This window comes from Dipodomys merriami, unplaced genomic scaffold, assembly GCF_024711535.1.
Source record: "Dipodomys merriami isolate MVZ:Mamm:240054 unplaced genomic scaffold, mDipMer1.0.p SCAF_69, whole genome shotgun sequence".
Taxonomy (NCBI): Eukaryota; Metazoa; Chordata; class Mammalia; order Rodentia; family Heteromyidae; genus Dipodomys; species Dipodomys merriami.
This window is the reverse complement of record NW_027206279.1, coordinates 4546784-4608088: the sequence shown is the minus strand read 5'-3', so window position 1 is coordinate 4608088 and position 61305 is coordinate 4546784. Positions and strand designations below refer to the sequence as shown.

Below are 61305 nucleotides of genomic sequence, written 5' to 3'. Positions count from 1 at the left end.
CTTCAGCTCAAGGTGAGCGCTCTACCATTTGAGCCACAGCGCCACTTCTGGCTTTTTCTGCTTATGTGGTGCTGAGGAATCGAACCCAAGGCCTCATGCATGCGAGGCAAGCGCTCTACCACTGAGCCACCTTCCCAGCCCTATCTCAGGTTCTTAAGTAGCTAGGATTATAGGCCTGAGCTACTGGCACTCTATTCCAGCATTCTTTCTAGCTCATGTTTTTTTTTTTTTTTTGCTTTTATGTTGTAGAAGAGTGTTTGCAAGTATTTTCATCCTTGTTAAATTCCTCTCAATATGAAGGTGTAAGGAGAACTAATTAGGTCAGGAGGGTGGGGCGTTTAGGATCGGCTTGAGGACTCCCAGAAGGGGCTAGAGAAGCAAGCTGACCCTCTCCAGCAAGGGGGAGACCACGACGGTGTGAAATCAAGAAGGAAGCCTTTTCCAGAACCCTGGTGCCATCCTAACCATAGGCGTCCAGCCCCCGCCCCATGTGAAATGTAATCACTAATCATAAACCACTGGTTTATCGTATATTATTATAGTAGTTCCAGAGGATGGAGACAGATAGATCTTCCCATCTAGAGCTTTTCTGCCTTGGGAAAGTTTTCTCAGGGCAAATTCCCAGGAATTTTCTGGCCTTAAAGACACTAATCAGGAGTCTGGGGATGTGGCTTAGTGGTAGAGTGCTGGCCTAGTATGCCTGAAGTCTCAGGTTCCATTCCTCAGTACCACATCAACAGAAAGGGCCAGACGTGGTGCTGTGACTCAAATGATAGAGCGCTAGCCTTGAGCAAATGGAGCTTAGTGCCTAGGCCCTGAGTTCAAACCCCAGGACAGGCAAGAAGAAAGAAAGAAAGAAAGAAAGAAAGAAAGAAGAAAGAAAGAAAGAAAGAAAGAAAGAAAGGATAGGGAGGGAGGGTGGGAAGAAGGAAGGAAGGAAGGAAGAAAGAAAGAAAGAAAGAAAGAAAGAAGAAAGAAAGAAAGAAAGAAAGAAAGAAAGAAAGAAAGAAAGAAAGAAAGAAAGAAAGAAAGAAAGGGACATTAATTGGGTCAAGGGCCAGTATCTCACACCTGTAATCCCAGCTACTCAGGAGGCTGAGATCTGAGGATTGTAGTTCAAAGCCAGCCTGGGCAGGAAAGTCTGTGAGACTCATCTCCAGTGAAGCACCAGTAAAGCAGAAGTGGTGCTGTGGCTCAAGTGGTAGAGCGCTGGCCTTGAGGCCTTGAGCAAAAGTGCTCAGGAACAGTGCCTAAGCCCTGAGTTCAAGCGCTTTGACCAAAAAAAAAAAAAAAAGACATTAATATGGCCCATACTCTGGCATGACTTCTCCCTCCCCCGCCCCAAGCTGGTACTCTACCGCTTGAACCACAGCTCCACTTCTAGCTTTTTGCTGGTTAACTGGAGATGAGAGTGGGAGGGCTTTCAACCACAACCCTTCCATCTGGAAGCAGTTGAAGGTTGATTTGGGCTTTCCATTCCCCATTTCTGGGGCTCAAGCCTTTGAGGGAGGGGGTTATGGTAGGTAGCATTTAGCCAGGAGCAATGAGGAAATGCAGAGTGAAATTAAAACAGGACAAGATCACAAGGTCTCTGAGAGGAAATACTATGATTAAACTTTCCACCTTGCAGGTGACCCACCTAAGTGGCCTGCCCAGGTCCAGGAAGGTCACCAGGGAGTTTCTTTGAGAGCACCCCGCCCACTGGGGATTAATGAAACACTTCGTTCCAGCCTAAGGTGAGTCAACAAATAGTCCCTGGAATAATGGATGTTTAACCTTCCAACCTCAGCTTGTAAAGGGAGACATAGAGGTCAAATGTAACTCAGCACGCCTCCCAACACCGAGAAGTAGAACTCTTAAACCCTCACAGCTTCTATTCAAACTTCATGCTGAGGTCAAAATCATTGACATCTTGACCAAAGAGATTACTCTGTTTCATTTCATTGAAAGCATATTCCTGTCCTAATACCCTTCACTATTTACTTAAAAAAAATTACAGCAAATGTTGGTTAGGATGTAAAGAAATCAGAACTTTCCTACAGTCCAAGTGGGAACAGAAAATGGTGTAGCCACTTTGGAATCTAGACCCACGTTGCTGTCTATGACAAATATCTGAGAGTGTCCAATGTTTCTATTAAAGAAATCCAATTTGCTGTATCTTTGCAACTTTTCTATAAATCTATAATTGTTTCTAAATAGTTTATTCAAAAGAGCCAACGGTAGCCAGGCGCCAGGGAAGGTGGCTCAGTGGTAGAGTGCTTGCCTTGCATGCATGAGGCCCTGGGTTCGATTCCTCAGCACCACATAAGCAGAAAAAGCCGGAAGTGGCGCTGTGGCTCAAGTGGTAAAGCACTCGCCTTGAGCTGAAGAGCTGAGGGACAGCGCCCAGGCCCAGAGTTCAGGCCCCATGACCACCAACAACAACAAAACTCAGGGAGAGAGACCAGGCCCTGAATTCAAGCCTCAGAAATGGCACATAAATCAACAAACAAACAAAAAGGTTGAAAATCAGTAAGGAAAATAATACAGTAAAGGGCTGGGATGTAACTCAGAGGTAAAACGTTTGCTTTGCATAATGCAACATCCTGGGTTCAGTCCCCAGTGCCAAAAAAAAAAAACAAAAAAACCAAAACAATAGCAGCAGCAAAAAATGCAGTAAGTAACACATACAGGGGGCTGAAGCTAAAGAAGTGGCTCAAGGGGTAGCAAGCATGAAGTCCTGAGTTCAAATCCCAGCGCTACTGTATCAATATGTATATAAAATGAATATAAAATAAAGCCCCAGTTTAAAAACACAGAATACATTTTTACACACACACGCGCGCACACACACACACACACACACACACACACACACGCTCGCACACAGGTGGGGACAGCCTTATGCCAGGGAGAGGGGTATTTGTGTATACCCTCTTCCTAGTCGCTGGGCAGGCTAAGCCCTTTTCTCTCCCCGGGTGCCTGTCTCCTGGGTTGGGCAGGACAGTTGTGTAGGACTCTCAGGTGTGATAGAGGGCGTTCCGCCCAAGTAGGGCCGAACAGCAAACAGCATCTCCACCTTGTGGCCCAGGGTGGTACTACCTCTGTGGAAGGCCTCAGGCGGGAGGGGGAGGCACTCCTAATTCTTCACAAGAAAACCTCTAGTTTTCTCTTAGCATGAAAATAATTCATGTTCGTGTTATGAAACTTAGGAGGTGTAAATAAGAAAGAACAAAACAATAAGCAGGGTGCTGGTGGCTCATGCCTGTCATCCTAGCTACTCAGAAGGCTGAGATCTGAGGATCATGGTTCAAAGCCAGCCCGGGCAGGAAAGTCCATGAGGCTCTTATCTCCAATTAATCACAAAAAGCTGGAAGTGGTGCAGTGGTTCAAGTGGTAGAGCACTAGCCTTGAGCAGAAAGGCTCAGTGACAGAACCTAGGTCCTGAGTTCAAGCCCCACCAAAGAGAGAGAGAGAGAGAGAAAGAGGGAGAGAGAGAGAGAGAGATCCCCAGGAATCCACACCCCACAGATAACAGGCTATAACACTTGGGTTTGAACTTTTCTCCACATTTTTGTTGTTGGTTTTCTTTTCCCTCTTCTCTTTTTCTTTTTCGGAGACAGGATCTCACATAAGCCTAGGCTGGCTTCAAAATTTGGATCTTCTGCCTTCAGTCTCCTGAATGTAGAAATGACTGCCTTGCAGCACTGTACCTTGTCTTCTCCTGTCCCCTCCACACTCTCTTTCTTTTCTTTTCTTTCTTTCTTTCTTTCTTTTTTTCTTTTTTTTTTTTTTTGTCACAAGGCTTGAACTCTGGGCCCGGGCGCTGTCCCTCAGCTCTTCAGCTCAAGGCCAGTGCTCTACCACTTGAGTACCACTTCTGTTTTCTGGTGGTTTATTGGAAATAAGAGTCTCACGGACTTTCCTGCCCGGCCTGGCTTTGAACCATGATCCTTAGATCATGGCCACAATATCACTTTTGTTGACTTGTTTGCTTATTTGAAACTGGAGCTTGGTATGTAGCCTCAAACTCAAACACCTGAGCCTCAGACCTGAATGCTAGGACTACAGGCATGTACCACTGTGCAAGGCTCACAGCTTCATTTCTTTTTTTTTTGTCGGTCGTGGGGCTTGAACTCTGGGCCTGGGCGCTGTCCCTCAGCTCTTCAGCTCAAGGCGAGCGCTCTACCACTTGAGCTACAGTGCCACTTCCGGTTTTCTGGTGGTTATTGGAGATAGAAGTCTCACAGTCTTTCCTGCCCGGGCTGGCTTTGAACTGTGATCCTCAGATCTCAGCCTCCTGTGTAGCTAGGATTACAGGCGTGAGCCACCAGCGCCCGGCTACAGCTTCATTTCTTATGGCATTTGGGGATGAATGAGCTGTAATGTATTAAACCAACTATGATTCAGCATTTAAATTATATCTGAGTTATCACTGAGGAAAACAATGCTGGATGAACACTGTTATTACTGAAATTTTACACAAATCGATGGTTAGTTGCTTGATAAATTCTCAAAGTGGATACAAGTTTTATATAAACTGCTGCATACATGCTATACCAACTAGATTTTCCAGAAAGCTGATTTAGGAGCCTTTTTAAACATGAAAAATTAGGGATCTGCTTCTATTTCTGATAATGAGGAGAAACTGGCAGAGAAAACTCACAATGATAAAGAAAGAAGAAAGAAAGAAAGAAAGAAAAAAAGAAAGAAAGAAAGAAAGAAAGAAAGAAAGAAAGAACAAAGAAAGAAAGAAAGAAAGAAAGAAAGAAAGAAAGAAAGAAAGAAAGAAAGAAAGAAAGAAAGAAGGAAAGAAAGAGGAAGGAAGGAAGGAAGAAAGGAAGGAAGGAAGGAAGAAAGGTAGGAAGGAAGGAAGGAAGGAAGGAAGGAAGGAAGGGACAGGAAAAAAAAGGAAACATAAGCTAGGAGCTGAGAGCTGCTAAGATCTGAGGAGCAATCAAGGTTCAAAGCCAGGCTGGGCTGGTTTATCTCCAATTAACCAGAGGAAGGCTGGAAGTGGAGGTGTGGCTCAAGTGGTAGAGCTCTAACCTTGAGTGAAAAAGTTGACAGCACCCTGGCCCTGTGTTCAAGTCCCAGTACCAGCACAAGAGAGAGAGAGAGGGAAGAGAGAGAGAGAGAAAGAGAGAGAGATCATAAACTAAATGAGGCAAAATGCCGGTGCTCGTGAATCTGGATGAGTAGAGAGGAATTTATTGCGCTCATCTCAAAAATACTCTGTCGAAGCCGGGCGCTGGTGGCTCACGCCTGTAATCCTAGCTACTCAGGAGGCTGAGATCTGAGGATCGCGGTTCAAAGCCAGCCCGGGCAGGAGAGACCGTGAGACTCCTATCTCCAATAAACCACCAGAAAACCGGAAGTGGCGCTGTAGCTCAAGTGGTAGAGCGCTCTCCTTGAGCTGAAGAGCTGAGGGACAGCTCCCAGGCCCAGAGTTCAAGCCCCACGACCGACAAAAAAAAAAAAAAAAAAAAAAAAAATACTCTGTCGATTTCAACGGATTCCAAAGCAAAACATACCATTTAAAAACCAGCAGCAAAAGTGTGCTATTAATCCTGAAAAATGAAGTCAACCCCCTTAGTCTGTGCTTGAATTAAAAAGCTGGCTTCCGGAAGGGCATGGCGGTGATGACAACAAGTTGTCTTTTCAATGGACTCGCTTGGCAAACTCAAGACGAGGGCTTCGTCCTCGCCCAGGCCCCCGCGCCCCTCGGCCCCTGGCTCCATGTTGTATCCCACCCACGAAACCCTAACATACAGGAAGGGCTATTTCAAGTGTGTATCCCTGAAAGCACGCGGCCCCGCACCTCAGCCAGGCACAGTCTGTCCTCAGCCATGGGCCAAGAACAGCTGTGGAGGCCACCCGGGCGGCCAGGACCTCTGTGCACACATCTGGGCCTCTGGGTCGAAGCAGACGCAGAGCCCGGCTGCCTCTGCCTCCCCCGCCCCCCTCGGCTGCCTCTGTTGCCCCTTCCCCCCTTCTTGCACTTGGCTGTCCAGACTGAGGTGTGGGTCTCTCTCTGGAAGCAGCAATGACAGGGTAGGGTAACCGCAGCAGGTGATAAAGGCAGGCCCTACTTAACGCCCTCAGTGGGGTAGGACTTAATTAACCACCAAAAAGCAGAGGTAGAAGCCGGGCGCCCGAGGCTCACGCCTGTCATCCTCACTACTGAGGAGGCTGAGATCTGAGGATCGCAGTTCAAAGCCAGCCTGGGCGGGAAAGTCTGTGAGACTCCCATCTCCAATTAACCACCAGAAAACCACCACAAGAGAGGGCTGTGGCTCAAGTGGTAGAGCGCTCGCCTTGAGCTGAAGAGCTGAGGGACAGCGCCCAGGGCCTGAGTTCAAGCCCCAAGATTGACACAAAATAAAACAGAGGTTTGGGGGGTGGGGTGGGGAAAGGCATCAGGGTTCTTGGGGTGGGGGTGGGGGCTGTGGGAGAGTCTGACTGGCTCCTTTTCCCCGGCCCGTGCAGCACCTAACCAGGCCTGTGACCCCATTTTTCCACATGCTGTCCCAGTGCATTGGGAATCATCTTCAATGCCACGAGAACGCTCTGTCCTAGTTGGGCCCAGCACAGTCCTCTGCCTTGTGGGGACCACAGTCTCCACCTTGGAGGTGGGGATCCCTGCTGCAATTGCACCCCCCAGAGTTCCGGGCGGAGGGGGCTCATCTCACATCTGTCCCTGAGCCCAGGACTATGCAGCCCAGACTCAGGGACACCCAGGCTGGCCTCTGCAACCTGTTCTTCCAGCCTCCTTCCTCCCTCCCGGCCTCCCTGGAGGCCGGACTCAGTCATTCTCCCACCGTTCCCCAGAAACCGACGTCCACCAGTGCTTTGGTGAATCACTGGATTTGATCGAAGGCGGAGAGAGAAGAGCACAGGGGAAAAGAAAAACAACAACAAACAGGAGACGCCGCACACTGCGCGAGACTCATCTTCTCTCTCCAGCTTTCTTGGCTGTTTGGTGGTGTGCAAGCCTTCCTCTGAGCAGCCCAGCTGGGCCATCTCTCCCTTCCTCAGACACAGCCCGCCTTTCCAAACAGCTCACGGAAACACGTAGGCCAGCCTGCTCAGCAGACTCATCACCAGCCGAGTGACCAGGAAGTTCGAATTCTGCTCCCCCAGTAGCCCAGAAATCCTCCAGCCAGAGCAGTGGTTTGAAAAGCCCCCCCCCCCCATGCTGTCCTGGGCTGCACCCTTCAGTACATCATCGATCATCAGAGCAGTGTGGCCTGCGTGGTCTCCCAGTCACACCACCAGGACTGAATCCTTTGCTTCTCTGGCATTTGGACTTGAAGCATTATTTCTCAGCTGTAGAAATGACACCAGGCTGGGCATGGTGGCTCACACCTGTCATCCTAGCTACTCAGGAGGCTGAGATCCAGGATGGTGGTCCTAAAGTAGGCCACGGGGCAAGAAAGGCTGTGAAACTGTTATCTCCCATTAACCAGCAAAAAGTGGGACGTAGAGCTAGGGCTTGAGCAGGTAGAGGGACGACAGCTCTGGGTGGAAGAGCCAAGCAAGAGCATGAGGTCCTGAGTTCAAGTCCTAGTACCAGCACAAACCAACCAACCCACAAAAGAAGCGAGGACTACAAGTGGGAAGAGATGCAAAACTCAGGGGAAGTCAGCCACCACTGCCCGTGTGTGTGTGTGTGTGTGTGTGTGTGTGTGTGTGCGCGCGCGCGCGTGTGTGTGTGTGCGTGTGCGTGTGTGTGTCCTGGTGAGAGGAAGCCCTGTGCACCAACAGCAGAAGGCTGTGGAGGCCCTGAGCTCTTGGCCACCTTCCCAGAACGCCGTCCCAGCCACTGCGGCCAGAAGCACCTGCCCTCTACCCCAGGTCTCCAGAAACATGAGAGGAGAGGTCTCTGGAGGGGGAGTCCCGCACTTGGCCACCAGCGGCTGCAGGCCGCTCTGTCCTCATGCCTAGCTTCAAACAAGACAGTTGTCCACATCCAAACACGGGTGGAGGGGAAGAGATTCCTTTGCAAGGCTGGTATTTTCCACAGACAGCTGTTTGAGCCAGAAAATCCCATGCAACACACAATGGGTAAGGGAATAGAAAGCAAATACACGTTCATCGATAAAATGGAAACGGCCTTTGCAAACTACAACAACAAAAAAGAACTGTGAAGACACCCCAACTTACCAGTCAGCCACATTTGTTTGTTTGTTTAATCTTAAAAGCGTTTGCTGCCCAGGCTGGCCTTAAACTTCAGTCCTCAGATCTCAGCCTCCTGAGGAGCCAGGATTGCAGTTATAAGCCACAGGTGCCCAGCTGAAAAGTGTGTGTGTGTGTGTGTGTGTGTGTGTGTGTGTGTGTGTGTGTGTGTGTGTGTGTGTGTGTGTGTGTGTGTGTGTGTGTGTGTGTGTGTGTGTGTGTGTGTGTGTGTGTGTGTGTGTGTGTGTGTGTGTGTGTGTGTGTGTGTGTGTGTGTGTGTGTGTGTGTGTGTTGATCCTGGGCATGGGTGCTGTCCTAGAGCTTTTGTGCTCAAGGCTAGCGCTCTACCATTTGAGCCGCAGCACCACTTCCAGCTTGGTGATTCATGGAGATATGCTTCATGGATTTTCCTGCCCAGGCTGGCTTCAAACCTTGATCCTGAGATCTCAGCCGTCTGAGTAGCTAGGATTACAGGTGGGAGCTACTGAATGCCCAGGCTTGAGCAGTTTTTTTCTTTTGTCAGTTCTGGGGCTTGAACTCAGCGCCTGGGCTCCATCCCTGAGCCTCTCTGTGCTCAAAGCTAGCACTCTACCACCTGAGCCACAGAGTCAATTCTGGCTTTTTCTGTGTATGTGGTCTTGAGGAATCGAACCCAGGGCTTCACACATGCTAGGCAAGCATTCTACCATTGAGTCACCTTCCCAGTCGGAGCAGTTTCTTTAGGTGCCAAGAAGCGCACAGGAATAATTCCCCCTCTTTACACAGGAATAATCTCCTCTCTTAACACAAAACAAAGCCCCTTCACTCTGCTCCCGCTCCCTCCTTCCTCTTAATGTATCTCGAAGATGTTTCCTTATCAGCTCACAAAGAACTTCCTCATGAAAAATTATAATACCCTACTGTATGATTAAACCACAAATGTATTACCCAGTCCTCTTATCTATAGATGTGTAGGGTATTTCCAATGTTTTTGCTATTGCAAAGAATAAAGCAATTAATAACTCACTAGACAGTCATTTAGTGGGTAAGGAAAATCGTTTAGGGAAATTCCTAGGAGTGGAATTTGCAGGCTTGCAGGTCTGCTGTTCTTATCTCTTTTTGTCATACCCTCACCTAAGGGGTGACATAAGAACTTTAGGTGTGGGGCTGGGAAGGTGGCTCAGTGGTAGAGTGCTTGCCTTGCATGCCTGAGGCCCTGGGTTCGATTCCTCAGCACTACATAAGCAAAAAGAAAAAAGCTGAAAGTGGCGCTGTGGCTCAAGTGGTAGAGCGCTAGCCTTGAGCTGAAGAGCTGAGGGACAGCGCCCAGGCCCAGAGTTCAGGCCCCACGACCGGACCCGAAAACAAAAAACAAAAAACTTTAGGTGTCTGCCAAACTCTTGGTAAAAAATGTGTTCAGTGGAAGTGGCGCTGTGGCTCAAGTGGTAGAGCACCTGCCTTGAGCTGAAGAGCTGAGGGACACAGCCCAGGCCCAGAGTTCAAGCTCCATAACCAAAAAAAAAAAAAAAGTGTTCAGTATAGTTTTCATTTTCTTTCTCTTTTTGGGGGGAGGGACTACTGGGGTTTAAACCTTGTGCTTGCTAGGCTGGTGCTTTTCTTCTGTCATGCCTCCAGTCTAGTTTCTTGCTGGCCATTTTTTTTTTGTTGTTGTTGTTTGTTTTTTTGTTTTTTTGGGTCCGGTCATGGGACCTGAACTCTGGGCCTGGGCGCTGTCCCTCAGCTCTTCAGCTCAAGGCTAGCGCTCTACCACTTGAGCCATAGCACCACGTCCAGCTTTTTTCTTTTTGCTTATGTGGTGCTGAGGAATCGAACTCAGGGCCTCTGGCATGCAGGGCAAGGGCTCTACCACTGAGCCACCTTCCCAGCCCCCTATTTTGTTTTTTTATTGGTCAATCATGAGGCTTGAACTCAGGGCCTGGGTGCTGTCTCTAAGCTCTTACACTTAAGGCTAGAACTCTACCACAGCCCCACTTCTGGTTTTCTGGTGGTTTATTGGAGATAAGAGTCTCATGGACTTTCCTGCCCAGGCTGGTTTATGAACTGCAATCCTCAGATTTCAGTCTCCTGAGTAGGTAGGATTACAGGTATGAGCCACCAGCATCCAGCATCTTTTTATAAAATTATATAAAACCAGGCAGTTGTTGTATGCTATTGATCTGTCTTTCATTACATTTGTAGACAAGATAAACAAGAGCTGGGCACCTGTGGCTCACACCTGTAATCTTAGCTACTCAGGGGCTGAGATCTGAGGATCACTGTTCCAAGCCAATTCAGGCCAAAGAAAGCAAGAGGACACTCATTTTGTTATACTATTTTGTTCTTGTTTATCTTTTTTTTTTTTTTTTTTTTTTTTTTGCCAGTCCTAGGGCTTGAACTCAGGGCTTGGGTGCTGTCTCTAAGCCTCTTTGGCTCAAGGCGAGTGCTCTACCACTTGAGCCACAGCGCCACTTCTGGCTTTTTTCTTTCTGCTTATGTGGTGCTGAGGAATCGAACCCAGGGCCTCGAGCATGCAAGGCAAGCGCTCTACCACTGAGCCACCTTCCCAGCCCAGGCTTTTTTTTCTGTGTATGTGGTGCTGAGGAATCGAACCCGGGAGCTTCATGCATGCTAGGGAAGCGCTCCACCACTAAGCCACATGCCCAGCCCTGAATGTCCTCCTCTTAATCAAACTTAGCTCTTTATTTTGTTCTAATGAACATAAAGAACAAAAATGTAGTTCCTTGGCTAATTACCAGCTTCAGAATTAAAAACACAAAGAAAACTCAACTTGGAAGGCATTTTTGCAGAAAGCACCCTTTCTATATTGAAGAAAAAAAACATCTATGAAGAGGACTGATGCCTATAATATATATAATTACTGAAATAAATAGAACAGAATAAGGTAAGGTACAATCATAACAAAATCTGGTCCCCCTTAACCTATCAGAAGCAAATGCATATTTAGAAGAAACTTGCTGTTCAAGGCGTGGCTAGGTCCTGTGGAGAATAGAAAGAAATCAAGGATTCATTGTGCCCGTTTGCCCTTTAACATCATATGCAATTCCACACATATTTATATGACAACTTGGGTATGAAGCCATCTCTCCAATGTATTCAGCGGGCAAGTTGTCAAGAAAGGCTAAGAAGAAGCAAAGCCGGGCGCTGGTGGCTCACACCTGTCATGACCTATTCAGGAGGCTGAGATCTGAGGATCATGGTTTGAAGCCAGCCTGGGTAGGACAGTGTAGGTCCTTGAGACCCTTATCTCCAGCTCATTAGCCAAAAGCTGGACAGAGAATATGGCTCATGTGGTAGAGTTTTAGCCTTAAGGAAACCAAACGAGAAAGAGCACGAAGCTTTGAGTTCAAGCCCCAGTACCAACAAATGCATACACATGTGCACGTACGCACACACAAATAAATACTAAATGCCTAACTGCTCTTTTACCCATTGGTTACACAGGATGCCAAGACCAGGAGAGAGAAAATCACCCGGGGCCTGAACCACAAGAAGAAAAACCTGCTGACCAGAACATTAGCACTGAAGGACTATGGGAAGGAGAAGCAAACTTTCACTATGTAAAACCCCTGAAAGGCTGGTGTCACCCCAACTAAAACAAAAATCCTTTCAAGGTTTGTGTTTTTGTGGAATCTTAAGTTTAATATGGAATGTGGATCCCTCCTCCATCTGAGCTACATCAGCTGCTTCCCAAGGTACCCTTTAGCCGACCATTCTGTTTTATTTAAGCATTTAGTGTCCTGTATGAAGAAGAATCTAAGGGAAACTTCTTAGACAAAGCTGAAAGAGGACAGCCAAGATATCAAGGAGAAAAAGAAGATTCCCACATTATCTAGGTGGATTGGTTGGCATGTCAAAGCATCAGTTTAGGTTGTTTTTTTGTTTTGTTTTGTTTTGATTGGTCGTGGCGCTTGAACTCTGGGCCTGGGCACTGTCCCTGTGCTCTTCAGCTCAAGGCAAGCATTCTACCGATTGAGCCACAGCACCTACTCCAGCTTTTTCTGTATATGTGGTACTGAGGAATCGAACCCAGGGTTTCATGCATGCTAGGCAAGCACACTACCACTAAGCCACCTTCCCAGCCCAAGGTGAAGTTGTGCAAGAGACACATTCATGGAGGGTGGCTCTGAACACTTGTAATGATCTAGGCTTTGGTGCGAATCGGTATTTGCAACAGTTGAAAAGCACTAGACTGGACTATTGTCTGAGAGGCAGCGAGCTCTCTAAGCCGGCTGAATCAGCCCCACCTGGGGCTGGGAGGGGATCAAAGTTCACCTGCCAGCTAGCCCCGCACAGGGATTCAATCTCCACCCAACAGGAGAGGAAGAAGCAAAGAGATAGGGGACACCTGTAACCCCGCCGCCCAGCAGACTGAAGCAGGGGAGGGGGGTCCCCAGAGGTTGAGACCACCTTCCACTACCTGGTGACATTTAGCCAGAGCTCCATCTCCAACCACCACCATACCACCTCCCCGCCTCACCATGTTTTCAATGATCGGGAACAGTCTTTAAATAAATTCAATATATTCACACCGAGGCTTCCCTCATTACTTGAAAAAGATGAAAATATACAGCCATAGTCCCCCCCCCCCAACCGCCGCATTAAAACTCACCTTTAGTTAGGTGCCAGTGGCTCATGTCTGTAATACTAGCTGTTCCTGCAGCTGAGATCCCAGGATTGAGGTTCAAAGCCAGCCAGAACAAACAGAAGAGGCTCTAATCTCTTAACTACCAAAAAGCCGGAAGTGGAGGCATGGCTCAAGTGGTAGGTGGGCACCTGGGGCTTGTACACGTGTGCGCATGCGCACACACATACACATACATACACCAAAGCAAAGCAAAGCAAAGCACGTAATTGAAAAAGCAAAGCTTCATTCTACATCAGACCCTGTCCAAGTGTTGGTCTCAGTGATAAGAAGGAATATTATGAGAGAAATTACCATAGCAAAAATAAATCTGGTGTATAGGCCTCCAGAGCTGTGTTGAACAATTGAAATATAATGGGAAGATGGCTCAGTGGTAGAGTGTTTGCCTAGAATGCATGAAGCCCTGAGTTTGATTCCTCAATAGAAAAAAACAAAAAACAACCCCCCCCCCAAAAAAACAAACAGAAGTGATGCTGTGGCTCAAGTGGTAGAGTGCTAGCCTTGAACAAAATCAAAAGCTCAGGAACAGTGCCCAGGACCTGAGTTCAAGCCCCAGGACTGGCAAAAATAAACAAAAAAACTATAATAGAGGGTGCATATGTAATTCGTGTGTGTGCACGTGTGTGTGTGTGTGTGTGTGTGTATGAGTGCTGGGGCTTGAACTCAGAACCTGAGGGCTGTTTCTTAGCTTTTCTTCTGAACCATTTCTTAGCTTTCCCACTCCACCATTTGAGCCACCTCTTCCCTTTTGGCTTTGTGATGACCCATTGGAGAGTCTCATATACTTTCCTGCCTGTGGCTGGCTTGAGCAGTGATCCTCAGACCTCAGCCTCCTGAGTAGCTGGGATTACAGGCCTGTGCCACTGTTGCCAGGCTCTCTGCTTCATCTCTGAAGCCAACATAGTTTTGTCATCTTCCAAGAGTAACGGGAATGATGACACAACCAGCCACAGAGCAAACCCGGAAATGTCTCAAACACTTTGAACCGCACAGTTCCATTGTGGGACTCTCCCCCACGACCTGGGGGGACATAGGAATGCCTGTCAGCCTCCCCTTCTTCGGAGTGTCCCCAGGCAGGACCGGGGATGGCCACAGCTTCAGGCCAGCCTGCAGCATGGTCACCTGACCCCTTCCCCGGGGCCAGTAACACAGTGTGTTTGACCACGCTGAAAGAAATAAGCAAATAAGCTATGAGGTTGGAGTGTGGAACCCACAAGAAGAAATAAGTTGTGCTCAGACATGCGACTGTCCTGTCCCCCCAGTTAATGCTTTAATTTGGAGAAATGGCTGTAGGAGAGCTAGGTCCTCAAAGATGGATACATAACCATCATTCAATCAGCCAATATCCATCAAATGCCTGCCTATAGAGCAGTGGTGGTTCTGGATGCTGGGGACACAGTAGTTAGAAAGAAAGGTAGACTTGCTGCTTCTGCTGACCCTCTCTCCGAGCCCAGGATGTAGATAGAAATCCGATACAAAATCACCACGGGCTGGGCACTGGTGGCTCACGCATGTCATCCTAGCTACTCAGGAGGCTGAGATCTGAGGATCTCAGTTCAAAGCCAGCCCGGGCAGGAAGGTCAGTGAGACTCTTATCTCCAATAAACTGCCAGAAAACCAGAAGTGGCGCTGTGGCGCAAAGTAGTAGAGCTCTAGCCTTGAGCTGAAGAGCTGAGGGACAGCGCCCAGAACCAGAGTTCAAGCCCCACCACTGACCAAAACAAAAAAAGCTCAGATACAGTGCCCAGGCCTTGAATTCAAGCTCCAGGATAGCCCCCAACCCTGAAACACACACACACACACACACACACACACACACACACACACACACACACACACACACACACACACACACACACACAAAGTCAGGCTCTGAAGAGTCCAAAAATCTAATTGGTAGAAGATGCTGCCTTTAACTTCAAGCAGGAGCTCTCCGTAAGGAGAGGAGGGTTGGGCTGGGTGGACACTGTCCAAAGGGACTGAGGAATGTTCCATGCACAAGCTAGACTAGAGTTGGCCCAGACTCAAAAAACCTGGCTAGAGCTGGCCGAGCCGCGCTCCAGCCTCTCAGGGGCTGCGGTGGCAGCTGCCGCTGGCTGTCATGAAGGCCGGGCGCGGGCCGTGGGCCGTTCCTTTTTTGGCAGCCAACGTCTAGATCATTAAGAAGAAAATAGTGCACAGAGCCGGGCAGAGTGACACACACCCAGAATCCCAGGACTTGGGAGGCTCTTATTGTTGAACAGGTAACATTTCCAGGACTTGCAATATGGACATCTTTGCACTAGAGTTCACTGAAGCTTCTGGGCACTGGTGGCTCACACCTGTCATCCTAGGGACTCAGGAGGCTGAGATCGGAGGATTGGGGCTCAAAGTTAGCCTACGCAGCTGGGGGGGAGGTCTGGTCGTGGGGCCTGAACTCTGGACCTGGGCACTGTCCCTCAGTTCTTCAGCTCAAGGCTAGCGTTCTACCACTTGAGCCACAGTACCACTTCCGGCTTTTTTCTTTTTGCTTATGTGGTACTGAGGAATCGAACCCAGGGCCTCATGCATGCAAGGCGAACGCTCTACCACTGAGCCACTTTCCCAGCCCCTAAAATTCTTATCTCAAAGAAACTATTCAGAAAAAGCTGGAAGTGGTGCCGTAGCTCAAGTGGTAGAGTGCTAGCCTTGAGCACAGAGAGGCTCAGGGACAGTGCCCAGGCCCTGAGCTCAAGCCCCAGGACTGGCCAAAAAAAAAAAAAAAAAAAAAAAGGAAAGAAAAAGAAAAAAAGAATTTACTATAGCAAATGTAGGCAACAATGCCCAATAGGAAATGTACTCATTACCTTGCTCATGTAACTGTAACCCCTCTGTACAGCATTTTTACAATAAAAAAGTACCAAAAAAAGAGAATTTACTGTAGCAAATGTAATTTTTTTCACTCTAAAAGTAGTCATCTACAAACACACACACACACACACACACACACACACACACACACACACACACGAAAGCAGAATTGGTGCCTTCTCCCCCTTCATGAATCAGGGACTGATTTTGGTATGATTGCTGCATATATATATATATATATATATATATATATATATATATATATATATATATATATATATTATAGCTCCAACAAGATAGATGGTCTTCATTTCAGGGTGTGTACCGCTAAATCTAAACAGTAAAGACAATTATTGACGCAGGCCCTTGTTAGCTGCTTCATCTGCTAGGAACAAGAAACGGCAGGAAAACAGCGCAGGCAATGACGGTTATGTGCAACGAAATTCCTGCCACACCGCATGTGTTAGCACCTGGCTCTCGCCTCTCAGACAGCCCTAAGCCACCTGAAAACCAAGAGGCAAACATTAACTGACAAATACAATCTGTCAGGCCAAGGGGAAAGGGAGATGGGAACAGAGGCTAAAATTCTCAGCTTTGATACTGGATGTCAGAAGCAGGCATCTGAGTCACTCTGGATCTCAGAGTTCAGCTTTTGAGTCTTTGGAAGACTGATAGCATTCACTTGGTGCGGAGGGGAAATCTGTACATTTTTCTGATGCGCTTGCATATGCCAAACATCTAACCTTATTTCTTGACACCTGAAGTCTCCTATTTTATCATACATCTCCTCCCCCTGAAAGAAGGGGATCCTAAGAAAGTTGAAATAGGTGTCAGGAGAACGGGGAAGGTTTAGAATATTCCAGTGGTTCAGAAAGTGAGGCAGGGATGCTAAACGAGGTAGCTAAGATAGCCAGACACTTGCACGGTGTTTGTTCCCAGCCTTGAGTGTTAACAGAGGGTTTTCGGAGCTGGTTCTTTGACAGTGACAGCCGTCTGCAGTGTTTGTTTCTCATTCCTTAACTCCTTGTTGAGTTTAAGAATGACACACAAGGAGCTGGGCGCCAGTAGCTCATGCCTGACATCCTAGCTACTCAGGAGGCTGAGATCTGAGGATCAGAGTTCAAAGCCAGCCCTGGCAGGAAAGTCTGTGAGACTCTTATCTCCAATAAACCACCAGAAAAGCGGAAGAGGTGCTGTGACTCAAATGGTAGAGCATTTGCCTTGAGCTGAAGAGCTGAGGGACAGTGCCCAGGCCCAGAGTTCAAGCCCCACAACAAAGAAAGAAAGAAAGAAAGAAAGAAAGAAAGAAAGAAAGGAAGAAAGAAAGGAAGGGAGAAAGGAAGGAAAGAAAGGAAGGAAGGAAGGAAGGAAGGAAGGAAGGAAGGAAGGAAAAGACACAAGGCTAGCTGGCTGAAATTACCTGCTTCCTGCCACAGCTGGACTGTCTCTGACATGCAGCTGTAGTTAATCTTAACATGTTGTGTGCTTGAAATGTGCTAAGAGTTGATCTGAAGTGTTCTTCCTACATACATAAAGGTTTAGTGTGTGTTGATTAAATACACGCAGCTTTTCTTTATCAGTTCTGGGGCTTGAACTCAGAGCCTGGAAGCCATCCTGGGGCTCTTCTGCTCAAGGCGAGCATCCTACCACTTTGAGTCACAGTGGCAGTTCTGGTTGTCTGGAGATTACAGTCTCAGGGAGTCAAGCCTAGCCATTCAGGAGACTGAGATCTGAGGCTCACAGGTTGAAGCTAGCTGGAGCAGAAAAGTCTGTGAAACTCTTACCTCCAATAAACTGCTCAGAAAAAGCCAGAAGCTTCCTGGGCTGCTTTTGAACGATGAGCTTCAGATCTCAGCCTCCTGAGTAGTTAGGATTACAGCAGTGAGCCACCAACACCCAGCTTAAACCTTGATAGATCTTTGGGGGATTCTCTGCAGGAGAATAAGGTGTAGCTTGGGCTAACTGGGTATGGGGATGTAGTCGGTTTCCAGAAGAACCACGGGGAAGAGGGGGGGGGGGCTGGGGCCGACCCCCAGCCTGGGATGGCCACACACAAACAGAAAGGCCCCCCCCCCCACAGGATGCAGGAAAAGTGACCAATTTCAATCACAAAACCCCCTCACAGGGGGTGCCAGTCCCTCTACCTGGGAATGCAAATGCTGTAGCCCTCCAGGTGTGTGGAGGCTTCCGGAAGCCTGTTTGGGCCTGAAGGAAAGTGGGGGAGACCCACCGTGAGTTGGGGGGGTGCGGCCAGCTGGGGGCTGTGCAGTCAGTACCAGGTTGCTGGGTTCTGATTCTCCCAGGCTGCTCCAGTGTCTTCTCATTTCAGCGCCTTCTCTTTGCTAGGCCCTGCTGGGGCCAAGCCCCAACCCTTTATTTGCTTCTGTTATTATTTATTTTTTTGGTTAGTCAGCAGTGTGAGCGCGGGAGCTCACAGTTGTTCACCAAAACACCTTCTCCCGACATTCAGAAGTTCCCACCAGCTGCATTTTCCGAAGGAATTAAGGCAGGGGTGGGGAACCAATCGACATTTGGCAAAGAAACCCTCTGGAGGGCTGGGGATGTGGCTTAGCGGTAGAGTGCTCGCCTAGCGTGTGTGAAGCCCCGGGTTTAATTCCTCAGTACCACATACACAGAAAAAGCTGGAAGTGGTGTGGTGCTGTGGTTCAAAGTGGTAGAGCAAAAGAAGCTCAAGGACAGTGCCCAGGCCCTGAGTTCAAACACCAGGACTGGCCAAACAAAAAGAGAAGTCCAAGAAGTGGATAAAGTAGTGATGCACACATGTATTCACATCTGGCAGAATCATGAATAGAATACCTGCTTACCAAGCACAAAGCCCTTTGTTGCTCAGCATGGCAGAAATAAATAAATACTAAACAAATTAAACAATAGCTGGGGGCTGGGAAGGTGGCTCAGTGGTAGAGCGCTTGCCTTGGATGCCTGAGGCCCAGGGTTCAATTCCTCAGCACCACGTAAGCAAAAAGGAAAAAGCCAGAGTGGCACTGTGGCTCAAGTGGTAGAGCGCTAGCCTTGAGCTGAAGAGCTGAGAGACAGCGCCCAGGCCCAGAGTTCAGGCCCCAGGACAGGACCCCAAAATAAAAATAAATAAATAAAACAATAGCTTCTCTGCCTTTTTTTTGTTGTTGATGATCATGGGGCTTGAACTCTGGGCCTGGGCACTGTCCCTGTGCTCTTCAGCTCAAGGCGAGCGCTCTGCCACTTGAGCCACAGCACCACTTCAGTTTTCTAGTGGTTTATTGTAGATAAGAGTCTCACGGATGTTCCCGCCCAAGCTGGCTTTGAACTGCGATCCTCAGATCTCAGCCTCCTGAGTAGCTAGGATTACAGGCGTCAGCCACCGGCGCCTGGTGCTTCTCTGCCTTTTGGATAAAGAACTTCCACAGAAGCGCAGGGCTGAGACCCAGCCAGCACACTGGGGCTGTGTGTGTATATATGTGTATATATGCCCTCCCCCACCACTGGGAGAGGCATCTCCCTTCTGGAGAGGTGAGGTCGTCTCCCGGGAAGAGCCCTCATTCCAAGTGTGGCTCCCAGACCAGAAAGAAGGGCCGGCTGGGCACTGGTGGCTCACACTTGTATTCCTAGCTACTGGAGTCTGAGATGAGAGGATCATGGATGGAAGCCAGTGTGGACAGGAAAGGCCATGAGACTCTGACCTCCAATTAACCACCTAAAAACTGGAAGTAGGGCTGAGGCTCCAGGTGGTAGAGCACTAGCCTTCAGCAAGAAAGTTCAGGGACAGCACCCAGGCCCTGAGTTCAAGCCCCATGACCAACAAAAAACAAAAAAAAGAAGGAAGGGCCCTAAAGTGTCTGCTTCTACACACGCCGACCCCCCCATGAGGAGGAGGAGAGGAGGAGACCCCAGAATGTAAAAACCTTTGCTGTTTAGGCTACCGGCCATATGGAAACCTCCAGATCGAGAAGGCCCCAGCCAGTCACGTGCCCGCCCCCTCCACCTACCCTTTGGCTGGAAAGGGCTGAAATGTCGTTGGGTTGCTAGGCAACAAGATAGAATTCAATGACTGTACCCAGAGAATTGTTATACTCTCAACAGTGTGTGACGTGTGATGTGTGTGCGTGTGTGTGTGCGTGTGTGTGTGATATGATACATCACTTCCTTCAGAGTTCTAGAAGGGTTGGGGAGATAAAAATTCAATTTCTAGTGACCTGACGGAGTCAGACAGGGCTGGCTCGGGAGGCCAGGGCTCACTGCCAAGAGCAGGTTAGATAGGGGTGTCTCCTTCCCTGAGCAGTCCTCTCTTTACCCCGCCAAGGTCCTTGCAGAACCTGCTCTCCCACCGGGTGCTGGTGGCTCACACCTGTAATCTTAGGGAGGCTGTGATCTGTGATCTGAGGACCTGCAGTTGGAAGCCAACCCAGGCAAGAAAGTCCATGGGACTCTTTTTTTTTTTTTTCTCCCCCCTACAGTCCTGGGGACCGAACTCAGGGCCTGGGCGCTGTCCCTGAGCTTCTTTTGCTCAAGGCTAGCACTCTACCACTCCAGTGACAGTGCCACTTCCGGCCTTTTCTGTGTATGTGGTGCTGAGGAATCAAACCCAGGGCCTCATGCATGCTAAGCAAGCGCTCTACTATTAAGCCACCTTCCCAGCCCTGTTACTTCCTTCTCTGAGCTAGAATAGCCATCTGTAAGACCGAACAGATGAGCCCTCAGGCAGGCACCAGGCTCTTCCTTGGATTAAGTGGTAGATACAACATAGGCCCAACTCTGTGAGTGATGGCTTCTGAGTGCCAGGAAGCTCCTAGAAAGAACTGACCTGTTAGCAGCCCTTTCCTTGTTAATTCTCAGTTCCAGGAAATGAACTTCCCTAGTATACTGACCCCTTTTTTTTAAATCTGAAAATACAGTGGGGGCTTCTTCACTCAAGAAATAGTCTGGCAGGGCACCAATGGCTCATACCTGTAATCCTAGCTACTCAGGAGGCTAAGAGCTGAGGATAGTGGTTCAAAGCCAGCCCATGCAGGAAAGTCCATGAGAATTTTTTTTTGTCTGTTGTGGGGCTTGAACTCTAGGCTTAGGTGCTGTCCTTGAGCTCTTCAGCTCAGAAGCCGCCACAGAGCGGAAGGTGTGGTACTGACCCACACTTGCTGGGCTCACCGCAGCTCAGCGGAGGGAATCACAGACAGCTCACTTCGTATACAAAACAGCTTTATTAAAACTTCAGCTATTAGAGGTGAAAAACAGCCCTCCCCAGGATCCTATCAGAAAGTATAAATTTTAAATAAATGCATTAGAAAAGTGATAGCTGAGAAGAAGAGCCACAGTCACAGTGGTCTGGTCTTGCAGGGGAAGGAAGGAGGCTCTGGGCAAGAGACTCCCAGAGCTCTAGGGAGAGGCTGGGCCCCGAGGGTCTTTGGATTCCTGCTGGGCTGGTTCCTGGAGCAAACTAGGCCCAGGGCCCTGCTCACTTCCATTTTCCTTTCCTAGGAAAACATGGAAAAGTAGCAAGTGGAGGCACTTTGGAGTGTGGAGCAGAAAAGCACAGCAGAGACTTAGAAGGCACCGGCCTGGCCTGCACATTCACTCCCGTCCTGAGGCATCTGGGGTGCATACAAGAGGGGTCCCAGCCAACGGGTCCCCGAGCCCCAGCCAGGACTCCCGGGACCAAGCGGGTTGGATCGGGTGCCTCAAGTCCTGCAGCAGGAGGCCTGAAGCCTGTGTTTTTGGATGAGATAGATGAATACCTCGCTAACCAACTAAGGGTCCTAGGGAACCAAGATCACAGGACCCCACCAAGAGACACCCCTGCTCTCTCTGGACAAGGAACTCTGGCGGGGTGGGGGGTGGGGGGGCGATGCCTGTCATCTAGCTCTCTGGAGACCTTGGAGAAGCCCCAGCCCCCCCCTCCAGAACCAGGGGTTCCCAGTCCCCCCTCTCCCCAACCCCAGTCGTGGTGGTCACTGGCGGCAGGCCTCCCGGGTGACATTGGGCAGCGGGTAGGCGAAGAGCGAGAAGTCCAGGATGTACTTGGGCAGCACGTCGTGCAGCAGGGCGCGCGGGGCGCTGCACAGGTGGTAGTGCAGGCTCTCGGGGCTGGCGGGCCGGTACCAGGCCTGGCGCGCGGGGAAGCGCACGTGGGGCGGCGCCCGCACGCGCTCCAGCACGTGGTTGGCGTCGGCCTCCAGGCGCTCGTAGGAGCCCACGAAGTCGTAGCGCACGGCGCAGGGCTGGCACAGGTGGTAGACGGGCATCCAGTGCTCGTTCATGCGCTCGGGGTCCTCGTCCGCCAGGTAGCGCAGGAACTCGGGGAAGGTGACGTCGTCGCCCGCGGGGTCGGGCCCGGCGCCCGGCCGGTAGCGGCGCACGATCTCCGCCCCGTAGCGGCGCTGGTACTCGGGGATCTCGCCGAACTTGTTGCGGTAGGCGGACAGCAGGCGCTCGGCGGGGTCGCGCACGAACAGGAACTTGAAGTAGTGGCGCAGGCGGTGGCGGATCTGGTCGGGCCGCAGGTCGGCCAGGAACACCAGGTCGGCGCGGTGGTCCATCTTGAGGCGCGCGTCCACGCTGCCCAGCGCGCCCGCCAGCACCTTCAGCACGCGCTTCCAGTTGGAGCAGGCCACCTTGGGCACGTAGCAGTACAGGAAGCGGTAGCGGTCGCTCACCAGGACGTGGCGGAGCAGCGTGCGCCGCGGCCCGGCCGGCAGGTCCCAGGGGTCCCGCGGCATGCCCGGCTGCCCGCACACCGCCCGCAGCGTCCGGTTCCGGACGTCGCGCCGCACCCGCAGCTCCCCGTCCCCGTCCCCCGGGCCCGGCGCCCCGCGGCGGCCCGGCGGGTGCAGGGGAGGCGGCTTCATCTCCGCCAGGATGCCGCGCTCGATCATCAGCAGCAGCCCGCTGGACGCCACGATCACCGCGAACATCAGCATGGACGGCAGCAGCAGGGGCGGCGGGGCCGCCGCCGCCCGGCCCCGAGCCCGCCGCGCCGCCCGGCCCGGGGGCTCGGTGCCGTCCGGGGCGGCCAGCGGGGCCAGCGGGCGGGGGAACATGGCGCTGGGCCGGGCCGCGAGGGAACGGGGGGGGGGGGGCCGCGGAGTCCCGGGAGGGGGTCGCGAGGACGGCGGGGCGGGCCTGGCGGCGGCGGCGGCGGGCGGGCGCGGCCGGGGCCCCGGGCCGGATGTCCCGCCCGCCCCGCTCCCCAGTCCCGGCCCGCCTCGACACGGGCGCGGGGCGGGCCCACGCCGGGGGGCGGGGAGAGGGGCGGGTGCCCCGGCCGCGGACAAAAGCCGCCTCCGGCTGCCGCGCCGGGCCCCCCAGGCCGCTCCGTCCCCGGCGAGCCCGCGCCCGCCCGCGCCGCTGGCCCAGGGCTCCGCCGTGACCCCGGGGAGGGAGCCGCCCCCCGGCGGGCGGGAGGCCCGGCCGGGCCCGGGCAGCCTGTGAGCCGCGGGCCGGGCATCCACGCGCGCGGAGGCGCAGCCCGGGCGCGGGCAGGTGCCGGCCGTGCGGGCTCGGCGTCTCCCACCGCCCCGCAGCCCGGGGCCTGGGAAGCCGGTGCGGCTGGCATGGTCTAAGACGCTCGCTTCTTCCTTGCCAGCCCTGGGGCTTGAACTCAGGGCCGGGGCGCTGTCCCTGAGCCTCCCCGCTACTTCAGGGCTTTTCTGAGGGCTTCGTGCGTGCGAGGCAAGCGCTCTACCACGGAGCCCCCTTCCCAGCCCCGAAAACCTTCATGTGTAGTCATCATCCTCGAGGGATGAATGGAGCCCAGCCTGCATGGATGGGAGGGAGGCAGGCAGGCCTCGGGACAGGCCAGGGGTCACCGGCACCCCGGCCACCACAGAAGCGGGAGCAGCGCAGTGAACTGAGAAAATAAGGGGGAAGCTCCCGGCCATCAGTTCCCCAGAAAAGGCTCCCAACAGCTGCGTGTGGACGACCTGCACCTCCGTACACACCTCCGGCTAGCAGGACCCGTCCGACGGAGGATTTCTGGGGTTAGGGTTGTCGGCTGCATCCCTTCTGCTTTTGACAGTTTTGGCCACCTGCTCTGCCAGCAGGGAGGCAGTCTAACTCGGGGCGCCCTCGGGCAGGCTCATCTTGACCAGGTCCTGTGTGATAGGCGACCACCTATCTTCAGGGACTCCTGTGGGCAGCATCCTGATGGCGGTGCTGTGGCGGGTCCACGGTGCACAGTGGGGCTCAGGCCAGTGGTGACCTCTATGGAAACATCCCCAGGGCCGGGCAGCTGTGTGCCGCCGCCCAGGAGCCCCCCAGCTTCACTGGGCCCCATACCAAAGCTTTGGGCTGGCCTGATGCAGGGGCCCAGCCAGTCACAGAACACTGCCGCTCAGTTTGCCCACCAGTACCCCAAGGTGATGATGCAGCATTTTCCAAGCACCCACTTGGGAGCTAAGCTCCTGCTCAGAACCCTGATGGGGGGTGGGAGGCGGGGAGCCCAAGGCCTTCAGCCAGTGGCTGGCAGGCATCAAGAAGTCAATTTCAGGAAGTGGCGCTGTGGCTCAAACATAGAGCGCCTGCCTTGAGCTGAAGAGCCCAGGGATAGTGCCCAAGCCCAGAGTTCAAGCCCCACAACCAACCAAACACACACACACACACAATTGGATTTTGCCAGGCGGTCGGTGGCTCACACCTGTAATCCTAGCTACTCAGGAGGCTGAGATCTGAGGATCACGGTTCAAAGCCAGCCCAGGCAGGAAAGTCCGTGAGACTCTTATCTCCAATAAACCACTAGAAAACTGGAAGTGATGCTGTGGCTCAAGCAGTAGAGCGCTCGCCTTGAGCTGAAGAGCACAGGGACAGAGTCCAGAGTTCAAGGCCCACGACCAACCAAAAAAAAAAAAAGTCAATTTCAACTTCCCGCCTCCTCTTTTTGCCCTCATTGAGCAACTACAAAGGTAATGGTGAGGACCCCTGAAATAAGAACGGTGAATGTCCCTACGTTTACATGCCTCCCCCCCAAAAAAAAGACAGGACACACAAGAAATCATCCTTTTCTAGATCAATACAATTTCTCAAATTTACTTTTTTCTTAAAGAAGTACTTCTAATCTCTGTCAAAAGGGAAGTGAGGAAAGGTGGCCCTCCCTTGTAAACACTGAAATACAGATCTGGGAAACCAGGATCGACACACACAAAAAGTGCATTTTACAAAATATCAACTAAAATAGAGTTTACATGGATTATGCTTCCATCGAAATTCTACCAGCTGCATTTTCAGGTTCGAAAAAATATTTCCACATCTAAGAGTTTTAAAAGCGTTAAGTTCTGGGCAGCAGCCCCTGCCTCCCACGAGGGGGGGGGGCCTGGAACCCTTCTAAGGGTGAGGGAGGCCTCCTCAGCAAACCCCGGAAATAGGAAAGCCCCAGGGCTGGCCCTCCAGGGCTCCCCTGGCCACCCCACCAACCCCTTACTGCCCCCCACTTCTTCCAGCTGTCCCCCACTTCCTCTGAACAGCTTATTCAGTACAGAGACCCAAGGCCCTTCCCGCCAGGCGCGGAAGCCCTCTGGCCTCCCCAACCCGATGACCAATCAGGAACAACCCGTTTCTAAGGATCAGGGCAAGGCTCCAGGGCCACTGGGGGCACCCCCAGGATTCTTCCACCTCCCTCTGCACCCCTGCCAGACTATCTTCATCCAGTGCCACCTCCCAGCCTGCTGGGCCCGCGTTCCCCCGTCCTGAGGAGCCAGTGCCACTCTCCTTGGCTTCTGTTTTGGGGTAGATGAGTAACCAGTTTCCCGACACCCGGCCCAAGCCACAGCCCCCACTCCTCTCCTCACCATGCTCTTCTTTGGTACAAACAGGAAATAATCAGGCCTCCAGCCCCTCTCGAGAGAGCCGGGGCCAGGGCCTACCTAGGCCAGGGGAGGACGACAGGGTGGTGAGCGTCCTAACCAGTCAAGATTAACGGGGCCTCTGGGCAGCAAGAACAAAGTGAAAATGCAGGTTCTCAGCTCCCAGCGAGTGGCCGCAGCTCAGCAGGTCTGTGGACTGATACAGTGTTGATTCTCACTGGGATGGGAATTAGTGCAATCTACAAAAGACTAGGGGAAGGGGAACCGCCAAGGGGAGCCACAGCACTCCTTTGGTTTTGATTTCAGGTGGGTGTGGCTTCGAGAGTCCCGCGTGAAGTTCTGCAGGAGGTTTCCCAGGACCTCCAAGTGTAAGGCAAGAGGAAAAAAATCTTCAACAAATCAGGTAGCAATTCTCCTTGCCCCCGCCCCCAAGCCCTCCCGGACACGACGACGAATCCCAAGTTCACCAGGCAACCTTCTGCGAAGCCAGACCTGCTGCATGTCCCTCAAGAGAGGCAGACAGCAGGCTTGCTGCCACAGCAGGCCGCCTGGGACTTCCAGGGCCAGGTCACGTGGACCCAGCGCCAGCGGCTACTGCAGGGGCAAAGGAGCGAAGCGAGGGCAAGGCCCCGAGTCCAGGAAGAGGAAGTCGATGCTCTGGAAGCTGGACTGTGGCTCTCCACGCTGTGAAGAACAAGCCCAGAGCTGCGCTAGGATCGGGAGCGCCTGATCCAGGCTGACAGGAAGCAGTGGGTCACAGTGGGTGAGGTAAAGCTGGCTCGGCTCCCCTGGGAGGGCCGGGGGTGGGGCGGGGAAGCCGCAGAAGGGTCTGTCTGGTTCTGGAAGGGCCTTACCCTTCCCCCTCGCCCCTACCCTTCCTTGGTGCATGTCCCTCAGCCTCGGCCCAGTCTCAGGGAAGACTGATTCTTCAGGAGTCTCCACCCAGGGCACGGCAGAAAGGCACCCTGGGCCAAGCTGAGGGTGCTGATTTTGTACCTGGACTCTCCTTCCTCCCCTCAAGACCCAGAACCCACGGGGGGCCCTGCCCTCCCACCCCCTCCCAGGAAAACCACAGGCAGGCCACCTCAGGACCCCGTGGCCCCTTAAACCAAGTGCTGTGCTTCAAGCAGTACCCCCAGCCCCGAGCCCCACTTGCCCGAGGGCAGCCCCCTTGTGTGGGCATGAGGACGCTACTGAGGGTTCTTGAGGATGCGGCCATGGCGGAAGTCATAGACATGGCGGCAAAGGAACACCAGCTCTGGGTCTGTGTCCTCGGGCACGGTGCGGTGTGGCGGAGTCGAGTAGTCCGAGGATGGGGGCACCAGCGCCGTCTTCCGGCTGGGAAGGCCCTCGCCCCGGCGCTTGGCCATGGCACAGAATCTGCAGTGACAGACCACGCACTGTCTTTACCCCAGCCATCTTTGCAGGGAGACAGATTCCCTTCCCCGCCCTGCACCCCGGGGTGGTGCTGCTCCCAGCCGGTCCCTGGAGATGCACTTGCTCCGCGGCCTGCAGGGGCACCTCTCGGGGGCTTCCCTCCATGCTGCCTGCTGATCGCTGTGCCATCTCCCATAAGGGGGTAGGTCAGTACATGTTGTCTTAAAGAAAAAGGTCAGAGCCAGGCGCCGGTGGCTCACGCCTAACCCCTAGAATCCTAGCTACTCAGGAGGCTGAGATCTGAGGATCGCAGTTCAAAGCCAGCCCAGGCAGGAAAGTCCATGAGACTCTTTTTTTTGGTCCGGTCGTGGGGCCTGAACTCTGGGTCTGGGCGCTGTCCCTCAGCTCTTCAGCTCAAGGCTAGCGCTCTACCACTTGAGCCACACCGCCACTTCTGGCTTTTTTTTTTTTTTTTTTTTTTTGCTTATGTGGTGCTGAGGAATCAAACCCAGGGCTTCAGGCATGCAAGGCAAGTGCTCTACCACTGAGCCCCCTTCCCAGCCCAGTCCGTGAGACTTTTTTTTTGCCAGTCCTGGGCTTGAACTCTAGGTCTAGGTGCTGTCCCTCAGCTCTTCAGCTCAAGGCAAGCACTCTACCACTTGAGCCACAGTACCACTTCTGGCCTTTTCTGCTTATGTGGTGCTGAGGAATCGAACCCAGGGCCTCATGCATGCAAGGCAAGCACTCAACCCCTGAGCCACCTTCCCAGTCCCTCCGTGAGACTCTATCTCCAATAAGCCACCAGAAAACTGGGAGTAGTGCTGTGGTTCAACCGGTAGAGTGCTACCCGTGAGCAAAAGTAGTTCAAGGACAGATCCCAGACCTGAGTTCAAGCCCCAGGTCCACCAGAAAAGCAAACAAAAACAAATCAAATGGCAGCAGCAGATTGTAGGTAATAAAATTATTTTTTTTGGGGGGGGGGAGGTGGTCCAGTCCTGGGGCTTGAACTCAGGGCCTGGGCACTGTCCCTGGGCTTCTTTTGCTCAAAACGAACACTATGCCACTTCTAGCTTTTCGTTTTTATGGTACTGAGGGTTTCATGCATGCTAGGCAAGCACACTACCACTAAGCCCCATTCCCGGCCCGAGCACTGTAAGTGCGTGAGCGAATGGGTCCTCCGGGACCAGGGCAGCAGACACCACCCACCTGCAGTACTCGGCGAAGGTGAGCACGTAGCACTTCTCCTCGATGCAGGCCACGCTATTCTGATCCTGATGGCGTGACGCAAACACTTCATTCTGCAAAGGCTCAAAAGGAGACAGCAGGGGCATGGGTATGGGAGCCGGGAAGAGCGCCCCGCCCCCGCTGCGCGGCGGGGCCGCAGTGCGGTGGCTCGGCACACCTGGCCGTTCCTCCTGGGCTCCTAACGGCTCACACTGGGTAGAAGTGACTCCAGCGGGGGCACGTTTCCACCCTGGCTGTCCACACCCCGGCCAGAGAAGGAAATGCAAATTGTCCCCCATCTTCCCACTAGATGCAGACCCCACGAGAGGAGAGGAAACAAAAGGTGGGCCTGGAAGGCCGTTAGCTTTCAGGGGTGACGTGTGACGTGGGTAAATGAACAGCTGCTCCTCCCTGCCTACGGCTGGGACACCATCACTTCCATTTTGGCACCCCCAGCCCTCCAGGGGTGCCGCATGTGTCTCTTTAGGGATAAAGGTCATTGTTCCCTTTGAGATGTGAATCCGGCAGTGTCCGAGGAAAACTCCAGGCCCTTCCCTAGGTTCTCGAGGTCTTGGAGAACCCCGGAAAATACCATCTCATGCTGCCCTCGCCCACATACCACTGTTCAGGGCCACTACGCGTGGTTTTGCACCCCACCAGGCAGCTCACCTCGTGCATGCTGGGGCTGCGGCCCCCCTGTAAGTGCTCAGGCCGGTAATACCACAGGAGGCTCATCATCAGCTCCCCTGGGGGACAAGAGAAGAGATCATGGCTAGAGCTGGCAACCCTAGGTGCCCGGAGCAGGCAGAGAGGTTGGCTGGCTGCCTGCCCGCGAGGCTACACCAACCTCCGTGCCTGGACTCTGCGGGCCGTAGCCCCCGCTCCTCCAGCCCCAGCCAAGCATTCAGTGGCCTGGAGGGCACCGGGGAGAGGGCGCTGACAGGTGCCCCGGCCCTGGGGGTAGAAGGCGAATGGATGGATCCAACCCAGCCTTCAAGCCTGGCACAGCCTCTAGGGCGCACAGCCGCAGGCGGAGGGGAAGGCAGATGCTGCCGGGAACAGAGGGGACCTGTGCCGCGCCAAGCTGCAGGCACAGGCTGACCATGCGCAGAGCTCCTGGCCTGAGGGAGGGGTACCTGAATCGGGGTTCTCCCAGAGGGCAGAGATCTTGGCCACATAAGGTGTGGATGTCTTTCTTGGGCCTGACTTGAGGAGGACGGTGTCCCGGACGCGGATGGTCTCCCCGTGCCGCTCTACTGCCTGGTAGCTCTTCCGGATGGCTGGTTCCGGCTCATCCTAGGAGATGAACCCACACCACCAATGGTGGAGTGAAGGGGGAGAAGGGAGGGGGGAGGAGGAATAGAAGGAAAGAAGGAAGATGGAAAGGAAGGAAGGGAGGGAGGGAGGGAGGGAGGGAGGGAGGGAGGAAGGGAGGGAGGTCTGTTTTCAAGATAGCTAACCACTCTTCATGTCTAAGCGCTGGACCCTCTAAGCCCGGCTTTGAGCAAGGATGGGGTGCACAATAGGAATAGAACAGGACCGGGAACGGGGTGGGAAAACAGTGCAAAGCTCTGTTCCGATCCACACCCTGGCGGCGGGTCTCTACAAGCACGGCAGCACCAGCGAAGCGCGCCTGCTCCGATGCGACAGCTCGGGCTGGAACCTTAAACTGCCACTTTAAACGGCTCAGCCTGAGACAAATTATGTGACCTGCCGCTAAGTCTCGGCTTCTTCCTTCGTAAGTGGGGGGGTAAACGATAGGACTAGGGACCCTCACCACGGGGGACGGCGCTGGGGACTCCAGGGCTAACACATCAGGTGCTTAGCTTCACTCTGGGGTCAAATTTAAGAAGTGGTGGGTGCGGCGGCACACGCCTGCGTCCCAGCCCTCGGGGGACTGCGGTTGAGAATCCCAGGCTTAAGGCTGGGCTGGGCTACGTAGAAGACATTTCAGCTGACCTTCTTTCCGTCCTGCCAGGGTCCTTGCAGCGCGGGGGGGGCCCCGTCCCCGCTCCCCGGGCGGCGCGTGGGCACTCACCAGCACGTAGACGGCCTTCTCGCAGGCAGCTCCCACAGGCACCCAGCCGTTGGTGCGGCGGCGGCGGCGGCGGCGGGGGCGCGGGCGCTGGGCCCGTGGCTGCTTGGGGTGACTGGGCCTGCGGGCGGCCTTGCTGCGGGCCGTGTGTCTGCAGCCGGCGCCCGTGCGCAGGCCCGACTTGGAACCGCTGGGAGGCTTGGCACTCTGAGGGCAGGCGCGGGCTACCGTCTGGGGCTCCGAGGTAGGTGTCTGGACGTGGGGAACAGGCTCCGCTGCAGGGGGCACGCTGGGGACAGGGCATCCCAGGAGGGGGTGGGCCGGCGAGGCTGGGTGGCCAGCTTCCGGGAGAGGGAATTCCAGCTGGCCCAGGGACCTGCAGCCGTCTAGAAGACAGGAGAGCTGGGTGAAGGCGGGTGAAGGGGGGCGGTAGGGGGGTAGGGGACGCAGCTGCCTCCAGAGCCTCCTCCCCACCCAACACCCCAGCTCAATTCCTCATGGGCGGCCGGAAGGCCAGCAGGGCGACAGGAAACACAGGGCCCTCCACAGGGGACTGTCAGCGACTATCGGGTGGCGGGGGTGACTTTCTTCGCCTTGGGGAGCGGCCAGCTCTCCCTCTAGCTAACAGAAGAACAGTGGGGCCGGCTCTGACTCCGGCTTCCCCAGGGCTGCCAGACTCAGACAGGCTGGGAAGAGTCCCACGCCTGCCACTTACCAGCCACGTGACCTCAGGCAAGCCCCGCGGCCCCTCGGCGCATCGCTACGCAGAGCTGTAGATGGTCACGCAGCCCTTCCTGGCTGCCTTCCCTGGGAACGTGAACTCAGTTCACAAGTACCGGTCTACCACGCAGGGGCTGTTGACTCCTGCTTGGCAGGCGGGGAAACTGAGGCGGGAAAGACTTGTCCCAGGTCACACTGAGAAGTGGAGGGGGTGTGGCTCCGGCTTCTGTGCCTAATTACATGTCTCTGGCCTCTCCGGTGGTTCTTGGCACATGCTGCTTCCTGTGGCCTTGTTGGTGAGGCTGAGGGGCAGGGGTCTAGGCGTGGGGAGTGAGTGGCCCCCAAAGGAAAAGGCCCAAGCAGCAGCTGCTCTCATTTCTTAAATCTCTAACTCATGCCAGAACCTGAAACAACCAGTCTGGCCAGAACCAAGTGGTCTATAAAAGTTGTTTTATAGACCCCTTATGAGAGGGGGAGGGGGAGGGGAGCGGCGGCAGCGGGCGGGCAGGCCTGCCAGCCGGCGTGGCCCGAGTCACCTCGTTTCGACCCAGAAGCTGGGAAGGCCGGCTGGAGGCAGGCCGGGCTGCCCCACCCCCGGGCACAAGCCATTCAGGTGTCCCGGTCTCGTCAGACACCAGAGCCGCAGCCCTGGTCCCCAGCTGCCTTGCCATGCTCGGCGTGTGTATGCCTGGCCAGGCGATGCCACGGCCGGGGAACCGGCTCTCTTTCGAGGTCTGTATGGCCACAGCACAACGGCCTCAGGGCAGCTGGCACCATTTCCAACCCCCAAACCACCAGCTGTCCTCTAAGTGCCCGATGGTCCCGGAACCCAAAGAATGCAGTTTCCCTCGAGGGGACACGGGAGGGAGTTCCGTATTCCGCTCAGCAGTTAAGAGTCTACCATCGGGAATCCCAGCAAGGGGAGGAGACAGCTGCCCCACGAAGGGGGCACTGCTGCTAAAGGCCAGGGCACGGCATCTCCACCGTCGCTCTGCCCCCAAAGAGCCCCCTGCCCAGAGCCCAGCCCCGGGGTCTTCTGGGACACCAAGCAGGTCCGCCTTACCTGCTGCGAAAGGCATTCTGTAGGGTGAGCCGCCACAGGCAGTGCCGATGTGGGTGAGAGGCAGGGGCAGCACCCCGCAGATGCTGTAGCCGTTCGCTCCCGTCTTCTCGCTGGGGCAGTAGCGAGACGAGCTCCAGGGTGGGTGCTCGAAAGGGGTGCCTGAAGGCACTGAGCTTGGGGCCAGCAGGAGCCCCTCGGTGGGGGCGGCCACCGGGGACAGCTTCCCCTCGGGGAGCATGGGGCAGGGGGAGTAGCCCCCACACTGCAGCCCATCTTGGCCACAGTACAGGTAGAAGCTGCCCAGCGCCGTGAGCTCAGGCCCGGCACACAGGCCGCTGTAGTCGGCAGGGTTGCCGGGCATGGGCAGGGGGGAGAGCTGAGGTACAGGGAAGGAGGGCTGGTGCAGTTCCTGCTTGGGGGCCGGCGATTCCTCGCCCGGACGCCCAGGCTCGGGCTTCAGGGCTGCCTGCCCACCCATGAGCAGAGGCAGGTGGGGACGCTGCCCCACGGGGCTCTCCAGGGCCTTGCACAGGGGCTGGCAGGGGGGCTGCGCGGAAGGCCCGCAGGGAGTCGCAGATGGCCGGGGCTCGTCGGGATGCTCCTGCCAGCCGGGCGGGCCGGCGGCCTCTCCGGGGTCGGCCCCCTGCCGGGCCTTGGGATAGTTCTTGCCGTTGACCTTGGCCCACTTGGGCCGCAGGACCTTGGGCGCCGGAGGCTCGGTGGATCGCCCCTCTGCCTCCGCCGGGGCCCGAGGGGGCCGAAGGGGCAGCTCCCGCTCGCGGCTCAGCTTCAGGAAGGCGGCTGCGTTCAGGCTGGCCAGCCTCTTGGGCGCGGGGTCTCCCTCTCGGCGGGTGCCCTCCTCCGAGGCTGGCTCGGGGGACAGGTCCCGACTGGCCTCTCCCAGCCGGGGTCGTTTCTTGGAGGCGGCCCAGCCGCCGGGGGCGCGGTCGCGGGCGCGGTGGGAGTCTCCGCGGCTGGTGCGGCGTGTGCCCGCCAGGCCGCCGTCCTCCCGCTCCAGCAGCAGGTTGTTGAGGGCCTCCGCGTTGAGGGAGGCCAGGCGCCGCTTGCGGGGCTGCACCAGGCCGGTGTCCTCGCCGGACGGGGCGGGGCTGGGGGGCCTGGGCAGGTCGGGGGGCAGCTCATCGGCCTCGTCGGCGCTGCGGGGGCCGCACACGCTTTCCAGGCGGGTCAGCAGCACTTTGCAGGCCTTGGGCTTCTCGGGGACCGGGGGCCGCTTCCGCAGTGGGTAGTTCTTGCGGCGCCCTGTGAGGTGCGCAGGGCTCGCCGGCTGGCCGGGCTCCACGCCCTCGGCCCCCTGCTCCGTGCCGCTGCCTTCCATCTGCAGGGGCTCCTGCTGGTCCGCAGAGCCAGAACTCAGCAAGGACAGGGACTTCCTCCGAGTGTGTGTCATGGGGTCCCTCCAACCTGCGGGACACAAGGCAGGCAGTGAGCAGAGCCCAGCCCCACCTGCTTCCCGCCCCAGCCTTGCCCGCAGTGAGTCTGTCTGTCCGTCTCTAGTCTGTCTGTCCGTCTCTAGTCTGTTGCAGCCATGCAAGGGATGTTCCCCTCCTCCTCCTCTGTGAACTGAGGAAGGCTGGAAAGCCTAAGCACCAGGCACACCCCGGAGCAGAGGAAGCGGAGGCAAAATGGACCCCTCTCCTCCTCCTGTTGTCTTTGCTCCTCATGCCAGGCACGGGGAGACCCTGACGACACAGACGGGAACAGAGCGGCGGGAGCCCATCAAGCCCTTCAGAAGCATGGCCTCCCCCCCCCCCCTCCCGCACATCAGAGACTGGACACCAACGGTGCGAGGTGCAGAGGAGTGGCGAAGGGGAGCTGCCTCCGGGCGCTGGGAGAGCCAGGTCTACCTGGCCCATCGAGCCGGGCAGCCTGGCTCTGGCGAGCCCGGGGTTGGGAAGGACTCCGCCAGCCCAGTTCATCTGGTTCGGATTCCAGGAAACATCACCCGAATGAAGCGCGGGCGCCCAGGGGAGACCAGACACACTCAGAAGACGCGCTGCCCGCCACGCCTGCCCCGCCCCGCCCCGTGGTTCTTGGCAGCCAAGGAGTCAGGCGACAGGCAGGAGAGGGGACACGGAGTCCAGGGCTCCTGAGAAAATGCCCGAGACCAGGCCTACTCTCGTCACTGTGTGGCAAACATCCTTCACTACAAACTTGGGGCGACCGGAGCCCCAGGGCTGTGCTCCGAGAGTAGTGTTGCCATACCGGCAAGGCGGCTCAGAACTGCCTCGGAGGACGGTGCTTGTCGCTCGAGGTCAGAGGTCAGCGCTCTTCACTCTACTCTGCAATCCAAAGCAGAGCAACTGCCCAGTGAGGTGCCAGAGGTGCCAGGGAGCCCGGTGACCCCCCCTCACCCCAGCAGTCAGGGCTCCCCACGCTCACCCCAGCAGGGCCAGGACTTAACCCCGTGAGCCCCAAGCCCGAGCTCCCAGGCCGTGCTGGCCGCGTGCTGAGAGCGCGTGGGCAACCTTCACCCCTGAGACAGGACTTGGCAGACTGGACGGAGGGGGGGGGGGTGAGAGGAACAGGCCAGATTCTGTTCTGGCAAAATGGGAGGACTCACTACTGTCCCGCGATCTGGCCCCAGGCACGCCAGGCACAGAAGGCGCATCCATTCATTCCCCAAACCCCAGGCCTCCCCTGGGCCCCCTCAGAGAGCCTTTCTCCTGCATCGGGGTGGCCGGCTGTCCCAGCCGGCTCAGCGTGCTCATTAGCAATGCCGCCTTCCACCCTCCAGAGCATCCCAAAGGCCAATGTCCTACGGGCCTTGCTCAGACCAGGACGCGCACAGTGCCAGAGGTGGTGGAGGAGCCAGGCGGAAGCTGCAAGCTGCAGCACAGCATAAGCACATCTGTATTTCCTAGAAATGCGCTGAGGTCCGTCCCCCCCCCCCCCGGCACCCCCTCCCCCGGTCCCAAGGAGGCTGCAGGCTGAGAATGAGCAGAGCGTGCAGCTGAGCCGGTGAGACTCCCTTCAACAGGCCCCAAGCTCCAGAGTAGCTGGGTCTGGGACCAGCTGGGGCCAAGGCTGAGGTCACCTGGGCTTGCGGCCTTTGAGGACGCGGACGTGAGTACAGAGCAGAGAGGGGTGGACAGGAAGAAAGCCAGCGCAGGCCATGTGCATGGAAAGACAGCCGGTCTGTTCCCCAGCAGCGGGCTGGGCAGGGGCTGGCCGATGGGCAGTGCCAGTCTGGGGACACCTGCCCTCGCTTGGATTCTTCTCTCAGCACCCTGAAAGTCCCAAGAGGGCACAGGTGGGAGGGAGAGGCACGGCAAATCGTCATCTCTCACTCAGCACGGTCCCTCGGGGGCAGCGCTGCCCCCCCGGGGGGACATCACACACATGGTCCAATCCCAGACCAAACCAGCCCCGGGAGCCTCCTCCTAAACTCCCCGGAATCTGCCAACCTGTCACCCACTAAAAACACCCCAGGTCATCAGAGCACGTTGCACAACAACTCCCGGCTTTCATGTGTCCTGTCGGGAGGCAGCCTGGGGTCTGCTGCTGTGTGGGAGCTTGTGTGAGTCACGCTTTGAAGCGCCTGTGAGAATCTTGGCAGTGGCTTCTCCCTGGGGTGGGGCTGGATGAAGTGCTCTGGCCTGCCAGGGACCCTCCAACCCGGAGGGGTGCCCGGGCTGGGCTGCTTGGGAGAAGCCCATCCAGGAGAGCGGCAGAGGCCTGGCTCTGTGGCTCCCGTTCCGGCCTGGCCGGCCCTCCTGCAGGCTCCCCCACTGACATGGCTCCACCGGGAACTTCCTATCACTGCCAGCAAGAGCACCGGTGCCCTCAGCACTGCCCTGCTCCGATCTGGAAGCTTCGTCCTTCCAGGCACAGGGGATCCAGGCCCCTGTGGAAAAGGGTCCTAGGAGGGGCTCCCCCAGGGCAGATTACCTCTCACCTAGCCAGGCCAAACTGCTGATGGCTGGAGAAAACCAGTCTGACTGTCCTGGGCTCTGAACAGCCTCCCTGAGGAGTGGCAGGCCAGGGAGCCTCCCAGCCAAAGACCGGCTCAGCCTCCAATCCCCGCGAGCACGGGCGAGAGCCAGCAGACAGGCCATCTGTACCCCAAGAACACGCCACAGTCGCAAGCAAAAGGGACACCAGAGCCTGGCGAACTGTCAGGGCAGAGCTGGGTGGAACCTGGGCTGGAAGTTGTCCCCACAGAGGAAGAAAAGGCTGAGTGGCCCTGTCTTCCCACGCACAGCACCCCACCCCAAATTCTCCAGCAAGGGACCCGTGGGGCGGGGGTTGGCCCGAGGGTCCCAGTGAGGAGCAAAGGGAGGTGAGGGTAGGGACCTCAAAAGCAGGGCAGAGCACAGATTACTCTGACAAGCAGCCTGGGGGGGAGGGGGGAGGGAGGGAGGGAAGAAGCGGGGGTGGGGTGGGGGGAGAGGGAGAGAGGGAGAGAGGAGAGAGGAGAGAGGGAGAGGCCCCTAGCTAGTGCCCTGCCCTGCTCTTCCCCACAGCACTCATCCTGGGGCTCTCAGGGCGAGCTGCTCTTCCAAACCCTCTCCTAGAGGCTTCTGAATGCTGCACTTGAAACTCCGTCTTCAGTGGAAGGAGAGCGGTCAGGGATCTTGAGTCAACAAAGGTATCACCTGGTCCAGAGCCAGCGCGAGGCCAGCGCGAGGCCAGCGCGAGGCCACCGCCTTCCAATTCCAGCTGAGGTCACACAATTAGCCTAAGCTTCACCTCCCTCCCCCCAAAGGGGTTTCCTGACCCTGCTACCCGGTAAGAAGAGCAGCAGGAGCACACAGGTGCGCTCCCCTCTCCTTCAAGCTGAGTTGCTGTCACTTCAGGAGGACAGGGGTGAGGCGCTGCCAAGGCCGTGCGGTAAACCGAGGTAAAGGTGCTGAAGCTAACCAAAAGCAGAAACCACCAAAGGTCTGAGGCAGGCGGACCTGGCTCTGGCTTTCGCAAGAGGTCCTGGGTTCCAATCCCAGCATGGCAAAAGAAGAAATGCTGGCACTGCTCCTTGTGAGCGACCAACTTCCTATTCTCAGAACCAGAACCGGAGGTTCCTCACATGGAAGGGAAACACTTACTTCCAGACGGTGGCGGTGGCGGTGGCAGGGCTGCGGCCCCACAGAGCAGCACCCCCTCCCCCTGCACACGCCCCCCAGCAAGAGCTCAGGCAGCTGCCGTGGAAAGCCAGCCTGGCGGGCCGGGAGGAGGCCCCAGCCTGCCTGCGCCTCAGCTCTGCTGCGCCACAGGAACTCGCGAGTGTCCTGCAGAAAGGGTGTGGAGCCGGTGTGGGGGGGACGGGCTGTGTGCGCTCAGCACTCGGCCTGGCGAGAGCGTGAGTGCAGACCCAGACTCAAGACGGGGTCAGAGGGCGCACCACGGGCTCTGCCGGCAGCACCTCACTGAGGGGTCACTGCTGGCATCCACACAGGGCAGGAGAAGTCTTGGCTCCAGGAGCACAGGGCTCTGACCCTGGGCACAGCCCAGGAAGAAACCAGTGGCTTTTGCCACCAGCCCCACCTCCCTGGTGCCCACTTTGCCTCCCTTGTGTCAGGCACTCGATTCACCATGCAACCGAAAGAACTGGCCTGACCCATCAGGACACACAGGGTTAGTTTTGAGCGTCTCAAAAGCCTTAGTGGTAGGCGGGCGCCAGTGGCTCAGACCTGTGATCTTAGCTACTCAGGAGGCCGAGATCTGAGAATCTCAGTTCAAAGCCAGCTCTGGCAGGAAAGTCTGGGAGACTGTTACCTCCAATTAATCACCAAAAAGCTGGACGTGGTGCTGTGGCTCAAGTGGTAGAGCCCTAGCCTTGAGCAAAAAAGCTCAGGGACAGTGCCCAGGCCAAGTTCAAGCCCCAGGACTGCCCCTCCAACATAAAAATAAGTAGTTAGTGGCCACCCTTGGAGCCAGGCCCACAACCTGGGGGGGGGGGGGGGCGGGGAGTCATTAGTCCAGCAAACGCTGCTACCTTTGGCTACTCCTGGTATGGACAGCTTAGCCCAGCCCCAGAACTGTACCCAAAGAAGCAGAACCTCTGCTTACTTCCAGCTCCAGAGCCAAAACTAAGGTAGGCCGTAACAATGGGCAATTCTAACAAGACTGCAGACTCTCTCTCTCTCACTGTTAGATAAGCAAGTTCAAGGAGATTTACAGCCGGGTACAGGCTGCTCACGCCTGTAAGTCTAGTTATGTAGGAGGCTGTGATGGTAGGATTGGTAGCTCAAAGCCAATCCAGGCAGGAAAATCTATGAAACCATTACCTTCAGTTAATCACTTAAAAAGCCCAAAATGGAGCTGTGGCTCAAGTGGTAGAGTGCTAGCCTTGAGCAAAAAAAGCTCAGGGACAGGCCCTGAGTTCAAGCCCCAGGACTGAAGCGTGTGCACACACATGCGCTAGCGCGCGCGCACGCACACACACACACACAGACTAAAGTGAGCCTAGTGCCTGTGGCTCATGCCTGCAATCCTAGCTACTCAGGAGGCTGAGATCTGAGGATCAAGGTTCCAAAAGTCCACGTGACTCTGATCTCCACTAAACTATTCAGAAAAAAGCTGGTAGTGCCATGGTAGCTCAAATGGTAGAGAGCTAGGCTTAAACACAATGAGACTCAGGGACAGCACCCGGCCGAGTTCAAGCCCCAGAACTGGCAAGGAAAAAAAAAAAGCGACAGCAGAGTTGGTAGAATTTCCTCATACAGTTGGGAACCGCTAACACTCCCGTCTTGAGGGAGGGCGCTTCCTACAGGTGGGGACCGAGAGTGAGGAGACAAAAAGGCTCCCTCTGAATCCACCAGCTGCAGAGTAATAAGAGACCGCAAGGGCAGAGGGCACTGTGTTCTGCTTTAAGAAAGAAACTCAACAAATGAGATGGTAACCGTATCCAAAAGAAACCAGTCTTTAAGCCAGGCGCCAGTGGCTCACGCCTGTCATCCTAGCTACTCAGGAGGCTGAGATCTGAGGATCGAGGTGCAAAGCCAGCCGGGGCAGGAAAGTCCCTGAGACTCTTATCTCCAGTTTATCATCAGAAAACTGGAAGTGGTGCGGTGGCTCAAGGGGTAGAGCACTAGCCTTGAGCTGAAGAGCTCAGGGAAAGCACCCAGGCCCAGAGTTCAAGACCCACGACCGAGAAAAAGAGAGGTAGGGAGAAAGAGAAAGAAACCAGTCTTTAGAGGCTTCCTTTAAAGATCTATGTCCCAACCTTGGGCAATGCATGCTCCCCTAGCTTCTCCCCCACCCTCAGCACCCCCTGTACACCGCTCTGGCAAGTAGAAGCCTGAGCACCTGCTGCTCATTTCTTGCCGCATCTTGTGACCTTTGGCTATCAGGCCAACCAGGGCCACCCCCAGGCTGCAGCGCTCTGGGCGTGGTCGGGGGCTTGGGCTCTAACGTTGGCTTTCCTTGTTTACAGACTGTTGTAAGGATTCAATTAAATAAGAGCGTGTGTGAGGTGCCTAGCGACGTGCCTGGTGAGCAGTGAGCGCTCAACCCAAAGCCACTCTTCCTTCCCTTCCCCCTGAGAAGTACCACACTGGCTGAGAGACTGGAGTGGGCACTGGGAGAAGACGGGGCAGGACAGTGTGGCCAGCCTGGCCAGGAGCCCAGCACAGGGCAGCGCCGCCGCCACACCCGGTGTGGAGCACGAAAGCCCAGCGGGAAGCTGCACTCTGGGAAACTCTTAGCATGACACGAGGATGCGGGGAAGTGCGGTGGACAGAGGCATCTTCCTTCCTCCACGCTCCCCGCTCAGCTCCACCGATGGGTGCAGCTGGAGGCATAGAAGCTCCAGCCCAAGGCTCCTGGACCCACCCACCCAGAAGCCTACCTGATCTGGCCAAGCGATTGGGAGACATGAAATAGGAATGGGGGAAGGGCCAAGCAAAGCTCAGTCTTCGGGCAGGGGAGTCCTTGTGTTGCTAATGTGACATCCTCCAAAAACATCTCAACAGGGCTGGGAGCCCTGGCTCACACCTGCAATCCTAGCTACTCAGGAGACTGACATGTGAGGACTGACGTTTGAAGCCAGCCCTGTAAAAGCCATGAGACTCTTATCTCCCATCAACTACTAAAAAGCTCAAAGTAGAAAAAAAAAAAAAAAAGGTTCAGGACAGCGCCCAGGCCATGAGTTCAAGGCCCAAGAGCAACACCAAAACAAAAAAGCAAACAAAAAAAATCTCAAGCCAAGCAACGGTGGCTCACGCCTGCAATCCTAGCTACTCAGGAGGTTAACTTCTGCGGATCAATCATGGTTCAAAGCCAGCTAGCGCAGGAAAACTGAGAAATCTCCAGTTAACTACAAAAAGACTAAAGTGGAACTGTGGCTCAATTGGTAGAGTATTAACCCTGAGTGAAAACAGCTATATGATGGAGCCCACGCCCTGAGTTCAAGCCCCAGTACCAGCACAAAGAAACAAAGCAAAGGGCTGGGAAGGTGGCTCAGTGGTACAGCGCTTGCCTCGCATGCATGAGGCCCTGGGTTCGACTCCTCAGCACCACATAAGCAGAAAAAAGCCAGAAGTGGCGCTGTGGCTCAAGTGGTAGAGCGCTAGCCTATAGCTGAAGATCTGAGGGACAGCGCCCAGGTCCAGAGTTCAGGCCCTACCACCGATCAAAAAAGAAAAAGAAAGAAAACCCTCAACAGCTCACCTGGCCTGGTAGCAGCAAAGGACAGTGAATGGTGATCCTATCACCAGAATAGTGCCTAGATCCTTACAGCCTGCCTGGGTGTATAGGCCCTGACTTGATCCCTGGCACTTAAAAGAGAAAAGGAGAAAAGAAGAGGAGGAGGTGGAGGAAGAGAAAAAGTTTTAGGCCAGGATTAGTGGTCTGGAAGCCAGCCTGGGGGACAGTAAGATACCTAGCTCCACCTCAAAGAGCAGTAACAAGCCTGGCACTGATGGCTCACGCCTATAATCCTAGCTCTCAGGAAGCTGAGATCTGAGAATCATGGTTGAAAGCCAGCCTGAGCAGGAAAGTCCATGAGACTCTTATCTCTAATAAACCACCAGAAAAAAAAAAAACTGGAAGTGGCACTGTGGCTCAAAGTGGTAGAGCACTAACTAGCCTTGAGCAAAAGAGCTCAGGGACAGCACCCAGGCCCTGAGTTCAAGACTCATAACTTACAAAAGGGGGAGGGGCAGAAAAGCAGGGCTGGGAAGGTGGCTCAGTGGTAGTGCGCTTGCCTCGCATGCATGAGGCCCTGGGTTCCATTCCTCAGCACCACATAAGCAGAAAAAAGCCGGAGGTGGCAGTGTGGCTCAAATGGTAGAGTGCTAGCCTTGAGCTGAAGAGCTGAGGGACAGCGCCCAGGCCCAGAGTTCAGGCCCCATGACTGACAAAACAAAACATAAAAAATGCATTAACAAGCACGCGCGCGCACACACAGACACCTCAAGAGAGTTTGCCTAGCTAGAGGTGCCACCTCCAGCAGTGGCCAGCCCAGTCACGATAGCGGCTCTGCCCCACGACTTCCCAAACACGCTCCACCCTGAATGTGCCAGCCTGAGGGGCAGACCGCGAGCAGACCTCAACGCCGCACGGCAGGGCCCAGAGTGGCAGCGCTTGGACCTCTCACCTAAGTGACCAGCGTCACCCACAGGATGGGGAAGCTCCACAGGCCAGGAGAGCCCCAGAGTCAATACAACAAGTATTCAGAATGAGCAAGGCTTGACGCACACAGCTGAAAAACCCCTGACCAAGAAAATGCACGAAACGAAAAGGGTTGCAGATTTCTAAGCTTTTCTGCAGTGTGCGATACACATATACATCAACTCCACCAGCTGAGCAGCCTCCCTGTAAAGCCCCAATGCTTCCAATACTTTTCTAGTCCCATTTGAGGAGGAGAGAGTACTAGAGTAGGGATATCCAAATGGCGCGGCATTTCTACCCCAGACAAGAGCCTTCCAACCCACCGCCCAGGAGCGCGCTGTGCCTCGGAAACCTGATGCAGTCCCTGAGTTACATCAGGAAATCTCTCTTCACACCTCGCAGGCCTCTCCGTGGTCTAGTCTTCTCTCCCAACTTGCCCAGCTACCTGCGGAAACACTCCACTCGTTACTAGCCACACTTGTATCAAGGCAAAGGTCACAGATGAGGAGGTGAAACCAGCAAGGAAGAAGCAGAGTTGGCACACGAGCGTGCAGGCCCCGGGACGCTTCGAGATGCAGGCCGCAGAGGCCTCGACCCAGGCTGGCCTGGCACACGGTGTTCGCCGCTGCACCCACCCTCATGGCTGCCCCGGGAGGCAGGGCGTAGCATCTCATCTGAAGGAGAAGCAACACCTGCCACCAGGCTGCTGTGGGTAGGGCAGAGGTAGGGTACCTGGGAGTCAACCCCAGAACCCACACGTCCACACCGACGGGATGCCAGGGCATTATCACAAGCCTTCTATTTTTTTTTCCCTGTTAATTACTGCCATTTCAACACATTACTAGCTCTTCCTGAATTTTCACCACAAAGGAACTGGAAATGTACGACATTTAAATGCCATCTGTGGGCTGGCCAAAGGAACATAAACATCATTTTAAAAAATTGTTTCTATGGCGTCGTGTAGTGTCACACACCTGTAACCTCACAACCCATGAGAGGCTGAGGCAGGAGGGTGGGGAGTTCAAAGCCCGCCTGGCTATGTGGTCGCACAAAAGATTCAATCAAGAAAGCAAGTTTTGCTGGGAGCTGGAGGCTCACGCCTGTAATCCTAGCTACCCAGGAGGCTGGATGTGAGGATCGCAGTTCAAAGCCAGCCCGGGCAGGAAGGAAGTCCATGAGACTCTTTTTTTTTTTTTGTCAGTCATGGTGCCTGAACTCTGGGCCTGGGCACTGTCCCTCAGCTCTTCAGCTCAAGGCTAGCGCTCTACCACTTGAGCCACAGCACCACTTCCAGCTTTTTCTGCTTATGTGGTACTGAGGAATTGAACCCAGGGCCTCATGCATACAAGGCAAGCACTCACCACTGAGCCACCTTCCCAGCCCCTCCATGAGACTCTTATCTCGGGTTATCCACCAGAAAACCGGAAGTGGCACTGTGGCTCAAAGTGGTAGAGCGCTAGCCTGGAGCTGATAAGAGCTCAGCTCAGGGACAGAGACCAGGCCCAGAATTCAAGCCCCAAGACAAAGCAAAAAAAAAACAACAACAACAAAAAAAAAAACAAAGCAAGTTCTTACAGAAACATCAGCTCAAAGTTCCCGCTGAACTCTTACACACACTTTTGTTACATACCCCTTTATGACCTAGAAAGTGGCAGGAGCTCCTAAGTGTCTCTGCATGTTTCTTATCCAGAACTTTCCGTCCCCTGCCCTCAGAAGCAAGGAAGAGGGCTGTGAAGGTGGCTCAGTGGTAGAGCGCTTGCCTCGCATGCCTGAGGCCCTGGGTTTGATTCCTCAGCACCACATAAGCAGAAAAAAAAAAAGCCAGAAGTGGCGCTGTTGCTCAAGTGGTAGAGTGCTAGCCTTGAGCTGAAGAGCTGAGGGACAGCACCCAGGCCGAGTTCAGGCCCCACGACCGGACCCAAAAAAAAAAAAAAAAAAAAAAAGAAGCAAGAAGCAATGAAGACCAAAAATCTGTCATCACATTTTGCAGACAAGATAGGCTGCCCCTTGGCAAATAAACCCCAGTATTTGCAATTTTCTCTGAAGAATACTTTGTCATTTTTACTCTTTTGCGTATCTGCCCATTCTGTGAGACACACCCCCTCACCCTGGCAGGGCAGGGCAGGGCAGGGCACCTCCCCACTGCTGAGAGGCCTCTGCAAACACGCCAGGTCGCCCGCATCAGCAGCACCTAACCATCCCGCGACTTCTGCAGAGATTCTCTAAAAGGATATCACCTGAAAAGGATCCACCTCTAATCGCTAAACCACCTGGGAACGAGAGCTGGCCCCCACATTTTGGACAGGTAGCTCTAGTTGAGAAGGCATCTGTGGCAGGAAGCTGAACACACTACCCATAGAGAAGAACGATACAGCAAGGCCAGGGAGCGACGCGCCTTGCCTCCCCACACTGCCTAGCAAAGGAACTGAACCAGGAAGAAAATGTCTACCTCCAAATCCTCACTTGATTATTTTCATTCAGGCAACCTGGTCTCAGAACTCGGCTCTGTGGACAATGAGCCAGGCAGAGGCAACCCGCGCCCGACCGCAGACAGGGGGAATTAAACCTACACACTGGACCCCAAGACAACATGATTCTTATGGGGGAAAGGGACAGAATGGGTTGAATGACCTTCCTTGAGGGTGTTTCCCACAGGGGAAAGGTGACAACCGTCTCTCCCCACTCCCAGGACACCAACACAGAGTCCTGGATGTGACTCGGATCCTCGGCTTTTGGGCCCGAGGATGCTGGTCCGGCTCTGCCGGCCTACACAGGCATCTGCAACCCAGTGCTGCGGCTCTGCCTCTGCCTCCCTTTTAGACATTTTACTGCTCATTAGTGGCAGGACCAGGAGGTGGGCTGGAGAGACATAAAGGAGCTGAAATTCAAACCAGTCCATTTGACTTCAGTTAGGTGCCTCCCATAAAACCGGGCAGGATTTCATCATGGAGACCTCCCCACGCCCCCACCTGGGGAGGTCCATGCTACCTGAGGGATCAGGAGCTGCAGGGTCCCGGAACCCTAGGCGTGAGGAGCCCAGGCTTCTCATTTCCACGCGCTCTTGACTACCTATGATTTCCCCACCTTTTCAGAGTGAAAAGGCAATTCAGCCGCCAGCCAGCCCCCACCCAGTGAAGGCCAGGAGACCTGCAGAGCCCAAGTGTGCTGGGTCTGCCCTGGGGACCCAAACACTCTCTCCATGTCCCTCTAAAGTCCCCCCCCACACACACACACAATGGCAAGTTCACAAAGGAAGTGAGGCTTGCCAGAATGTGCTAGCAAATTCCCATAAATACTTGGGCCGGGGTAGTGCTGCTTATGTAAAATGCTTCCCCCATTGAGAGATGCTGCTTTATTTACATTCTTCACAGCCCATTCATAAAAAGGAGGTCCTTTAATGTTGGGGCTGTTCGTATAATGCTCCATAAACTCCCGAAGCTTCAGCTGGCAGCCTTTAGAGTTCAACATAGGCAACTTCTCAACAAGAAACTCCCCCCCTACCCTCTTTAATGACTCACCTTGGGACAGGGCACCAAAGCCAGATGTGGTCCGAGCAAGGCCAGGAGGAAACCTTGTAGCCTGCTGGATGCTGGGGCAGAGGGGGGAGGAATGAAAGGAAGTCATTTCTGCAGTGTGAAGGAGCGGGAATCCCTTCGAGTTCTGCTGAAATCTCCTTGGTGGGTGTCCAATGCTCCCTAACTAACTCATTCCTCTAAATATGAAGGAAAGTGTGGCGAGCACTTTCCTAATCCAAAAGAAAGGGAGAGGGGAGAGCCCTTCCTGAGTCTTAGTTTGCACTGTGGATGTATAAACAGGCTTCTCTCTCCTGGATCCAAGTGTTTCAGGAGCGCTGGGATTTGCTGGGATGAAGCTCAGGCAAGGCCGGGGACTAGTGGAAGGTCTGGGGCGCAGAGCAGCCCAGGGCAGCGCCCAGGACAGGCACTGGGAGGCAGCTTTTCTCCTGCCACAGGAGGAGGAGGAGGAGAGCAGTAGTAGGGATTTTTCTTGTAATTGACAGGGGAGCGGTCTACATTGCCATGACAACTGTGAGGGGTGGCCTTCCCACTTAAAAGGAAACTGCTAGTCCATTAATCATCAAAATGGGGCACAGAAGGGAGGTCTGGGGGCAAGGGATGGATTCAGAAGGTTTTCTTACCATCTAGCTTCTAGCTGGTCACCAGTCCCCTTTCCCATTTCCCCCATAGTCCAACCAAGCTCTGCTGGCTCTGGGGACTGTAGCTTTCCTTTCTGATAGCTCTGTGGGGCTGAAGGAGCCACCAAAAGGAACCCTAACGTCCTATCCATGGACCAGACCCAGTATTATTTTTCTCTTCTGCTCTCAGAATCATGCTTTCTCCCTCATTTACACCGGGACTGAGAAGAGATAAAACATATGGATTCATTTAGCATGGACAACAAGGAAAGTTGCATAAGAACAGCAAAGCCTGGGACAGAGAACCGTCCAGTAGGGTAGGAGAAAAACAGGATTACAGCCCTTTTCCAACTCCTGTCTATATGGTGTCACATGAGTAGCCCCACAGGGCTGGACTCTCCACCAGCAGGAGTCGCAGAAGCAGCAGCTGAATATCCCAGGTGAGAGCCCTCCCCCTCCCCCAACATGCCCAAGGACAGGAAAGGCCCGAGACCCCCCCAACCTCTCCACACTGAGCATTTCCAGAGAAGCCAAAGGAAAGATTTCCCCTCTGATCCCACCCAACTCAGCGGCCAGCTGCATTTATTCATTCAACAAAACACACAGGGAGACTACAGATGGGGAACACCGGCACAGTCACACAAACCCCCACACCTTGGACATTCATATTGTCCCTGCCCCTCAGAAACTTCCATCCTACAAATCCTCTCAAGAAGACAGCCAGGTTAGAAAATGCAGTGTGTCAAGGGAGGGGGCCGCCTCCCTTGACTGGGAGTGGAGACTTCAGACAAGCGGGAGGAATGGAGAAGGTGGGAGGGGCGGGAGCAAAGGGCAGAGACGCCAGCGTGCCAGGCCTGCCGAGGACAGAGCCTGGGGACAGCACACTGTCTAGGTTGAGACTGCGAGAAAAGGAGAAAGCACCACAAATGTGGGGGGAGAGGGCGGCAGGGGTGCTTCAGGGGGAAATGATCTGCTAGCGTGAGTAAGCAGGGAGCAGGAGGACAGAACACCACCACAGATTGACACAGGGACACAGCCGGGCAGCAGGCCGGGCACCAGCAAGGAAGCAGGGGGGTGAGATGTCACCAACAGAGACTCTCCTCACTGCTTCAACCCCACAGGGCGCACCCCCTAAACACAGGCCCAACTGGCATGGAGGCTGCTGCCAGCTAAGAAACCTACCAAAGACAAGGTATGTGGTTTTAGCAACTCCGCTTTACACCACGCAGCGAGACCAGGTCGCTCCCTGAGCGCCACCAAAGGCAATCGCGTACAGGTAGCCACTCAGAGGACACAGAGCGAGATTCTCCAGCCTCTGGATGTAGACATGCAATTAAACTCTCTCAGAAGCGCTGCAGTCTCCCCAGTGAACCAACACCCGCCCCCTCCCACAGCCTCAACTCAACCCAGGCTGAGGGCTGGACCTTGGGGGGGTGGGGGGAGGGCTAGGGAGGAACATGAGCAACTCCGCGCCCTGCTGTGGCAGGGCTGACAGGCCACATTCTCAGGGTAGGTGGACAGCCGACCAAGGTGGGCACCACCGCTCCAAGTGGGGCTTTACAAATGGGTAAACACCACCCAGCCCAGAGCTGCCACCGGGAGACCTGGAGACACTCACAGCAGGAGCTGGTGGCTCCCAAGTGTCCTCCAGCCGGCCAAGGGCAGTGGCTGTCCCTCTGAGACACGTGGCCCTCTGAGGCCCTGTGCTCCTTTTTGTGGAAGACCCGGAGGTGAAGGTGGGGTTGGGGGGGGGGGGAAACGTCTCGGGTGGCACAAAGGAGAAGACTGGAAACCTGGCTCTTAATCTCCTGAAACGTCTTGCCTGGATTTCAGCTCCGCTTTCCCCTCTGTGGGCGCCTCCTTGGCTCAGGAAAAGTGCTGAAGGCGGTGGCTGAGGGATGGCAGGTGCACCCTTGAAGAAGGGGAGTTGTCTAGTCCAACTAGTCTTGAGGTGCAGCCCACAATGGGCGCCCCCGGGGCCGGGGTGGGGGGGACCCCAGAGATGGCTCCGAATCCCCACTCCCACCGCTCCCCGCCGGGCAGGCCCCAGAGCGGCTCACCACCTTGGCCTCGGTAGGACCCGGGGCCCTGTCACCCCTGTCCAGGCCGGGGCGCACCGTGTGCACACACCCCCCCCACCCCACCCCTGCCCCTTCGCCGTGGCCGAGTCGACCCCACTCTTCCCAGCACCGCGAGGCCACCGGTGGCTGGAGCCCGAAGCCGGGGCCCGACCGAGCTCCTCGAGGCGGGCGCCCCGGCCCCCCGCGGTCCCCCGGGGGCAGAGTCCGAGCCGGCCGCCGGTCCCTCGGGGTGGGCGCCCCGGACCCGTTCCCCGTGCCCGACGCCTCTACCTGCGCCCGCCGGGGCGCCGCCTTTGTCCGGCTCTCCGCCGCCCGGCGGGGCCCTCCGGCTCGACCTGACCCGGCCCCCCGGGCCGGGAGGAGCGGGGCAGGGCGGGGAGGGCCGGGCCGGGCCTGGCCGCGGGCGCGGGGTCCCCGCTGTCACTTGGAGGCGGTCTGACAACTTCGATTCCTCCCCCCCCCCGCCTGCCCGCCCCACACCTCGGACGCGGCCGCCGCCCCGCACGGTCCCCGCCGGGCCTCCCGCGGCCCACACTCGCTTCTCGAACCGGTGCCCTTCCGTCTGCGGCGCCTCCCTTCCCTCCAGCCCCGATCCGCTCGGCTCCTCGCCCCCCCGCCGCCCCCACTCCCGAGCCCCCCGGTAGCCATCGCCGGTCGGCTCCCCCCCACACACCCCCCGCCCCGCGCGGGCGATCCCGCGGCGCCGCCCCCGGCCGCGGCCCCTCGCCTCGGGGACCGCGATGGGGGAGGGGGCGCGGCGGGGGCCTGGCCGCCCGCGCACCCGGCCGAGACAGAACCGGCTCCGCCGCGGCGCGGGGACGACCCGGCCGTCCTCCCACCCTCCGCAGCCCGGGACGCCCGCGCCGCCGCCGCCCGGCCGAGCTGCCACCCGCGGCCGCCACCCACCCCGGCCTGCGGGGCGGGCGGCCCCCGGGGGCTGTCACCTCGAGGCGCGCCGCGCTCGCTCCCCGATGGCGGGACCGCGGCGCCGCCGGACCCGGGAGAGGGAGGCGGCGCGGGCGGGCGGGCGGCCGCACCTGCTTCGCGTCGTCCGTCCGTCCGTCCCTTCCCGGGCTGGCGGGGGCGGCGGCGGCGGCGGCGGCGCGCTCGCTCGCTCGCTCGGCGGGGCGCGCTGACGGGCGGCCGGTCCTCTCCCCGCCGCGAGTCCGCCTACCGCGCTGGCTCGCTCCCGCCCGCCCCTTCCCCCCCTCCCCGACCCCGGCCCCCAGCTCACCGGGACGGGCGGCGCGGACGGCGCAGCTCCCGGCGCCCGCAGGCCCCGGCCGGGCTGGAATCCGGCGGCTGGAACCCCCCGGGGGCGCTCAATTCCCGGGCTCCACGCTGCTGCGTCAGCGCCTCCTCCTGGGGGCCGCGGCCGGGCGGGCGGAGCGGGGGCCGCGGCCGGGCGGGGCCGTCGGAGGGTGGGGGGGGGAGAGCGGGAGCGCCTGGCCGGGGCGGGCGGGCGGCGGAGGCCGGACGGGCGGGGCAGGCAGCCGGACGGGCGGGCGACGGGGGCCGGGCTCCGGGATCCGCTACGCCGCTCGCGGTTCCCCCACAAACTCCCCGAGAGCGGAGCCTCCGCCGCCCTCCTTCCTGCTTCCTCGTCCCCAGCCAATCAGCGGCGCGCCCCTCGGCCGGCTCCGCCAATCAGACGCCCCGCCCTGCGCTGGCCCCGCCAGCCAATCCGGCCCTCGGCTCCCCCTCCCGGTCTCCGACCAATCAGAGCCGTGGGTCGCTCGTCCCAACGCAGGGGGCAGCACGAGGCGGCCGGGGGAGGCGGTGCGGGGAGTGGTGGGGCCTGGGGGAGGGGTGCGGTGCCCAGGGTGCTGCCGGGGGCCGATTTTCTTTGCGGGCTCCTGGGCTTTTTCGGCTCGTCCCCCAGAGCCCGCGCCTGTCGTTCCCGGTGCCGTGACCCGGGCACCCCAGACCGCCCCCCCCAGCTGAAGCCCCCTCCCTCCCCACACCCCTCGCCCGGGCCCTGACCGTCACCCCGCTCCATCCCTCCTCCCCGGTGCACCCGCTGGGGGGGGGCGGGAGGGGGGAACTGCGGGGCCGAGGGCACCCCACCCTTCCCCAGAGGCTGCTGCCCCCCCCGGGCCAAGCCCCACCGAGAAAGAAAATGAGAAGCCAGGCCGAGGCCCCCCCCCCCGCGTGCGGGAAGGGCCCCGGACCCCGCCGAGGGCCCCGGCGGCTGCCAGCCCTCCGCCCCGGCCTCATCCCTCCGGCGTCCCCGCCTGCCACGTCTCCTTCCCTTCCCTGCAAGGTCGGACGGGGCTCGGTGACCCCGCATCTCCCTCCCCTCTTCCTGCCCCCCCCGCCCGGCGGACCCCCCCCGCGCGCCCCCGACCCCGGGGCGCCCGGTCCGCCCGGTTCTCACGCCGAGTGCGGAGCCCTCGTGCGTCCCCCAGCTGACAGCGGAGCCGGGTCTGTGGGTCCCCGACACCCACGCCCCCCCTCCGCGGGGTCCCGCGCTCCCGGGCCCGGCGCGTCCGCACCCCCCCCCCCCGCACCGCGCGTCCCCGGGCTGCGGGGCCGCCGCTCACCTGGCTCCCCCGGCACGCAGGGGGGACCGTGGGGGGGGGGGTCCGGGCCTCCCCGGCCCGGGCACGCCCGCGGGGGTCAGCGGGGCCGTGGGCACCGCCGGCGCGGGTCCCTGCGCCCCGGGGCGGGAGGGCCCCCCGCGCCCGAGGGCTGCCCCCGGGCCGGCGCGGGGCTCGGACCCCCCCCCCCGCACATACACACACACCCGACCCCGGTGGGGCACACAGTAGGTTCCCGAGAAATGCTGAGTCCACCTCGGAACAAAGCCTCATTCCCAATTCAGGCGGGGGAGGGGCGCGCAGGGAGGGGAGCCGCGGCGGCCGGGCAGAGTCGGGGCACCGCGCCCGCCGCCCGCCCGGGAGGGCCCCGGGCCCGGGACACCGGGCAGCCAGCGCCCCGGGACTGAGGAAGCCTGAGCCCGCAGGAAAAAGGAAAAAAAAAAACCCAGCCCAGCCTCGGGGTGTGGCCCAGGGACTCCTCCTGCACCCCACCCCAGGAGCCCGGCCTGCCCTGGACTTGGGGGGACCCCCCCAGCTTCTCCCAGACAGCCTCTTCGGCTGGGCGATACTCCCCGCTCCTCCCACGGGGGCCCCAGGCTGTCTTGCGAGACCCTTGACAGACCCTTGTCCCACCCAGGGCCAGGCTGCCTGTCCCACACAACTGCCTGCCTTGGGCACCAGCAAATCCCCAAACCTATGAAAAAGTAGGAAACCCCGGCGCGTCTTCCTTCCCTGAGCCTTCCAGACAAAGATTCTCAATAGTCTCCCCCCTACCCCTGCACACACCAAACCAACTCTGCTCCCCACCTTAACAGCTTCCCGTCCACCCCTTACTCCCCTGCAGGACATGGGAGCTCCCAGACACCCCGCCTTACCGGATGGGCAGGAGGTGACATTAGTGATGAGCGCTGGGGGTGAGCCGGGCCAAGGCTGAGGCAGGAGACAGGTCTCAGGTCAGCAGCCCGGCCTTTGACCTTGGCAGCTGCTTCATCCCTGGTAGTGGGCTGGGATGGAGGCTGGGACTCTCAGAAAGGTACCTGGTTCATTAGAGAGGAGACCCAAATGCCAGGAAGACCCCTCCTCCTTCTCAGACTAGGAAATGGCAGGGTGAGGTTGCTGGGGTGGATTTCTCCCTGGCACCAGGGGTCAAAGATCCAAGTGTGTGGTCCTGGGGTGGGAAGAAAAAGAGTTGTCTTCCTCAGGGCCTAGGTGGGAGGAAGAGGAGGCAGAGCCCCCTCCAGCCACCCAGCCTGCCCAGCCTGCTCTGCAGCCAGCCGAGGAACTCTGCCCTCACAGCCTCCGTGTGGGTGGCTGTCTCCTTTGCCCCAGGAGGCTGTGGCTCAGTGGGCTAAGCTCGCTCTCAGGGGACACAGGCTGGCTTTGAGGCGCTGGCAGTCTGCTGATCCACCTCTCCCTTCTCCTTGGTTGCTTTTTAAAGCTGGCCAATAATCCGGCAAAGTTGAGGCCCAGTGTGTATCCCCCCACACACACACACATACACCCAAAAGGACCTTTTGGCCTCCTGGCCTCCTTCACCCCCACTTCCAGGGACTCTTCACCTGAGCCTCCTTTCCAGTCCAGATCTCTTCCACACCCGGGAAAAGCTCCACCTCTTCCTGCTTCTCTCAACAACTACGAACCTTTTCTGGGCGAATGCTGCCCCCATCCCATTCCACCCAGGTGCCAATGCCTGGGGCCCGGCAGGCACCTCTCTGCCGTGTCCAATGCCACAGACGGCCCCTCATCCCCCCGCCCCCGCCCTCCAAAAGAGTCTGCCTCTTGCTCTGGGAAGAGGAATGTCTCCTTTGGGTCTCTCTGCTGTACCAGACACCTCCAGACCCACGAGGAAGGGAGGAAGGGTTAAACGCCTTGGAGCAGGAGAGCAGAGCCGGGAGAGAGAGGAATACATCCAAGGCCACAGAGAACACACTGCATACCCATCCCCCATCGAGCACAACCAGACTGACAGCAGGGACAGACTGGCTGCCGTCCTCCCGCCCTCCCCGCCCAGCCACCGGGCACCTCCCCCTGCCCAGAGGTCCAGCCACCTGGCACCAGGTAGGGCACACCGTAGTGAGCAGCGTGGTCCCCAGTGTGGTCCCAGAGACCCACCTGGGGGTCCCACCTTCTTCCAGGAGACCTCCCTTCCCTCCCCCTGTGGAGCAGCACCTGGATCCCAGCTCCCCAGAACCTTGAGGGGTCAGCTCCACTGGACAAGAGGAAGGACAGTAGTTTGAGCAGGGTTGGGGGCTGGGGGGAAGGAAGAGAGAGACAACACCCGGGCACCAATTAAATTCAGCTGTAGCACTCCGCCGCCCCCCTCCTTCATAGGAAGCCCCCCCCTGCAGGGGGGGAGGGAATAAAGCAAGCTGGACTTTTATAGTCCTGCTGCTGTGACCCACTCCCTCTTAAAGGGCTGGGGAAGGACGCCCCCTCTTAAAAGGGATCTCCAGACGCCATCTACCCTCAGGCACGTGCAAGTTCAGAAGTCTGTTGGGTCTTGTGCTGGCTGGAGCCTCCTCTCCTGGGGATGGGGAAGGCAGGGGGCTCCTTCCAAGGCCTGGGGGGGGGGACGGAGCGGGGCCGTGACCTCCTCAAAGGGCATCAGTGACCCTGGGGCCCATGGGGCCTTTGAGTGGCAGGAGCTCAGGCTTTGGGGGAGACAGTCCCCCAGTGTCCCCTGGCCTGTGTTGGGGGGGTTGGACCCCCTAGGTTCTAGGTTCCTAGGCCTCGCCCTGGACGTGCTTTCTCCACGCCTGACCCAAGTGTGGGTGTGGGGGGTCCCCCGCGACCCCCCCCCACGAGCACGGACCACCCACTCCAGCCGGGTTGGGGATGGGCGACCCCCTAGCCCGGCTCCTGTGTCCCCCTGGGGATGAGTCCAGGGGGACCTGGGGGGGTTGGGGGGGGAGGGCGCCCCGGCCTGGCCAGCGGGCACCCACGGGGGCCGCCCCCCACCTGCCCGCCCCCCTCAAGGCGCTGGGGACCCCGCGAAGCCCCCCCAACCCTGGCTGCTCCCCCCCTGCGCCCTCCCGCCCGGGCCGCGGCCGGCTCCGCCTCCCTGCTCCGGAGGGGGGCGCCCAGGGTTGTTTGTGGTTGTGGTTGGGGTGTGTGCGGGGAGAAGGTTCCAGATCACCTGGGGGAGGCGCGGTGGTCCGGAGCCCGCGCCCCGGCGGCGTGACCACGGGGCAGCTCGCGCTTCGCTTCCTGCTCTCCAGAAGCTTCCAGTCGGGGCCCGGGATGGGGTCACCGGGACACCGAGAGCAACTTGGCGACGGCACCGGGGTCCGCGCGCCCCGGCGGCCTCGGTGGGGGCGCGGACACCGCGCGCGGGCGCGCTTGCACCGGGCCCGGACTGGGGGCGCAGCGCTGCCCTCAGCCCCGCTGGGCTCTGCCTGCCCCCTGCGCGAGGGAAGGGCTGCGGGGGCACCTTGACCCCCCCGAAGGTGGCTGATGGAGTCTCCATGGAGAATCCACAGTCCGTTTCTGATCCCCCGACCCCTTCTCAAATATGCGTGGTGACTGTGGCCGGCTCACCATGAGGAAACTGAGGCTGAGGCCCCCACAGGCCTCTTCCTAGCCACAGGAGGGGACTTACACCCCCGCCCACCCGTGCCCTGGGTCAGGGCTGGACACCCACCCCGTATTACCACCACACCCCGCTGCCCAGCGCCTCTGTGGTGGCTGACATGCGCCCCCAGGCACAGATGAGTGCCCCACATTCTGCCTCCAGGACCCCGCTCTCAGTTGCTGCCCTTACTTACTTCCTGCCAGGGCCGGGCTGAGGCCAGGTCCACCTTGCTGGGCGCGCGAGCCCTGCTCCGTCCGACCTTCCTGGCCATCCGGGTGTCTGGAAGGCGCTGCGCCTCCCTGGAGGGCAGGGCGAGGGCTTCCACATCCTCTTTGTGGTTTCCTGTGGGTCTAGAACAGTCTTGGCCCCGAGAGAGGACAGTGCCCTTCCAGGCCCCTCAGAAGCTGGCTGCGAGTCCCAGGGCCCTGCGTGTCCCCTGCACACACCTTGGACACACACGCAGCCCCGAGGCTGAGTTTGGCACACAAGTTCTGTTGCGCTCTCATAGGACTACCCCCCAAAATTAATTAATTAATTGAAACATCAAGATCTAGAAGGGAATGCTGAATATTTGGGGATATAAAACAACAACAACAAATATGGATTTTTCTCTTCAAAACCCAGAAGATTCTCTCCCCTGGCCTTACTTTCCCCCATAGCAGCACTAGGCTGGTGCGCTTGGAACCAAGTGTCATCTTTATGAGGCTCACTACGGCACTTTGCCTCAGTTTACCTTTCCCACTTGGGACACAAGTGATTACTGAAGGACTTTGGTTCGGGGGGGGGGTCCTTGCCCCCTGCATTTGTCCACCAAGTCACGGGGAGTCCCCGAGGTCCAGGGGTCTAGAGTACCCCTTCCCCTTAGCAGGAGCCTGCTCATTCTCTTCCCACTTCTGCCGGCTTCCTCTTCACCGCGCCCAGAGCTGCCTCTCCTCCAAGACCTGTGGACCAGGCTGGAGATGCAAAGGGAAATTAAACATGGTCCAGACGGCTGAGGGGGCTCTGCCGGGTGACTCCTACAGAGAGCATGGCATAATACCTGGCAAATAATAGCTGCCTAATAATATTTGGTGAGCTGAATAGTCAATGATTAGTAAATAGCATCCATATGAATAAATTCATGGAGAGGAGAGGAGCGGAGGAGAAGCAGCGATCTAGGCGGAAGTTGTGCGACTTGAGCTTCCTCAGCCTCCACTCGGACAGGTCACTGAGGCAGTGGGTCACAAGGCTGGGGCGCATCCCCTAGGTCCCCGCAGGTCCAAACCGAGGACCCTGGGGGGAGGTGATGATAAGGGGTCCCATCCTGGAATCTCAGGGCCTTGACAGCCTCCAAAAGCTGGGGCTCTTACAAGAAGATGGCCATATACACGACCTATGTTTCGTTAATCCTCAACAACCTTGGGAAGTATTATTCTCCAATTTACAAATGAATTAGGAAATTGAAACCTAGAATCTCAGCATAGTCACTACTCAGAATCACACAGGCTTGGAGAGGGTCTAAAATTTGGTTTGTTGTTGTTGTTTGGTCAGTTATGGGGCCTGAACTCTGGGCCTGGGCACTGACATTCAGCCTCTTCGGCTTAAGACTAGCGCTCTACCACTTGAGCCACAGCACTATTTCCAGCTTTTTCTGCTTATCTATAGATAGTGCTGAGGAATGGAACCCAGGGCCTCATGCATGCAAGGCAAGCGCTCTACCACTGAGCCACCTTCCCAGCCCAAAACTTGTTTTTATTTTTCTTGTCATGGGGCTCGAACTCAGGGCCTGGGCCCTGTTCCTGAGCAGCCACAGCACCACTTCCAGTTCATTGTGGTTCATTAAAGGTAAGAGTCTCTCAGGGACTTTTTCTGCCTGGTCTGGCTTCAAACTATGATCCTCAGATCTCAGCCTTCTGAGTAGCTAGGATTACAGGCGTGAGCCACCGCCACTGGCTTGCTTTATGTGGCATTTAACATAAAGGTTAAGCAGAGGTCTAACCTTCTATAAGTTAAAATCTTTGTTCTTTCTATATTTCACACAGTGTAGTGGTTAAGATTGCAGACTTCTCCTAAGCCTGACTTCCTTAGCGGAAGTCCTAGCTCTTCAGCTTTTTAAAACATTTACATTACTTGAACAGTGCCAGACCCACCTCTAAGTGCCCTCAAAGCATTAGCAATTGGGAATCAGCTTTCTCACACTGGGGCCAGTGGTACCCACAGGCTGCTCTGTTCCCCAGGAACCAGTTCTGAAGTCCCAGCCTGGACTACATCATGGTCCCTGGGGGCCGCCTTCTGTCCCCACAGCTGCAGCCAGCCTAGGTCAGGCTCCTTGGCTCCCTTTGTGGAGAGCCAGAGGTGCAAGTTCCTCTCCCCAAGGCTTCCCCGGCCACCCTCCAACACCAGCGCTGTCCTCCTCACCCCAGGTATCTTCCTCTGCCCTTGATTCTAGGCGAGATTCCTTTTCCTAGGCCAGGTAGCTCCGCCTCCTCCAGCCACAGCCACGTGAGCAGTTGGAGAGTCACCCAAAGCCTTGCTGCTCCTTTCCCTCAACTGGAATGAGCCTGCATGGAGAACCAGGACAAGCCCTTCCCCAGGAGAGACTCAACAGTCTGGACCACAAGTACAGTACCAACCATGGGGCTGCCTTTGCGCCATCCAGATGCCAAGGGGAATCATCCGGACGGCCCTGCCTCTGAGCACCTGCTAGTGGAGCCTCTGAAACGCATTGCAAGCCAAGTGCAATGACTTTACACCTGTAATCTCAGTTTCTCCGGAGGACAAAATGAGGAGGATCACGGTTCAAAGCCAGCTTAGGGGAAAAGAGTTTGGGAGGGGAGACCCCTCCCCCCACATCTCAGCACAGTGGTGCCCATTATGATTGAAAGCGTGAAAGAGGCACCCGTGGCTCACGCCTGCCATCCCAGCTTCAGGAGCCTGAGATCTGAGAATCACAGTTCAAAGCCAGCATGGGCAGGGAAAGTCTGTGAGACTCCAATTAAACACCAAAAAGTTGGAAGGGAAGCTGTAGTTCAAGTGGTGGAGCACTAGCCTTGAGAAAAAAAAAACAAAAAAACTCAGAGACAGCACACAGGTCCTGAGTTCAAGCCCTAGGACTGGCACACACACACACACACACACACACACACACACACATACACACACACACACGTACACCACACACATACAACCCCACAAGGATGGAGGGCCAGGTGTGGTTCTAGGCAAAAGCAGCTCTAGCTCAAAATTCACCAGTACTTAAAAAGGGCTATAAATGCAGATCAGCAGTAGAGCACCTGCCTGCCTGGCAAGCCTGAGGTCCTGTGTTCAAACCCCAGGACTAGCCAGGCGCCAATGGCAAATGCCTATAATCCTATTGAGGAGGGTCACATCTAGAGGCTTATGCTTTTGTTATTGATGTTTTTGTGCTGGTCCTGGGGCTTATACTCAGGGCCTTATACTCTCACTTAGGCTTTTTGTTGTTGTTTTTTGCTCGAGGTTGGTGCTCTCCCAGTGGAACCACAGTTCCACTTCTGGCTTTCTGGCTTTTGGTCTCTCTGGACTTTCCTGCTCAGGCTAGTTCAAAATGTGACCCTCTGATCTCAGCAACCTGGGTAGCTAGGACTACAGGCATCAGCTACCCGGCCCCAGCAACTCTTGCTTTTCCGACGCTGGGAATCAGACCTGGGGCTTAGAGAGTGCCAGGCAATATTCTTGCACTGGAGCTTTATTTCCAGGCCCTGCTTGGTGGTGGGGCTTGAGATCAGAGCTTGGATGCTGTCCCTGAGCTCTTTTGCTCAAGGTTAGTGCTCTACCACATTGAGCCACAGCACCACTTCCTGTTTTCTGGTGGTTAATTGGCGATAAAGGTCTCATGGACTTTCCTGCCTGGGCTGGCTTTGAACCATGATCAATCCTCAGATCTCAGCCTCCTGAGTAGCTAAGATTATGGGTGTGAGCCACTGGTGCCCAGCTTCCAACTCCATCCCCTCCCCGCTCCTTTCTTTTTGCCAGTATCAGAGGTTTGCCTTAGTAATGATAGCCCTTTTGCCCATGGAGAATGGGAAATGGAGTCATAGCAGTTAATAAGGAGTGGAGCTGAGCAGAATTCAGAGCCCAGCCTGGGCATCCTGCACCCCCCACTTTGCTCCTTCCTGAGGCTGCTTCCCGGAAAGGATTCTCATCTGATGTTGTGCAAAGTCGGCTAGCAATTCTGAGAGCTGTGTTCAGCCTCACTATTATTAGACTGGGGGCAAAGTATTGCAAGTAACTTACCTTATTTGTTTATCACAGAATATTCTTTGCCACCAAACCTCCCACCAAGTACCTCCCTCCCCTCCCTCCCCTCCCCACCCCCACCTCTGCCCTCCCCTCCTCCTCTGCTGGCTTTGACACTCAAATAACAATGTGGCCTTTCAGGAACATCTGATACACTTCAGCCGATTTCCAAAGGGCAGGAGGACTTGGAGCTCTCTGTTTCAATTAGGGGGAAAGTCATCACCTCCTACCCAGTTTCCCAAGCCAAAAGAACCTTCCAGTCTTCCCTGTCCCAGTACCTTCCACTCCCCAGCCAGCCTGCCACCCCTCCCCCGCCAGCAGGCCCCAGGGCCTCCACACTTGGGTAGCAGCTGGAAGCTAGAGGGATGACACTGGGTAGGACTTTCCCAGGCCTGCTCTGCTTAAACTCTTCTGCGCTACTCTCTCCCCAACTCTCAGCTCCAAAGCTGATATATACACACACATACATATATATATATATATATATATATATATAAAATTTTTTTTGTCAGTCTTGGGGCATGAACTTAGGGCTTGGGCTGTCCCTGAGTTTCTTTGGCTCAAGGTTAATGCTCTACCATTTTGAGCCACAGCACCACTTCCGATTTTCTAGTGGTTAATTGGGGATAAGAGTCTCACAGAAGCCGGGCCGGGAGCCAGTGGCTCATGCCTGTAATCCTAGCCACTCAGGAGGCTGAGGTCTGAGCATCGCGGTTCAAAGCCAGCCTGGGCAGGAAAGTCCGGGAGACTCTTATCTCCAATAAACCACTAGAAAAGCAGAAGTGGTGCTGTGGCTCGAGTGGTAGAGCGCTAGCCTTGAGCTGAAGAGCTGAGGGACAGCGCCCAGGCCCAGAGTTCAAGTCCCACGACCAACAACAGCAACAAAAAAAAGAGTCTCATAGACTGCACTTTCCTGCTCAAGCTGGCTTTGAACCACGATCATCAGATCTCAGCCTCCTGAATGGCCATGACAGTGCCTGGCTTGTATATATATTTCTTGCTCTTGTACTGAGGTGATGTGGAAGACAGGCCCAAAAGAATCCCCAGTGGCACAAAAGTTAAGAGACCTGGGCTGGGATATAGGGGTGGGGGTGGAGGGAAACAACAAAGTAACAAAAAAACTTACCATTCCCAGTGCAGATGGCCCTGTTCTCTTCCCTGGTACTAAATAAACTGGGAGAATTCAATAAACTGGGAGAATTCAGTTCCAGGCAAGGCCTTGAGGTTTTCCTGGCCTGCCCCCTCTCTCCCCCTCTATTTGCCCTTGCTAGGTCCATGAAATCCAACTTTCTTCAGATAAGCAGGGTTGGCAGGAGGGTCCATGGGAGAGGAGGGGTCTTGCAAGTCTTTTTTTTTTTTTTTTTGTCGGTCATGGGGCTCGAACTCTGGGCCTGGGCGCTGTCCCTCAGCTCTTCAGCTCAAGGCGAGCGCTCTACCACTTGAGCTACAGCGCCACTTCCGGTTTTCTGGTGGTTTATTGGAGATAGGAGTCTCACGGTCTCTCCTGCCCGGGCTGGCTTTGAACCGCGATCCTCAGATCTCAGCCTCCTGAGTAGCTAGGATTACAGGCGTGAGCCACCAGCGCCCGGTGCAAGTCTTGATCAGGGAGAGCTGGCTCATGCCTTTAATTCCAGCTCCCAGGGGACAGATGCAGTTCCAGGCCAAGCCCACTAGACTACAGACCAAACTGGATTAATTGGGTGGGCACCTCCCTGAAGCCAGGTGCGGGTTCTAGAGATACAGTAGCCAGCCAGTGAGTGGGTGTTTGGGGTGGAGCTCGTGCTGAGTCTTGAAGAACATTAAAGCCAGCCCCCTGGCGGCGCAGGCCTGTAAACTCAGGAGGCAGAGAGCAGGGTGATCACAGTCAGCCCAGGCAGGAAAGGTGCCTTGAGATTCCATCTTCAAAATAACCAGCACCGGGACACCTGTCATCCTAGGTACTCAAGAGGCTGAGATCTGAGGATCGCGGTTCAAAGCCAGCCCGGGCAGGAACCTCCCTGAGACGCTTATCTCCAACAAACCACGTGAAAACCGGAAGTGGCGCTGTGGCTCAAAGTGGTAGAGCGCTCGCCTTGAGCTGAAGAGCTGAGGGACAGCGCTCAGGCCCAGAGTTCAAGACCTAGCACTGGCCAAAAAAAAAGAAAAAAACCCAGCAAAATGCAAGACTGGAGCAATGGCTCAAGTGGTAGAGCACCAGCTGTGAGCACACACACAAAAGCTGTGTGATAAAACAAGGCAGTCAAGCTGCAAATTTAAACACACATACACACACACATTAAAATTCATTGCAGGGCTAGGGATATCCTTATTTAAGAGCTTTTGTCTAGCCTGGCGCCGGTGGCTCACGCCTGTAATCCTAGCTACTCAGGAGGCTGAGATCTGAGGATCGCGGTTCAAAGCCAGCCCGGGCAGGAGAGACTGTGAGACTCCTATCTCCAATAAACCACCAGAAAACCAGAAGTGGCGCTATAGCTCAAGTGGTAGAGCGCTCCCCTTGAGCTGAAGAGCTGAGGGACAGCGCCCAGGCCCAGAGTTCAAGCCCCACGACCGACAAAAAAAAAAAAAAAAAAAAAAAAGAGCTTTTGTCTAGTAATGTGCAAGACCCTGGGTTCAATTCCTGGCCAAGAATAAAATCCATTACCATGATTGCAATGATCTGTTTTGATGTCCCTCCCTTCTGATTGGTAAACTCCATCGACTCTATCAACTGTCATTTGCCTTTAAATTCTTGCCCCTTCCTCTCCTGGCACGCGGTGTCCTCCAGGCAAATGCCAGCTGTTAACTGGAGGAGGACTGGGGCAGGTCACTCAGATGGGCTGAGGGTACAGAGCCTGAGAGCAGAGGCCAGCCAAGCGGGCCCCTGTGGGCCAGGAGGGGCCTCAGAGGATGGTGCGCTGAGCTTCACGTAGCAGCAGGGACCAGAGTCAGGTGGTGGTCCCATGGGGTAGGCTTCCTGCAGACCTCAAGGAGGAAGTGCGGCCTCCAGGGTCAGAGCTTCGGGAAGGGGAAGGAGGGAGCCTGTGAATGGCAGAGTAGGCGGGGCTGGGGCGGGGCCGAGCGGGGCGGGGTAGGGGCACCCACTGGGGCAGCTATGGATATCCAGGGCAGAGTGGAAGAGCCTGGCTTCTTCTGCTCTTCTTTAAAGCAAGGCCTAGGGTTGGGAAGGTGGCTCAGTGGTAGAGCGCTTGCCTTGTATGCATGAGGCCCTGGGTTCCATTCCTCAGCGCCACATAAGCAGAAAAAACTGGAAGTGGTGCTGTGGCTCAAGTGGTAGAACGCTCTCCTTGAGTGAAGAGCTGAG

General features: G+C 56.4%; 2 protein-coding genes across 5 annotated transcripts; both read right to left on the bottom strand.

Moving 5' to 3' along the window:
* Nucleotides 1-20801: 20801 nt before the first annotated feature.
* Nucleotides 20802-22754, bottom strand: Chst14 (carbohydrate sulfotransferase 14). Its single transcript, XM_070005799.1, has one exon. It carries the CDS (start codon nucleotides 22654-22656, stop codon nucleotides 21568-21570), a length of 1089 nt encoding a protein of 362 aa, XP_069861900.1. The 5' UTR covers nucleotides 22657-22754; the 3' UTR covers nucleotides 20802-21567.
* A 1860-nt stretch (nucleotides 22755-24614) lies between these two features.
* On the bottom strand, nucleotides 24615-49230 carry Bahd1 (bromo adjacent homology domain containing 1). 4 transcript variants are annotated; one of them, XM_070005796.1, is made up of 8 exons: nucleotides 46741-46804; nucleotides 44924-44994; nucleotides 31833-33257; nucleotides 30053-30435; nucleotides 29151-29310; nucleotides 28684-28760; nucleotides 27997-28097; nucleotides 24615-26793 (listed from the first exon to the last, which is right to left on the bottom strand). In XM_070005796.1, the coding sequence occupies exons 3-8, from the start codon at nucleotides 33241-33243 to the stop codon at nucleotides 26604-26606; spliced, it is 2322 nt and encodes a 773-aa protein (XP_069861897.1). In that variant the 5' UTR covers nucleotides 33244-33257; nucleotides 44924-44994; nucleotides 46741-46804; the 3' UTR covers nucleotides 24615-26603. The 4 variants fall into 4 exon arrangements, with proteins under 4 accessions (XP_069861897.1, XP_069861896.1, XP_069861899.1 ...); XM_070005795.1 differs by lacking the exons at nucleotides 44924-44994; nucleotides 46741-46804 and adding an exon at nucleotides 48874-49230; XM_070005798.1 differs by lacking the exons at nucleotides 44924-44994; nucleotides 46741-46804 and adding an exon at nucleotides 48874-49230 and having other exon boundaries at nucleotides 27997-28088.
* Nucleotides 49231-61305: the final 12075 nt, after the last annotated feature.

What these genes read in the sequence shown, in the direction of transcription:
- Bahd1 (XM_070005795.1), bottom strand. Translation starts at nt 33,243, where the DNA reads ATGACACACACTCGGAGGAAGTCCCTGTCCTTGCTGAGTTCTGGCTCT. An exon ending in CTGGGAGAACCCCGATTCAG is followed by an intron (nt 28,761 to 29,150) that starts GTACCCCTCCCT and finishes CTTGTCCCCCAG; the next exon opens with GGGAGCTGATGATGAGCCTC. An exon ending in GCAGCCCCAGCATGCACGAG is followed by an intron (nt 28,098 to 28,683) that starts GTGAGCTGCCTG and finishes TCTCCTTTTGAG; the next exon opens with CCTTTGCAGAATGAAGTGTT.
- Chst14 (XM_070005799.1), bottom strand. Translation starts at nt 22,656, where the DNA reads ATGTTCCCCCGCCCGCTGGCCCCGCTGGCCGCCCCGGACGGCACCGAG.